The sequence below is a fragment of the Magallana gigas genome, chromosome 6, assembly GCF_963853765.1.
Source record: "Magallana gigas chromosome 6, xbMagGiga1.1, whole genome shotgun sequence".
NCBI classification, from domain to species: Eukaryota; Metazoa; Mollusca; class Bivalvia; order Ostreida; family Ostreidae; genus Magallana; species Magallana gigas.
Genome location: NC_088858.1, coordinates 15,534,495 through 15,595,442, shown reverse-complemented (window position 1 = coordinate 15,595,442; position 60,948 = coordinate 15,534,495). Strand labels below are relative to the sequence as shown.

The window sequence follows — 60,948 nt, the reverse complement described above, 5'->3', positions numbered from 1 at the left end:
TTATTTATTCAACTTTTCTCAAATCCTTACTTCTATATATTCTCTAAATAGGATCAAAGTAAATTTAATTCACTCTTTACGTACTAATCATTCAATGTTATTTCATGGCAAGTATAAATTCTGATCGAGACTATTCCTGACTTGGACCCGCCAAATCGTTTCCACCACCTTACTTTCATTTTTGCTATTTCGGGCTTGTTTATCGAAAATGAAAGTAGGGTTTTGATTAATTTCACAATAATAACTTTTTAGTTAAAATTCAGTGAAACCTTACAGACATCATAACACATGTGTTGAAATACCAAAGGTGTAAACAAGTACTTTGGTGCAGGCATTATGTACATTTAGTTTATTTACAAAATGCCTTGATTTATAAGTATAGATTTAATGAAGAACTTTTTGTTAACTTTTATCATATATCCCTAAAAAGAGATTTCGATCGTGGTAGGCACATTTTTCTATTTTGAAAATTAACATGATTTACGTCATACAGAAAAAGAGTATGAATAGTCTTTATAGAACCTCTCGAAAATAGAAGAGATATATATAAAATCAACTGGTTCGAATGAATGAATTTGATTCAAAAATAAAAATGAAGCGTTTTAAAAATTATACATAAACATATACTCTTTTATATCTTTTGCCCATATTGATATTTTTATATTGATATTAATTTTAACTCACCTGAACCGAAGGTTAATTGAGCTTTTCTTTATAACTTTTAACTCTCAACCTTTTCGTAAACTTTTTCACATTTACATTCATGAGATATCAAGTTTTATTAAATCAGTTTTAACCGAATATGGCATAAAGCATCCCTTGGCCAAGGGAATTTGTTCAATAGAAGATTCAGGCTCTTAAATAGAAGACAGTTAGAAAATAATGAAACACTATCAACATTTTTAATTATCTTCTCTAATTCCAAGAGAAGTGAAATATAGAGTTAATTCATCAATTTTATTTTTATTTATTTAAATCATGATTCCAGGGGGCATGGTTGGGGTTGTATTTGATATACATATAGGAATTTATGAAAGATTTTGAAAATGCTTCTTCTCAAAAATCATATTTTATAATATATATTATATAAAAATCTTTCCAGATTTTGTAGATTCATGTTTGTTTACATCATGATTCAAGGGAGTAGAGTGAGGCCACGATGGAGGTCAGGTTTTCCCATGGAATTTGTTAGAAAAAATCTTTAAATTAAAAAAAAAATTTAAAAACCATAAAATTAAAAAAAATACCATGTTACTAGCGAAATTGAAACTACTGTGAAGGCTTCATAACAGGTAGTGTATATTTCAGTTTTTTAAAAAAAATAATAATCCCCGAGAGTAGGGCTGGGCTAGAAATTTGGAGAAGGACATTTTTACATAGACATATTTCGAGGGAAAAGCATAATCAGGTAGCAATCAAAGCATCCAATTTTATAGATTATTAATCCTGAGGCCACAATGACACAGTTTTTTAATAGAAGTGTATTAAGGAAATTTATTTAAAATCTTGATCTTTTTTGGAAACCCAATATTAAAGTATGTGCCCAAAATGAAAAAAACCCAACATAACTCGGCTAAATGGTACCAATATTTTCGAATTTGATTTAGTTAATCTGTTTGGATCAGAGTTATATCAGTTTACTATTGTTGCTCAGGTAGGAAATATGGCCCCTGGACCTCTTGTATAAAATGTATTGTCGTTTGTTATTCTTCTGCCGATATTAAGCTAATTAACATATATAGTTATGCATTATTTTTTACATTTAACAGAGAAAAAATTGCAACCTTGATTGAATTGTTTTTGCAAAATGCATTGCTATAATTTTCAGAATTAAAATCTCATTAAAATGATTACTATGCTAAAATGCAACTTCAAAGCTTTATTCGAATTTTCCAGACTTAAATACTGCATAAAGTATACTTCAGCAAACGCGCCAATTGATCCACCAACTAAATCATTTCGATTTAAATAGATCCTCCCTCTGATTTAAATGAACACAATTCAAATAAGGAAGGCTTGATTTTTTTTTCGATTTATATTGTCTATAGGCATTTTAAAACCCCCAACTGTTTAAAATATATGCAAATTTTAGTAAAATTAAGCGTACATTTAAATTAGAAATATCCATCGGTGCTTTAATACTATGAAAAACCCCAACATTTTTATATTTTTTACATGAAAACGGCCCTGAAAAAGGGCCCTTTCTCTAGAGCTTAAATGTACTTGTTCTTTGTTTTCATTTCAAGTTAAAATATTTGGAATGTACCCATACCAAATATTAGTTTACGCTTACAAATATCATAATTATTATTCATAAACCAAACAGATTTCTCACATTAAACTTTACTGTAAATAAAATTGAAATATCTTAATGATAGTAGTTCAAACGACTACCACAACTAAAACAAAACCACTGACAACAACTCCAGCTCCACCAAAACCCACTAAGGCACAAACTACTACTACGACTCTTGCTACCACTATGAAACCGACAACTACCAGTACAACACCACCAACTACCACTACGACACTTGCAACTACCACTTCGTCGGCAACAACTACAAGTACGACACCACCAACTACCATAACAACACCACCTACCACAACAAAACCACCAATACTACTACGACTTCAACTACCACAACGACACCACCAACAACCACAACAACACCACCAACAACTACTACGATTTCAACTACCACTACACCGCTACGAGCTACCACCACTCAATCACCAATAACTACAACACAGTCGACACCAGCTTCAACGAAATATAGGTTTTTTACAATACGCGCTGTATTGAATTGATATGATTGAAAAATCCACTTTCACATAGAAAAGGCGATTTTTTTTAATCAAAAGTTTTATTAAAAATAAAAATAAAATATGATTAGCAAGATGTTTATAAGTTTAGTAAAACGAGTCTGGAAATGTTATAATATTATAAGTTAATGTTGGACAAAGAGGGTCAACAAATGAAAAACAAAGTGACTCTAAAAATAACCTGTTCTAAACACTATTTTTCTTTAAAATATACATGTCTTAAATAACTTAGTGTTTTGTAATTATTAAAGGTATTTTGACACTTTTATATAATGTGTATGAAAATGTAGTTTCCCATCAAACGTGATTAAAATCTGTTATACTGAATAATGAATTCAATATCACATTTTGTAAACATTCAATCATGTAGGTTCCGAGTTTTAACATAAATAGACATGGAATTGCAATTGATAAAACAGCATGTTTAAATTTGATAATCCATACTAAAAGCATCATATTAATTGGTTGTTAATTTATTTGCAAAATAATAAATTTTATTATTCAAGTTATTACTTCGCAAGATGTGTTCTAATAAATCTGAAATTTCCTCAGCAAGTACATTCTAATAGAATTAAAATATGCCAAAAAGTTACTGCAGTATACCTTAAAAATAAAAACATCCAGTCGATATCAGTGGCATTTTATATTATTGTAAATATCAGATTCACAAATTTATATTATCTTAAGTTTACGTTTTATTTTATGTAAAGGAGTTTTCTTTGGTTTTGTTTCAATTGCATCGCAGTATTACTTTGTAGAAGCAAGTTGCAAGTTTTGAATATGCTGGTAAATTTTAAAGAATAAGTTTCTTTACAATACTCATTGTGGTTTTTTTTAAACAAATACAGGTCTTATTTGTAAATCATAGCTTTTGTCTTTTTTTTTTTTTAAATTTTTGTCTTTTTTTCTCTTACACTTACAATGTATTGTAGGTCATTTTTTCCGAAATAAATCAGATGCACAAACACCGACTTGTCTTGACTGTTCGGTTGCCTATAAATGTATATAGGATTTTTCACTTGTATTTTAAGGCAGGATCCCCTTGCTTACTGAGAATTCCAGGATAGCTGGCTCTCCCTTTTATCGGAATACTTTAAATATCAAGTAATCAAAATGTCCATATCCAAATATTAAAAATTCAAAGGAATTTTTTTTTCGAATTGAAGAACACCCTTAACTATATATAAAAGGATATGCTACTACGCTAGATTACTTGGACAAAAATAAACATCTTTTGATCATTATTGTATGGTCAAATTCCAAAAAATTTTGTTGGTTAGTATCGGGCGCAGAAGAACTCGAACTTTATAGTGCAAAAGTTTCCATTTCGTCACTGAAAGATGTTGATTTATGTATCGGTTACCATACTTGTTTTTTTTTTTTTTTTTTAGAAATATGCTTGACATGGTCTAGTTAGATTACAATATTACGAAGGGTAGAAATGGAAACAAACCTGAGTTGCAGATACTTCCTCTTTTTATTACAGATGGTGTTTAACGTTGATCAACTATTTTTCATTCAAAAAGGGACATGTTGTGTACAAGACTTTAAAGAATATTTATCAAAGGGAGAGTCATGTCACGCTGATTCTAAATCGAAGATCTTATGAGATAGGGTGGGGTTGGTGTTGATGGAATTGGTTCCATGTCTTTAATCATATGGTGCATTTTTGAAATTCTCTATAACATTTTAGCTATCCCGAGGACTTGTTGGACTTGGATTGCCTTTTACAACGTTGAAGGAGCTGGTACTAGAAACATTCAATATTAACATTATACCAACCTTATGGTGGCATATCTCTGCATCTCTGCCCTTTGTGTTCAAGTAATTTTTCTATCAAATATGTGGACCTGAAAAAATAGTTATATGTCAACATGCAACATAGCTATGTTGACATGCAAAGAAAATTGCAATCAAATAAGAATGATAATAATCTCAAAAATATCTCAAATATCCCCCACATATGACTTCCAAGACGCTACTTATTCATGTCGACATGCAACTTATTTATGTTAACATGCGAGATAAATATATTTCCGTGTAACTTGATTATGTCAATATCCAACTTGTTTATGTTCACATGCAAGATAAATATGTTGACATGCAACATATTTATGTTGACATGCAACTTATTTATATTAACATGCAACATATCTATGTCGACATGCAACTTAATTATGTTTACATGCAACTGAATTACAACGTTATATATGGATATTGTTGTTTTTTTATGAACATTTCAAACATTCTTTACCTCAGAAAGTTCAAAAAACTATTCATTGGATCAACTTCACATCCCCTTGCCTCCACTCGCAGGCAATTTCCTCTGACCATTCTACAATTCGTTTCCTTTGATTTTATCATATAAATCAATTGCAATTGCACGTATACAGATGAATATGTGTATACGTAGTATTTTTGTCTCTTAAGTCAATGGGAGTCCCTTTTGACTTTTTTCAAAATTTGGTGTAACAACAACAACAAGAGATTTTTGTTCGGCATTTAAGTACTTTATGCAGGGTTATATTTTCACCCTATGTATTGGGTTGTTTTTTTTTTTGGTTCTTTTAATTTCCTAACGGTTTTGTCCCATCTTTAATTTGCCAAGAATTCGAATTCGCCTTGAGTCGAAACTTGAGAATTAGAAATGCCTTTTTTTAAATTCGCTTGATGAGAAAAAGGGCGAAGATAAAACACGAAATGGGGTCGAATATTTTACTGTAATTATCTTGTTTGTATTTGTTCCTTATTACATGTAAGTGTAGCAAAATTATTGATAGTTTCAAAATTACTTATTTAAAAGTCATGTAAACTTTTTTCGTTTGAGCAAAATGCTTTAAACTTTAACCTTACATATTCTAAAGAATGAAAACTATAAAAACTGTAGAAAGAAAATTGGGCATATTGACTGAGTGTACACTTGACCTACATTTACCGTATAAACCAAGGTGAAAGATAAGGCACTGCAATTGGTTATTTCATTGTGACAACTAACAACGATATGAGATTTAATTGGCATTTAGTCCATTTTTTCGCAATTATTCCTGTTATTTTCTCTGGTAAGAGCTTAAACGTCGGAAAAATAGTTGTCAAAATTTGTCAAAACCTTATCTTGTTTCTTTTTTTAATTTTTTTTATTTTGCTTATCTCATCAAAACATTGTACAAATTCAGTTTGGAGAAACTCAATCTTATCTAAAAAAAAAATAAATAAATAACAGATCACTTCTATTTTACTCTAAAACATTGACGTATGATTCACGTAGACTATTTGAAATTTCAGTCTCCCTGTCACAAAAAGAGCAGGAGGATATCAGAGTAAAATGCTACAGTAAGTACGTTTTGAATGTATTTCACTAAATTGTAGGCAAGCCAAACATAATAGTAATAAATGCACGTATTTCTATTTTTTAAAAACTTTATGTGCATATCTGATAAGTATATATACATCAAAGTATCAGTTTGTATAAAATTGGTGATTTTAAGGTTATAATGTGAAATTACATGTATAATACTTGTAGTTTCAGGTGCAAAGAAACGGCTACATTTATTGAATAAGTAATAATTCAACTAAAAAAAGTGCAAGTTTGAATACCTTTGATGATCTACCAATGCATGTACTTAATACAAGCTGATGAAAGTATATGTAAAAAATTATGTTGGTGAAATATTTCAGAAAATTGTTAAAGATGTACATTTACTTATAAATTGCATCATAAAAAACAAAGTGGATTTCTTTCAGGTTTATATCACCTTAACATATATATTTTTGTTCGTCAAAAATTTGTTATACGAGAATGGGTTGTGTGAACTATATTTTCGTAAGTGTGGTCATCTTTGCAATTACATAGCCATTTTAAATTGATCTATCTTTAACATAAGCATGGACAAAGCTGTATATAAAAAAAATTCATAAAAATCAATAAATGCTATGCTGCACACAGCATGATATGAATATTATTAAGCTTGTGTCGTCTTAAATGCATTGCCAGTTTGCTATCCTTTAAAATCAAGTTTCAATGATAAATTCATTTTTTGTTGTTAGTGTCATGTTGATGATATGGATGGATTTAAAATATTAGTCAACTAAGTCGAAAATAAAATCTTTTTGTCGTTCTTATTGTATATCAAAAGGGTTATATCTTAAAAAACTGTAATTCAAATTTGATAATTTACTTTATCTGTTGGTCTACAATAGCATAACGTTTACATTGGTGAGGTATTCGACTAAGCACTTTGACGCACTTCATTCAGTTACCATTTCTAGAATTTCCAGTTTTATCGTTAACTTTTAAGAACAAATTGTAAAAAAAATCTTTAAATGGCCCAAAATATTTTACATGCTAATTTTTTTTTAATGAGCAGGATACTAATGATAAACAATATATTTTGTCATGCGTAGAATAGAGTGAATGTGTTATAAAGTCGCTTTAAAATATTTTGAATTATATGTCGATCTGCCAAAGCATAATTTACTGTGTTTCAAGGCTACAAGCATACCTTGTTATTTTTTATGTCTTTTGCCAATAAAAGACCCACACAAAGCAGTTTGAACGTGTGACTTTCAATTTTATTCCTAAGCCTAGTGTTCACATACAGCAATACCTAAAATAAGACATTAGAGGGAAAACAAAGTGGTCTCCACAGTTTCTTGTTAAAGAAGCTACATGTACCCGTGATACACATTACTAAGTATGTTTTGCATATCTTTTCAAGATATTCATTTTACTTTTAAGATTAGTTGTAATATTTTCTTTTAACTCAAGAAAAATACAAGGATTTTGACTATTGTCTTAAATGCAAAACATTATTAAATTTTAATCTGTAAGATACCGAAACAAAGGATGTTATCCAATTAAAAGTAAATTGTGTATAACTTGGTAATGCATCCATGCAGTATAACTGCATTGGTTAGCACATATAATTACATGTAGCACGCCTTCAAACAATACATAAATCTGTGAATACAATCAGAGGAACACGAAATCGGCAACCAGTAACCGGAAAACAAGATAAAAATAGATAATTGTAAAACGGGACAAGGTGTAGTCTGAGCTGGTGCAGGAAGTAGTTCAAATGTTTCCCATTTAACCTCCTACGAAATCTAGCGTGTTCGCAGATAGTGTCTCGATACTCCAATCCACGCTTTGCAAAAGTTGTTTCCCTCTGCGGGGTCAATCCAAAGGTTAAAAGGGGAATAATCAAAATGCAATACGGAAAAGGATTTTTTTATGGTAAATGACAAAGTTACAAACCTCTAAACTACAAGGGGTACTGTGAGAAATCTATAGGTTTTCTTCAAAGCCTAACCCTAACCCTGGCCAAGGGATATAACTTTTGTAGAGTGTGAATTGGTCTATTACAGGTAAAATTTATCAAACCTGATCTCGTATGTGTAATTCTCGGAAAGCCCAGTCATTATTATATGACATATTATAATTCTTTAACGTTTAAACTTTTATTAGGATTAACATGATGAAGAGCTTTCTTAACAAATACGATATCATCATAGTGTATTGTAAAAATTGTATTCATACATTGAAGCACAAGTTACGCTTCATTCGTTAAATGAAGATGAGAAAGGTAAAGAATGTGTGAAAACTTGAAATTCATACAAATCCGTTGGTAAATGTATTGATACAATTTCGTTTTACTACATATATGAAATAAAGTGTATTGTTTACTACATACATTTTGACAATTTTTGTCTTCTTTTCAAAAGGGGAAGATAACTCGTCAAACAGTTTTGGTGCAAAATGGCCAGCTTCATATATTTTGTCAGTCATGTTCATTTGCTTCATTTTACTTTCATTGTTATTTAGCAATACATATTTAACTTATTCGCGACGATTTAAAAATATTTTATTATTTTTACAATGCACTACTGTGGAATTAATAAAAATCCGTGGAGGCCTATTTTCGTGAATCGCTTTAACTTTACAGATTTGTGGGGACATAATTTTCACTTATACCTACAAAAGGAAATATAACTTTAAAACCTTAAATTAATAGCTTGTGGAGGATGTTAATTCGTGGAAGAGAGGTACCCACGAATTCCATGAAAATTAAGCCACCACGAAATCTAATGATTCCACAGTATATAATGGTATTTTGGATATGTGAATCAGTTTAATAGTTTTCTTGTGCACGTATACAACTGAGTAAATATTGTGAATAAATGTATAGATTAGTTTTCCCCCAATTTCATAATACATAGTATACTATGTTTAAGCTATAATGTAAGGAGCAATTATAACAAGGTTGACCATCGATTCCTTAGAGTTTAAAGAAGAAGGGAGATTCAGTAGTATAGAACACGATATAAAGGTGGAAAATTATGGAACAAAATGTGTTAAACGATGTCAAACACTTTAGATTTCTTGTTTTATTTCTAAGTATACTACATGTAGCAATTTGTCAGTTTACCTAGTTTTAATGCATTATATGTTCTGGGTTTTTTTTAAATCTCACTCAAATTAAACTTAATAATAAACTCACGATCCCCATAAAAATTCTTTAAACGTCACACAGAAGACACGAAATAAATCTATTTGTGCCACTAAAAATATCCATAACTTAACATAGGTTTTGCTTACGAACCTTTAAGTTAATATTATCCCCAAGTCGGTCATATAAGTTCAAAAGACAAGGAATGAATTAATTTTGTTTCTTTACAAAAAAAAATTCGTTGCATCTGAAAAACCGAAGTCCCAGGGGTTTGTTTTACATGTTAATTGTTATATTCATTGATAAATTTAAAACAATTCTTTAAACTACGTAACACAATTCATTCTAGAATTTTAATTTGGACATTTTGATGCTTTGGCAAATTTTAAATATTATTAGTCGGGTCAGAAACGAGATAGAAATCAGAAAATTTTGTAATGTAAACAAAGCTCGAGTCTTTGCTTTGTTTTCATGCATATGTTAATATATTAGCAAAGTTTTATTGATATCTTGTTTTAAATCTATTTATAGTTATTTATCTTTGTAATGAAAAAGTTAATCTCAGTTGTCAGGAGTTATTTAGTTTAAGTAAAAAAAGAAACTTTTTTTGACATTTCATTATTTGTAAACCAAATACATGACATTAGCTTTGTTTACAAAAAAAAAATTATCCTATGAATCTTCATTTTCATTCACATTTTGATAAGTTATTTCAAATAATATTTAAATATTATTAGTCGGGTCAGAAACGAGATAGAGATCAGAAATTTTTGTTATGTAAACAAAGCTCGAGTTATTGTTTTGTTTTCATGCATATGGTAATATATTAACAAAGTTGTATTGATATCTTGTTTTTAATCTATTTAAAGTTATTCATCTTTGTAATGAAAAAGTTAATCTCAGTTGTCAGGAGTTATTTAGTTTAAGTAAAAAATAACTTTTTTTGACATTTCATTATTTGTAAACCAAATACATGACATTAGCTTTGTTTACAGAAAAAAATTATCCTATGAATCTTCATTTTCATTCAAATTTTGATAAGCTATTTCAAATGATTGAGTTTACTGTTATTGACATACAAAAATGAAAATAAAAGAAAAGTTCAAAGTTTTAAGCTCAACTTTTGTCAAAAGTACACTGTTATCTGACTGATAAAACTTTGGCCGTGACTTATTAACTGTCTTTCAAATTACAAAGGAGACTTTTCAATTATTACAAATCATAAATTTAATAAAATAAGAATTTGATTCATTTCTAATGTTAGTGACGATTTAAAGCACATAAATAATCTGATAAAATTCATAATTGCTTGAAACTAAAAATTACGTACAAATTGTAATTTGTATAATTGCAATATTTAAAATTTGATTTTCTGTTTTTAACAGGCAGTCACACCATTTACAGTCACTTTCAAGGATGGACGACATGGTCACATTGGAGTCAGTGTTCGTCAAGTTCTGGCTTTGGAATTCAAAAAAGATACCGAAACTGTTACTCTTCTTTTGCCTGTCCTGTTGGGACATCTCAACAAAGAATATGCACAACAGCTATCCATGGTTTGTGTCAGAAGAATTTTTTTCAATATTGTTGTAATCCAAAACAAGTGGAAATCTTTTGTAGATTCGATGAATTTTTAGCCGAAGGGTTACTGTGTGGATGTACTTTGTCAAGAAAAGGGCGCTCTTGTGTTATGAAAATAGTAAATATAATAAAAATTCCAAAGATGGAAATGTTTGTTAAGCAAATGCGTTTAGATGATTTTGTTTAAATAGAAGCAAATCAAACCCCTTTGCTGTACGTCCTTTTACCCCAAATGAACAGCAATAAAACCAAAGAGTACTGAATTTAAACTAGATGATACTCCGATAAAATCAAATGGTACTCCAGTAAAACCCAATGATACCCCATAAAACCCAATGGTACTCCAGTTTATCAAAATAATACACCGATATTAAAAACCCAATAATATCTCGTCTTTTGGAATTCTACCTTTGTAATATTTACATAATTATGTATAAAATGGCTGATGCAACTAAAATGTTTGCATATTACAATACATATATCAAGGCCATATATTCAAACGAATGTTTAAACACACTGTAACACAGCGATTTTCGGAAAAGTCCATAACGACATTACATATAGTTTAACAGCATTGGCGACAACTAAGACCTGGAATAATGCAGTTTTATAATGTTGTTGTAGGGGGATGGAGTTCCTGGACCACCCATTCTTGTAGCAAGTCTTGTGGAGGCGGATACGCTCTGATGCAACGTTCTTGTACGAATCCTGCTCCAATGTTTGGGGGGTCTGCCTGCAGAGGACAGTATTATAAATACGTAGCTTGCAATACACATCCATGCCAAGGTCTGTATTACGTTTATTATTCTCTCACAATTGTCTTTGTGTTTGGTCTTATAAGCTCACCACTGAAAAATAGTAATCTATACATATGTAGTTTCATTTATTTTATAAAATTCTAAAAATTCACCGTTCAATATTCATAGGATAACTTGTTTTGTTTAATACTATATGAAAGTCGGCTAATGTGCCGGAATTTGTCTTTATACCTTAATGGGCTTTGTACATACAGATGAATCATATTATTTCTATAAAATGTGTATATTGTGTCAAGTTTCCTTTTTTGATTTTACCTAAATTTAAAGTGATTAGCTTGATAATAAGAAAAGCGAGCAAGGATAATTAAACTGAAATGGATTAAACGCGACCAACATGTTTTTGTTGTTGCAACCTCATGACCAGTCGCATTTCCACGATTATGGATTTTAATCATTTTTATTTCGTCGTATAGTGCGTTATACAGTGTATCTCCTTTTTAAAAAAAAATTGTTCTTTGTATCAAAGAAGATGGGCGAATAAGGCGTGTAAACTGCCCATATGAGGATAGATAAAATGCTTTAAAATTAAAATATGAACAAATCTCATAATTTCTTTCTCAATTATTGAAAACAATGTATATTTATCATAACATCGATTTATAACCTTTAAAATGTTAAATATTTAGAATAGGTTGATTTAAACTGGCGTATGCGTGTCTAAACCTCCAAATAGTGTCATTTTTAGAACTCCAATGCCTTTTCTTTTACACAGTGGGTCTAGGCTCCATATTTTTGTCACAGTCTATATGAGGTTTAAAGGTAATCAAACCGATTTCAATCAACAAAAACGTGGAGAGATGACCCACTATACTTTAAAAATGTCATTTTGTATCCCAACAATTGAACGTTTTAGAGAAATACTACAAGTCCGTCAATTCGTAGTTAAAGTTGCATTTAGCATTTAACAATTATGTTTGTTGTGACTGAAATGGCTCAATGGTAAGAGCACCAGACATGAGGTAACATTATAGAGCTAGGGTTTTTAGGTTGTGGGTTCGATACCACCAAAACTTTAGAATTTTTTTTTTTTCTTATCGTTTGTTTAAATATTCAAAACTGAATAAAACTAGTTAGAAATCGTTCTTTTTTAAACTTGCAATAAAACATCATCTAGTATATTTGGTTGGAAAAAAATTAATTTGGAATTGTTTTTTACGACAAAACCAAATGGGCATTTGCGCTATCTTGTTCCCCCATCTTCTTTCAATATAAGTTAAACATTGTCACACTGTTTCTATATGTAAATTTCAGATAAAAGCCTTTTTTGTTTAAAATGATTGATGCAAATAGAATGTATGCATATAACATGTATCATGACCATACATTCAAACGAATGTTTAAACACACTGTAAAACAGCAATTTCTGGAAGACGTCATCACGACATTACATATTGTTTAACAACATTGGCGACAGCTAAGACCTGGAATAATGAAGTTTTGAAATGTTGCTGTAGGAGGATGGAGTTCCTGGACCACCCATTCTTGTAGCAAGTCTTGTGGAGGCGGATACGCCCTGATGCAACGTTCTTGTACGAATCCTGCTCCAATGTTTGGGGGATCTGCCTGCAGAGGACAGCATTATAAATACGTAGCTTGCAATACTCATCCATGCCAAGGTCTGTATTTCGTTTATTATTCTCTCAAAGTTGTCTACATGTTTGGTCTTATAAATATGCCACTTTAAAACACGAACTCTATTATTTCATTAATTTTATAAAAGTCTGAAAAATTCACCGTACAATATTCATAGGAAAACTTGATTTATTTTATACTCGATAAAGCCCGCTAATGCGCGGAAATTAACTCTTTACAAATTAATTTGTTTTGTATGATAAACCAGATTTTTTTTTATAAACTGTAAAATGCGTCCGAATTTATTTTATTTGATTTTAATTCTTAACAGAGTTTTTAAATCTGAATTAAAAAAGAAGTAATTGGCTGGATAATTAGATGGCGTGTAAAGAGGTATCAGGAGAAATCGTACCCTTGTGAAAAAGTAACCAGGAGAAAACGTACCAAGTTTTCATGCTCGGTTTTCAAAATTTTCTTTCCAGGGAAAGATTGGTCCGATGAATATTTAGGGTTTGCCAGGGGCTGGGTTGTGAGGAATGGGGTCCGAGTAATATTTTTGATAATTTTAATTTGTTAATTGAGGAAATTAGGGGTGTTCCGGACTTCAGCTAATCTTCATTACATAATAAAGATTTTTAAGCTCTGTATTTTGTTTATATTTTGACTTTTGACTCCTAAAGTTTGCTCAAGCATAAAAAGCATCAATTTACCATTGAAAAAATTCAATTTTACACTTATTTGTCACTCAAAAAAATTAATTCTGAAATTATTTTCCTAACGAAACTATTTTCCTATATGCTGTCAAATACAAAAGTTTTCAAATATGAATGGCAAATTTTTGTGACATAGTACCAAAGAAAATCACATTATTCTCACAATTACATTAATCTTTTATTTTTCCATTAATAATTCATTTTTTAAAATTTACACAGTTTATGTTTTTAGCTCACCTGGGCTGAAAGCTCAAATGAGCTTTTCTGATCACATTTTGTTTGTCGTCCGTCTGTCTGTCCGTCTGTCCGTCTGTCTGTAAACTTTTCACATTTTCAACATCTTCTCAAGAACCACTGGGCCAATTTCAACCAAACTTGGCACAAAGCATCCTTAGCCTAAGGGAATTCAAAGTTGTAAAAATTAAAGACCACGCCGTTTTGCAAAGGGAGATAATTAGAAATTTATGAAAATTTTCGAGAAATTTTCAAAAATCTTCTTCTCATGAACCATAAAACCAGGAAAGCTGAAACTTGTGTGGAAGCATTCTCAGGTAGCGTAGATTCAAAGTTGTGAAATTAATTACCCCCGGGGGTAGGGTGGGGCCACAATGGGGGGTCGAAGTTTTACATAGGAATATATAGAGTAAATCTTTAAAAATATTTTTCTCATAAAAAAATCAGCCAGCAAAGCTGAAACTTGTGTGGAAGCATCCTCAGGTAGTGTAGATTTAAAGTTGTGAAAATCATGACCCCCGGGGGTAGGGTGGGGCCACAATGGGGGGTCGAAGTTTAACATAGGAATATACAGAGTAAATCTTTAAAAATCTTCTTCTCAGAAACTAATCCGCCAGGAAAGCTGAAACTTGTGTGGAAGCATCCTCAGGTACTGTAGATTCAAAGTTGTGAAAACCATGACCCCCGGGAGTAGGGTAGGGCCACAATGGGGGGGGGTCGAAGTTTAACATATGAATATATAGAGTAAATCTTTAAAAATCTTCTCTCAGAAACTAATCAACCAGCAAAGCTGAAACTTGTGTGGAAGCATCTTCAGGTAGTGTAGATTCAATGTTGTGAAAATCATAACCCCCGGGGGTGGATTGGGCCACAATGGGGGGGGGGGGTCGATGTTTTACATAGGAATATATAGAGTAAATCTTTAAAAATCTTTTTCTCAGAAACTGGTCAGCCAGCAAAGCTGTAACTTGTGTGGAAGCATCCTCAGGTAGTGTAGATTTAAAGTTGTGAAAATCATGACCCCGGGGGTAGGGTGGGGCCACAATGGGGGGGGGGGGTCGAAGTTTAACATAGGAATATACAGAGTAAATCTTTAAAAATCTTCTTCTCAGAAACTCATCAACCAGCAAAGCTGAAACTTGTGTGGAAGCATCTTCAGGTAGTGTAGATTCAATGTTGTGAAAATCATAACCCCCGGGGGTGGATTGGGCCACAATGGGGGGGGGGGGGGTCGATGTTTTACATAGGAATATATAGAGTAAATCTTTAAAAATCTTTTTCTCAGAAATAGTCAGCCAGCAAAGCTGAAACTTGTGTGGAAGCATCCTCAGGTAGTGTAGATTTAAAGTTGTGAAAATCATGACCCCGGGGGTAGGGTGGGGCCACAATGGGGGGGGGGGGGGTCGAAGTTTAACATAGGAATATACAGAGTAAATCTTTAAAAATCTTCTTCTCATAAACTAATCAACCAGCAAAGCTGAAACTTGTGTGGAAGCATCTTCAGATAGTGTAGATTCAATGTTGTGAAAATCATAACCCCCGGGGGTAGATTGGGCCACAATGGGGGGGGGGGGGTCGATGTTTTACATATGAATATATAGAGTAAATCTTTAAAAATCTTTTTCTCAGAAACTAATCAGCCAGCAAAGCTGAAACTTGTGTGGAAGCATCCTCAGGTAGTGTAGATTTAAAGTTGTAAAATCATGACCCCCGGGGGTAGGGTGGGGCCACAATGGGGGGGGGGGGTCGAAGTTTAACATAGGAATATACAGAGTAAATCTTTAAAAATCTTCTTTTCAGAAACTAATCAGCCAGGAAAGCTGAAACTTGTGTGGAAGCATCCTCAGGTAGTGTAGATACAAAGTTGTGAAAATCATGACCCCCGGGGGTAGGGCCACAATGGGGGGGGGGGGGCGATGTTTTACATAGGAATATATAGAGTAAATCTTTAAAAATCTTCTTCTCAGAAACTAATCGGCCAGAAAAGCTGAAACTTGTGTGGAAGCATCCCCAGGTAGTGTAGATTCAAAGTTGTGAAAATCATGATCCCCAGGGGTAGTGTGGAGCCACAAGGGGGGGGTGAAAGTTTAACAAAGGAATATATAGAGTAAATCTTTAAAAATCTTCTTCTCAGAAACTAATCAGCCAGATGATTCTTTATGATTGTTAAGACTTAGGCCCCAGGACAATTCTTTGTCCTCACAAGAAGGTTTAGAATTTGATGTAGGTTTATATCCCATATATAAACTATTGTTAAGGATCTTTTTGAGAACTGCAATACTCAACATATGATATGACTATAAAATCATCCTGTTAGAAATGGGACTAATGATTATAAACATAAAAATATCCAGGGGAAAAATGGATCTACATGTATTAGTGTACATTGTCCAGATAGTTTGTATTAAGACTCCATTAAAGCTGCTTGGTCCGATTTTGTATCAAATTTTATGTACGCTTTTAAATGATGGCTATGCTTAGTATATGTATAATAGACATTGCAGGAGTTTTACCCGTCAATTATGCCAAATTTCAATGAAGAATAATACGCACAAAATTTGCTAACAAAACAAACGACATGAAAAGGTACCGCGTTATTTCGCCTCATGTTAAATTTCACCCCTGACGACGAGACGGGTATGTATTACGACTTTGACATCGATTTAAATAAAGGTCGAAATGATCAGACAAATTACAAATAAACATGTGTACGTTTTGTTCGCTAATATTTCCAAAGTCTGCTTTCTTTACAATCGATGCATAGCATGCGGGTTGAATAACCCCAATCATTCGGGGGACGAAACCAAGCGATTTCCTTTTCTAAACATTCCCGTGATGCATTTTGGTTTGTTTTTTCGTTTGCCCAAATGGAAATTATTTTTATTTACTTTGAATATTTCTAACTTTGAAAGGAGACTGATTCTGCTGGTGTAAATAGGAGAAAGTCAATAACTTTCTAAGATAAATGATTTGTATGGAAAAAAAATTATACTGTAATTACAAATAAATCGGACCAAGCAGCTTAAAGCTGATTTTATCATACCTATTGTTGCTCAGGTGAGCGATGTGGCCCATGGGCCTCTTGTTTGCTTTGACATTCAGTTAGGTAGATAGTATCAAAATATTTTTAAAGGTGTAAATGAATGATATTTTACTGAAGCGCAATTTAGACTACAGTTGACCATCTAATATGTACAATGAACTTAAAGATAACTAATATTTGATATTTAAAATCGTTATCAGTTCCCATGACCTCAACCACTACAACGCCGCCACCCACAACTATTTGGTCTACCAAACAACCAGCTAATACCACTAAACCAATACGTACAACAGCCACAACAGTAGTTACCACGCCACCGACGACGACTACCACAACAACTACGATGCCACCGCCAACTACGACTTCAACTACTACTACAACAACAGCAACATCTACCATGACGACACCACAAACGTCTTCTACCACCATTAGGCCGCCACTTACCACAACACAATCCACACCGACTACAACGAAAAAGAAATTTTTTACAATACGCGCTGTAATAGAATAAGTTGACAAGATCAATAAACTATGCATTGGCATTGGAGGAGTTAAATAATTAATACGAAACAGATGTATTCATTGACACTTATTTAAAACGTCTAATCATATACATGTAGGTATGTCCCTTCCCAAATAGCAAACATACATTCGGCCAATGATAGACCAACGTCACTGGTTACATTGGGCCATCTTTGGCAATTGACGTTGGCCAACTGCGGTTTACCCAACATAAGACTCCACATGTTAGCCCAACGTTGGCACCATGCAGCATTCCACCTAATCTATGTCTTAGATTGGATCTTGTTTCTTCTTTGAACAGTCACACTCATTACCATAAGCAGCACACCTTAAAATCAATATCAAATTCAACATCATGGTTGTCGGCTTGAAATTCCATGAATATAGAAATTCATTAATTATATCGAGCTCTAGTTTTATTAATTTAGTAATCAGGTTAACGAAATTTAAAAAAAATAATAATAAGCAATGACTTTAAAAAAAAATACTAACATTTCTGTTGTATTTGCTGAGCTGTTGCTGTAAAATCCTTCCTTAAGGTGGTATGGAACATCTTTTGATATGAATATGGATTAAAGTATATTATAATTGAAATGCTTTCACAGGTTTAGAATTTTCAAATTTTAAAATATTTAACAAAAAATCGGTCGATGCAGATTTGAATATGATTTAGATTTAACGTCGATGTGCTTTGTAGATAAAATGAGTTTTGTTCGTTTTCACATTAATCTATAAGAAATACAGACAGATAAAACACAACACAACATCTCTTACAAAATCTCGCATGCAACAAGTTGGTATCATTTGAAGTATAACATAAATATATAGATAAACACATACAATTACATAAAGTTTCACACACAATACACACAGCAAATATTCTCTTATAATTGAAGGAAATTATATTATGTAAAGAAAACATTTAATCAATATTACTTACAGGAAAGAGACAATCCCAGGATTACCATTTTTAAAATTTTTTAGTAGTGAACATTTTTGTTTGAATTTTGTAATAAGTTTGTAAATAGGACATGTAGCAATATAGAGAGACAAAGAAAAATTGAATAACGTTTATAACAACTTACATATTTCGCTTAAAGGCACGACTTGAAGTCACGGAGGATTAAATATACTCTTAAATAGTAACATTGAAATATTATAAATTTCTATTATTTCATCAACAGAATTCATTCTTTCGAAAGTGAAAGAAATAGTATTGATATAAACTTAACTTTTTGGCATTTCATTGATTTACGATGAACATGACCTATACTTAACACTTGACCAGTATCGTAACTTAGGGATTAGTTAAGATAAGGAATTTATGTCTACATATTAAAGAACGACATGAGTTCAAAGTGGGGTTTAGCTCTTCTTTTTGGATTTTTCCCGATTATATGCACTGGTAAGAGTTTGAAATCGATATTGTGCATTAAAATAAAAAAAAAACGAAATTGTGGATTAAAATTCGACCAATGTCTCTTGCATTTCAACTCAAAGCTTTCCATATAGTTTAGTAAAGTTGTAGGTAACATATTTTTAACTTTCAGTCCCGCTGTCAGACAAAGAACTTGAGGATTTCAGAGCCAAATGTCATAGTTATTCACATCATAGTGCACAGACTATTTTGGAGGGTACGTGAAATGCAATTTATTGAACCACATGTGAAAATCTTGAAACAAAATGACTTTGGTTAAAAAAAAATTGGCAGACAAAATCAATAACTTAAGGTACGGTTTTTGACTTCACAACATCTGAAAATCTGAACAAACTGATTTATAAGTGTTAGTCTTCTTTACCTGTGTGTGTCTGTGTTCGAATCATATATCCATCATCTTTCTGGCTACTTGGATTTTTATATTATTTTTTTTTTGACAGGCGTGATTTCAACAGTAAACAATATACTAAATAGTAAGTAAAATTACTCTTCAATCATAATTCTGTTTGGCGTTATATAAAAATTGCAAAACAGGAGTAGGATTAAAATTAAATATTAAGAAATATACATTGTTAAAAAAATACTGATAGTAAGATTGTGCTTTTTTAGGATGAATTGCCATCGTTTCTTTTAATATTGGAAAAAATGAGTGGATTTTAATATCGCAGCATGTGTCTCAATTATGTTATGACAAGTTTTTAAAAATGGCAAAACTTGATTTGATTTTCAGTAAACAGTATATATAATTAATTTTGTCCATGAAGCAATAAGATTACTACGTGAACACAAATTTGTCAATCAATCCAACATTAATGATGAAAAAGTAATCAAAAGCTATACATAAAACTAATACGCTATCAGTTCAAAGTCTTTGTAAATTCCTAATTTGATTATATTTCGACAAGTCTTTATTATTCGAAAGAAAGCAAAAAAAAAATACTTTTTGTATGGTAAAGCATTTTTTAAATATAATTTTACTTTTGAATGTTGAAATTTCATCGTCTATGTATAAACCTAAAAACCCAGACATAAAATTAGAAGTAGTTTATATATTATAGGTGTTTATGTTTTAAAAATTGATTGAAGTACATAAGAGTTGTGGATCTTTTGTAAAAGAAATGACATGAACTATATAAAGAATTCTTTTGTTTTTCAGATGCACTGAATGGTAGGTTATGACTTCAGATACTAAAAATTTGTTGATTTCTTTTTGTTTGATTATTTGAGATTAGTGGTCAAGTCTATTTTCAGAACGAAGAATCTCTATCGCGATAAAGGTAAATAAGCTAATACGTTTGGATTACGTTTGGATTTTCTTTTCCCTTCATGATACATAGGGTCATAAACATTTTTAAAAATTTAGGGTAGATTATATAGATAACCATCTAACCTTCATAATGAAACACATGTCTCTGATATCAGAGTTTTTCTTCAATATTTATTCCCATATATAAACGATTTCTGTTATATATAATGCATAATCATAAAGTCCATAATCAATATTTTAAAAGAAATATATATATGCAAGAAATTTAACAACTTCAGGCAAATTGACCAAAGACTTATTCTAAAAATGTAATTGTTCATTCCCTCAATCTTTGTCAACACTAAAATTATTTTTAAACATTTATTTAAATTTAATCTTTACAGTAATAAAACTGAGGTAAAATTAGATGTTTGATTTGGTTGGCTGTTTAGAGGATTACTCAATCGGGGTATTGTCTTAGTAAGTCTCAAGCTGTATTTTGCTGCGTAATGTGAGCAATGGCATTAGCAACATTAGACAAGTATTTACCACAAGCTAAATTGTCTTCCCAAGAAAACAAGATTTCTTAGATTTCTTTCTTCATAAATGTATTCCTCTTTGTTGGTCACACTTCCGAGGAAAAAGAAAAGCGCGTTGTGCAGTTTTTACAACAACACATCAATACTAGCAGAGATTTGATTTTAAAAAATGATTCCAAAGAACTTTACAACACATATATGTATACTAGAATATGGAAGGGCCTGTCCATTTGGCTAACTCTTGGACGGTGTTTTGTAATTTTTGCCTTCGAATAATGTTTCAATTAATGTTCTTCCAAATATTTCCAAAACCCACTTGTATTTGAAATTTAAAAGTTAGTTGTGTAGGGGAAAAAAGTGACACATCAGGACCAATTTATCAAATTATGACTATAGCTTTTTCTCTTCAAATTTAGTTATCTTACCATAAAAACAATATTATTCACTTAATATCTGCTTTTATGTACAGTTAGGAATATTCCACACATCGATATCATAATTTTTTTATCAAATACAAGATAAACGATGAAAATAGTTCAATTCAATTTCATATTATCCTTAAAATACTTTATCATTTTTTTTTGTACAATAAAACAATCTGAAAAATTACTGATATATTGTTTATATGTGAGGCAAATGTTTAGCAAAAGACTTGAAACAAAAAATTTGCTTAAATTTTCTTACAAAACTTAAATGACTTGAAATCTCTTTAATCAGACAAAAATATTCTGGGTAGATTTTGCCTTTAAAGAAAAATAACATGTAACGAATGTACGAAAATCGAAAATTTTGAAAGGTGTCTTACTTCACCTTGTCGTTGTCTCATTATCAATGAATTCAGAATTGATGCGATCACTTTAATTCTTAAAACTAAACATGATTTCAACAAACAATGGATATAAATCTATTCGCTTGAATGGTGTTTAATTGTTCCGAAATATCAGACAAAACAAAATATCAAAGATTTCATCTGCACCAAACCTTCATACAATAACTTTTATCAGTTTATCAGAAAAATACCGAAATGTTAACATAATGAAAACAGGAAACGTTAAAAATTGTTCAAATCTTCAACTCCCACGAAAAATATGATTCAACAGCACCCGAGAGTTGTCAATAGAGTTGACAGTCATAAATATATATATATATATATATATATATATATATATATATATATATATATATATATATATATATATATTAGTTTTAATACATGCAACAATCTGTCATTAACTTTTAAAAGGTATGTAATCTAAACTATTTCGATTACTTTTAGATGATTTTTTAAATTTTAAACCAACATTATCCGGCTGTGATCCAAGGTACATGTATCTGCTCGATGCTTAATGATCTAACCCTACACTTTCCATCATATAAGTCCATCGACATTATCTTGACATTATCTTGAAGGCTTTTCCCATTAAACTGAAATCGCGTTTTCAAGAAACCAATTGACGCAATTTCTATTAAACATTCGTTAAATCAAAGTCATTCCTATGTTTACACATGTATAAATTAATTTTCAATAAATACATCCAAGCTTTACGTAATCATGCAATATTATATCATTGCAAATATAGATTTTGAAACAATCCCCCATTGACTTGTAACGGCAAAAGCGTGTTTACCAACTTACTCTAAGTTTTCCTATGCCGGGATAATACCTTGATGTGAAAGTACGTTTTTCAATGATCAGGAAGGATTCAACTTTAACAAGTGTTGAAATACATGTACCAAAGGCGTAAGCCGTTTCTCTGGTGTAGACATTTTGTAGTTTATTGCCAAAACAGTTTTGTTTTGTGTTTATTCAGAAAATTATCTTATAAGTAAGGAGAAAGTTAGATTTTTTCACTCTTTTAGTAAACGGTGGTTGGTCAAAATGGTATACACAATCCAGATGCAGCGGAACATGTGGTAGGGGAGTAATAACATACATCCGGTATTGTAACAATCCAACTCCAGCTTACGGAGGCCGCAATTGTCATGGGCCATCGACTAAGTATAAAGCTTGCAAATTACAGCCATGTCCAGGTAAAAAAGTTTATCCTAGTACACAACCTCTATAATAACTAGCCATAGTTGATATATCTTAATAAGTATTAGTTGTATAAAGAAAATAGAGGTCACTGTATAGTGACCGTTCGTTGACCAACCTGAATCATTAGACTGAAATCCCATTATCGATATTTTCAACCAAATTTAATAATTATGTATGATATTAAATATCAATTGTAGAAGAATGATAATTTTTTTTTTTTAATCTTGATGGCATATTTCGAAATTTCAAAGATTATGAAAAACGTTTTTTGTGAAACTGATTTCTTTCATGAATACGGAACACGATAATAAAGAATGTATTGCTACGTGTGGTTATTCATTTTTGCCTCAAATAAACGAGATATTAAGTTGAAAACGCAACATGTGATTGTAGGACATAATTTCACATATGTAAAAGTGCATGTAACTGAGATGTAAGCCGTTTCTCTGCTACCGACATGTTGTAGTTTATTGCCAAACTTCCTCGATATGTAGAAATCTTATATAAACAGACACCCATGTCCATGTTATATACAAATTGCACGTACAGTGTAATATGCTACCGTTTGGGCGATTCAAACATAATTTTAACACTTTCATTTGTTATCCAAATCGTTATCTCATAATTAAAGAGACAGTTGAATGATTTCACTCTTTTAGTAAACGGTGATTGGTCAGGATGGTATACACAATCCAGATGCAGCGCAACATGTGGTAGGGGAGTAATAACATACATCCGGTCATGTAACAATCCTACTCCAGCTTACGGAGGCCACAATTGTCATGGGCCATCGACTATGTTTAAAACTTGCAAATTACAGCCATGTCCAGGTAATATTTTTCATCCTATACAGCTGTTATAATAACCATCCAAAGTTGATTAAATATCGCATATTAATATATAATATTAGGCGTGTGAAGAAAATCGAGGTTACTGTATATTGTCCTATCTTTAATCAACCTTAATCATTTGACTGAAATCACATTATCAATTTTTTTTAACCAAATAAAATATGTATGATATCTTTTATCTATTGTAGATGAATAAAAGGTTTTTTTTATCTTTATTAAATATTTGAAATGTCATCCGTCATACAAAACGATTTTGGACACTGATTTCTTTTATGAATATCAAACACAATATTAAAGAATATCAGGCTACGTGTTGTAGCTCCCTTCTTTTTGACTTTATAATAACCGAGATATCAACGTGAGAAATCAACATATGAATATATAATTGTAACACGCTTTATTTATCGTTCCTGATTTTTTGGTTGTTTGAAATCCCACAGACCTGGTGTAAGCGATACATAGCACTAGGTTAATTTGTCGGTATTTAGAAGATTTAATTTTACCTATATATTGTCGCTTTGCCTGTTCCTCCGTATATAAATAAGTTGCATGATTCCGTTGATCTATTGATTAATAATATCAGCTTTCCAAATGAATGATCCACTGATGAATATCTTAATATGGCGATTTAGAAACAAACTGTATTATATATTTCAAAGTTGTCCGAAACTGACGCTGTTAAAACAGACTCCTTATGGGTTTTTTCGCCGTACATGTATATGATTTAGTCTCTTCAGCATTCTATTTTTTATGAAAAAAGTATAAAATAGTCCAATGAAAAAATTGATGGCATTTTACAGCTCAAATAATAATCTAAACTAGATCTATATAAAACTATCATCTTCCGCAATAATAAAGTACAGATCCCTGAAATTTTTCTAAATAGTAAAGCATAAGCAATTTTTATCAGACCTGCAGAATTTAGACACAGTACGCAGAAGCTTCAGGTGTTTTAACATTCAATAACAACAGATCATGAAAATGGTAAACGTGTGTTTACCCATAATTTAAAGTCGTTACTTCATAAAAAGAAAATGAGTATGAGTATGTGAATTATAAAAGAAAATTAACAAAAGCATTATTTACGCAATCAAAGAATAATATTTATTTTTAACAGTGTGTTTGGTATCTCTAGCTCGAAAAAATTAATCATTCAATTTAGGTTAATGCTTGGATAAGGTTTTTATTTTAAATTAATGGTTAAAGGGGCATGGTCACGATTTTGGTCAAAAAATATTTTTTTGATTTTGATGTTTACAATGCTTCTGTAAGGCATCTTTAATAGGCAACCAAAATTTGAGTGTCATTTGATGATTCATAAGCGAGTAACAGAGCTTACAATTCTTCGCTATGTAAACAAAGCGTTTGTTTACATTTTGAATGTGGAAATGAAAATTCCAGTTTTAAACCTAAAATGAATGTGTTAATCGTTAGGAACTGTTTATTTATGCTTAAAATGAATAATAAGATAGACAAACCAGCTTTAAAAAGATTTTTTACTAGTAAATTAACCCTATGTAAACAAAAACAGGGCACGAGCCTTGTTTACATGATGAAGAATTGTAAGCTCTGTATCTTGTTTAAAACTCAACGACTGGCACCCAAATTTCATTTGATCATTAGAAATGCATTCCTAAAGCATTGCATACAATAAAAACAGAAAAATAAAATTTCACAAAATCGTTACCATGCCCTTTTAAAATGCTAGAGTTGATTGCAAATTTTACTTGCACGTTATTTTTCAATAAATTAGAATGACGATTTTTCTACCTGCAAAATCTAAGTTTATCGTTTAGTGTAAAAAAAAAATTATTACATTTGTTATCATAATAAGTTTTCGAGATAAATAGAATATAGAAGTTAAAAAAAAGGCTCACCGTATTATACCTCGTATTGCTCATAAAAAAACATATAACGAGAGGTAACGACGGATAAATATGTATTCCGTGAATATAAACATACCATATGATTGTGCTTCGACGACTACGTATCAATTTTGGATTCTTTTGGGTAAAATTGCGTCATTTTTTCAGTTAACGGCGGTTGGTCTAGTTGGCAAAATCCAACGCGGTGTAGTGTCACGTGTGGTGGAGGATTGAGAACACGGACTCGAACGTGTAACCACCCGACTCCAAGAAATGGCGGCCACCAGTGTCAGGGGAGATCACTCCAGAGGGAACATTGCAATACAAACCCATGTCCAGGTTAACCTCTTAAGGACATTTTATTTTTTATCTCGTGCATATGCATATTTTATTAGATATATAGTTAGTTAAAAGCAGCAGAAACGAGTATACCCTTTTTTAAACTTGTTCAAGATAAGATTAATCATATAAACTTAGTCAAATCAAAACGGTCATATATACATGTCAAACTAAATAAAGAGTTATACAAATTGCATTTTTTCAGTAAACGGTGGATGGTCAAGTTGGCAAAATCCATCGCAGTGTACCAAGACGTGTGGCGGGGGATCGAGAGTACGGACACGGACGTGTACCAATCCAACCCCAGCAAATAATGGTCATCATTGTTGGGGAAGCTCACTCAAAATCGAACACTGTAACACTTATACGTGCCAAGGTGAAACTCATATAAACATTTTATTGAACTCTTGTATATGCATTTTAATGAAATATGTAGCTCTTTAAGGTGGACCGTGAGTTCACCGCAAAAAATTTTACAGGAAGACATACTCTGAAAAATTGTCAAATCGTTTCATCAGATTTACTGTTTATCATATAAAATTTTAATCGAAAATGCCTACGCATTTGTGTATATGATACCGCTTCAAATTTAGCATTGCTTGTGATATTGTTTTGACGCATTTCTAATGGAATACATAGGAATATGAACATTAACCTTTTTTTTGGTTAAAAAGATATTTTGATTATACTGATATGTCGCTTGCTCCTGCATTACATCTAATTGATGAAATATTATTTATTTTTTTAAAGCACAGCACGTAAAATATTAAAATAATTGTGTTACATTATTTCATTCAGAGATACATTTTTTGATTTAAGGATTATTTCACAGTTTTTAATCATATTTGATTTGACCAAACTTTTCCACTGCTTATTGTTTTCCACAGTGTAGGTAATATCAAGTTGTATCGACTATTTATTTCTAATGTTCTTATGGCTACCCTTGACAAAATTTGAAACTACAGGTACATCTAGCTAGAGACTTTTACTTTAAATTTAATATTAAGGGTCCTAAAATTATTATCTTATTTTTTCAGACATCATTCTGAAAAAAAAAACCAGCTAGTGCATGTGCATGCTAATTGTTCAAAAATGGCACTAATACATTCAAAAGTACGAAATGTATTGACCAATTTTCAGCTACAAAGCACATTCTTTGTTTTTTGCCATCAGCCCCCACGACATCAACGACACTACCAACTACAATAACATCATCAACACCACGAACTACAACAACGACCCCGCGAACTACCACAACGACACTGTCAACTACCACAACGACACCGTCAACAACCACTACGGCACCGCTAACTACCACTACGACACCAGCAACAACCACTACGACACCACTAACTACCACTACGACACCAACAACAACCACTACGACACCACCAACTATCACTACGACACCAGCAACAACCACTTCGACACCGACTACCACTACGAAACCAACAACTACCACAACGACACCAACAACAACCACTACGACACCAGCAACAACCACTACGACACCGACTACCACTACGAAACCAACAACTACCACAACGACACCGACAACAACCACTACGAAATCACCAAGTACCACTACGACACCAGCAACTTCAATTACGACACTACTAACCATCAAACCAACACCACAAACTACCACTACGACACCACCAACTACTACTACGACACAACCAACAACCACCAAACTTCAATTAACAACAGCAAAGTCGACACCAACTACAACAAAAGCAAGATTTTTTACAATACGAGCCTTACCATTAAAATGAAAATAAACAAACATTGTAACAGTAATGTATAAGCATTACACATCATCTACCGGTTTGTATTTCTTTATGAAAGCTTCGAAGCATACAATTATTTAAGAATGAAATGAGATGTTACATGTATACTTCAATGCAAGATAACAGAACAGAGGAAATTCAAACATTATAGCTGATATCGGAATTAAATATAAAATGAGTAAAATAACTCTTTATTTTTTCTCCTGAAATTTCGCCAACTCAAGTAAGTAATCGCTGGTTAATATTTGTTTAAACAATGCACTGTTATGCACAATATCATTTCTTACCGTCTTCTGTACCAAGAATCAAATTTAACAGTGAATATTGAACAGAATGGAGTGTAAAAAAGTAATTTGCTAAAAAATATGTCGATCAGACGCTAAAAGGTATAATTTTGATCTGTTATTTACATTTTTAATCTGTTCAGCAAGTTTCGCGGGGGTGTTAAGGAAGCATATGGAATCTGAGTTACATGTTATTCCGTGAAATCACAAATCTTATTATGTACATATTCAAATATCTAAGCAACGGCAACAGTTTACGTGCGAAGGGATACTTGAAGCATGCTAAATATATTTGTGCCGATTTCGTAAAGTAAATTGAGGTTAAATCTTTCAATGCGTTGACATTTTCACTCGTGACCGTGGTTTTACGTTGTTTTGAATTTCGTTTATGCTTTTTAACTTGAGGGGAAATATTGCCTGTATTTTGGAATTTTTACGTATCGAATCAATATAGACTTCGGTAAATCAGACAGTTCATTGTTTACCTGCGCAAAATGAGCAAAATCTGATGCACTAACGACATTTTATATTATAAATACTATACATTCTATTGGTAATTCGGTACGATCTCTACGTTATGGTTGATTATAATGCAACGTGTTTTCTTAAGATGCTCTGCATTTTCAGTCTAAACGGAGATTGTATTTCCTGCTAGAAATATATATATATATATATATATATATATATATATATATATATATATATATATATATATATATATATATATGGCCCAGTGGTTAGCGCGGTGGCCGCTCACTGCTAGGAGAATGGGTTCCACAGGTCGTGAGTTCAAGCCCCGGCTGGGGCGGAGGTGGAGCTCCAATAAGGTGAATTTCTCTGTGCTTTATATATATATATATATATATATATATATATATATATATATATATATATTTATATATATATATTTATATATATATATATATATATATATATATACCTGACTTATGCATTTGGTAGACCGATTGTATTATTTTATCTTTATTAGGGAGACCAGTAGATTAGGGAGACATATTTTGGTCTCCGTATTATTTTGACCTTGTCTAAAATGTAATTGGCTTATCTTTAAATGAATGAACGGTGTGTCTTTGCCTAAAATGCATCGATGTGTCTATTATTTGACATCCAATAGTTGCCTTTTGTCTATATTTTTTCGTAAAAAGGAATTCAATCTGCCTCTATCGTATAATTAGCAATGACTATTTTTCTGCATTTAGGAGACCAACGAAAACTTGCAATATTGCAAAAAATCTAACATATATAATGTGTTTAGCCTTTAATTATTCTAAATGAACTTGTTTTCAAAATACTTTTTCACTTTTTATGTATAAAGCCTCACTAGAAAAAAAGTCGTTAATTTCTTGACCATGTTTGAACATTTGGCAAGTGCTCTCCGCCATTTGTTCCGAGTACTCTCGGAACGTCTCGGGTTAAAACAATGGACCTTTTAACGCCAGCGTGTTGCCTTTTAGGAATCAAAGCCATTTTATGGTAAGTACTTTTGATAATCCTACTACAATTGAACAAAGTAATGTTTTTTTTTAAATATTCAAATAAAATAGGGCGATAATGTGTGCAACTTGACTATTTTACACCAAATGTTGATTAATCTTCGAGGACATTCGAAATGAAGTTAACAATAAAAGCATGATATTCATTTCCACGGTACGTTTGATGTAATATGTAATTCAAGGATTTATCAGTACCTTCTCCGGAGCAAAAGTCGTCCCCATTCCCAATTGGAAATAAGTTCACTTCAGCAGCTGTCCAAATTATGATCCCATTTAGTATAGCAGTATTTTTCCCCCTACTGGTAAATAGTTCTTATGTTTATTTCTTATCAAAAAATACTTCGTAAAATAACCAGAATGTCCATAAATGTTCAGTATTAACAAATGATTAAACCCATTTAGCAAAACTGCAGTCATAAAAGTTTCAAAACACGCTGTAAACATCGCCAACTTTTAATCCGATTTTCCTCTGTTTTTCTAAAACATCGTTATTTTGTGGTATACAGTACAGTACTGTAAATGGGACATGTTTTTGTTTTCTTACACACACTAGACTGATATAAAAGTAAAAGGTAAATGTTATGAAATATTTCAAACAGAAAAATACATTCTCAATTTAAAAGGGGATCTTGATAAATTCTTAATAATGTAATACTTTTATGACCAGTGTTGAAGGTGTTTATTTCAGGGGAAAAGACTTGTTTTAATAACTAAATATAGGAATATTATACATATATCTATATTGTGAAGTTAATTAGATTCTATTCAATTAAAGTCTAGCTCTTTGATTTTCCATTATGATAATAAATTCAGAAATCATGATGTATGCAACATATGATTTCTCCCAACTGCATGAAATTGTCGATTCAATTTTCCCAATTCCAAAAAAAATGGCATTTTCAAAAAAAAAAAGGCTGAAAAATCCCTGTAATTTTATAACGTTAGCTAGTTTATTGAAAATGGACAGAAAAGTTAACCGAAGAATGTCGCTTTATGTAAATAGATCGACATGAAGAATTTTCTATATTACAGTTATATGTACAAGTAATATTGTTTTAAATTAATTATGTACGTAATGTAGATATATGTACATGTACCCCTTGTTACCTAAATGAATTAAAAGCAAATTAAGATCAGTTGCTCTTTTTCACTTGTATAGTGGAAAGATAGCCGACTATTCTATGTACGAATTAACTTATTATAGGTAAGATAGTCAGGCCTCCATGTTTACAACCGGGATGCTCACCCCACATTGTGACATTTACAATTGTGACATCATAGTATCACTCTCGTTTGGCTTTTCGGATATTATCAGGTTTGTAAAATTTTTGGCTTTTGATGATTAATAATAATGTAAACAATGTGTATGCAGATTCCCGTTGGGCTGAGTGTGATCTGTTGACCAGGCAAAACATGTATGTCTTGATTACACAGCGTTGTGCACAATGTGCTCTCAAGAACATTCAATCCAGAAGCATGACCAATGTAGCAACACTTTTAAAACTACTTTTTGATACTTGTATTAATTTTAATGTTTATGCGCACCCGGGGTGTCCTTCCCCCTGTAATTGTTGATTTATTAGAATAACATGACATGTTTCATACATGATAGCATTAGAAATGGTCGATGGTTGTAAATATTTTGTTGTTTACCAATTTAATGTATGTTCTCACTAGAACATGCACATATGATATATGGTAGACTATTATCACATTCAACTCTCTCTCTCTCTCTCTCTCTCTCTCTCTCTCTCTCTCTCTCTCTCTCTCTCTCTCTCTCTCTCTCTCTCTACAGCAGCGATTCATCTTATGACCTTTAAAAATCATGCACCTGCACTCTTGCGAGTATACAAAATGTTGTAAAATGTTCGTACTATATATTGTTCGTGCATTGCACTGCGATGATTTGGATCGCATTCAGTTGCGTCTGAATAGTGTGCATGTCCACAATTTTTAAGGAGACTTGATGCAAGCACTAAAACGCATGCAACAAATGCGAGACCTCATGCAATATATGAGAGAGCTCGTGCGAATCTAAAACATTCTGATTGCAAAGAGTTGTAAAGTGCTCGTACGCCAATTGTGAATGGGGCTTAATGTAGATGTTTATGAATCCAAAAAATTTCTTTGCATATAAACAATGCTTTCACACAGGTGCTTGTGGTTTTAATGTAGGTTTTGGACTTATTAGCACAACCAGTCATGTCAGTGGAGATTTTCTCCTGCAAGAGAAACATTAAAAGGACAGGATGGGGAGGAGAGATTGAAGACAAGCACAGAAAGCAAAATATTTATCTATAAATATAATGGAAAAGAAGTTTGGTAATACGATTTATACATATTTACATGAAGCTGGAAGTATGTAGCTCCTGATGTGAAAAAAAAAATTGAAGCAACATTTATCCAAATTTTTTTTTCAAACCAGGAAATACAGACCTGCAGCTAAATGTAATATTTTAACATTTATGTATGGCAGTAATGTTTCTAGAAATAACTATAAACAATTCTAATGAAGTCAAGCAAAAATACCAGTAATTATATGCTTCTTATTTAAGGTTTGATTTCTTTTTATGTACACTGTAGTATTGATGCTGTCAGGAGTGAACAACCATACATGTATCTGCCAGTTTGTAAATGATGGCAAGGACGATGCAAACTCCACCATAAACTCAGAGTGTTTAATGTAAGGGAATACCTATGATTGTTTGCTAAGAGAGACATTGTGGTTGGGGAAGAGATACTTCATGTATATGACTATGGTTGTGATGGGAAAAGCTTGCGGTGGCGCAGCAAGGTAGGAAAATGGTTGGATTAATTATACACAAAAAATAATTATTAAGAGAGAGTTTAGTGATTTACAATCAGGCTTTGGATATCTTGTTATCTGGCTTTGGTTTTGTTTTTGCATTTTTTCGTACATTGATTTGTTTTAAACTAATCTAAAAAATAGGTTTTTCTCAAGAATTTAAAAAGTATCAGAATAGATAATTTATATGTTTTTATTGAAAAACAAGCCTAAAACTTCTGTTAGTGTTGTTAAATAGGTTAAGAATCGTGATCAATTAATCAGCAGAATTGGTTGTCTCTTGCCAACTGATGATCGGTCAATAATCGAATCGGTAACAAATTATATTAAATTCAATAATATGGGGCACTAAATTTTATGCTATGTATAATCTAAAATATATAAGTGCTATTTTCACTTCCTTTTAAAAGCTTATAAGACTTTTGCTGTATTTTTATTGGGTAGAATGTTACACATCTTTTGAGATTGAAGAAAACCCCCAGCTCACAACAGTTTTCATTTCATTCAATACAGATTAGAAAACAAAATGATAGGTATAATATTAATGTAATAAACCCAGACTGAGTATAATTGATTATAAAATCTAAAATCGATTATGATAAATCGACAACCTTTTCAACTGATCATTGATTGAAATTCAATCATCGTGACAACACTAGCCCCTGTTCATGTACATGTTTTTACCGGTACTAGTTTTGATTGATTTCAGAAAAGGCTGTGATCCTTTTGATTTTGGTAATGGTTTTGTGAGGTTTTATTTCACTTTAATTTGTTTATAGTTGTTTGATTTTCTTTCAATTTTAACATTATATACGGTTCCTGTGCTGACCTGAATAGATTTATTTTGTTTTCATTATCAAGCACTATTAAATTAAAAGCTTGAAAGAGGTGTCCAGTTGTGCAGTGGACAATGCACCTGCTTATCACCACTGCGACCCAAGTTTAATCCCCATGATCGACAGTTGTTGTATATGATAGGGTACATTGGTCGCCTGCTTGGACACGTGGGTTTTCTCCAGTCATCCCAACTTCTTCCCACATCATGACCGACTCGCGCTAACATCCATGCCAACAAAAAGCTATTAATATAAGTCAGTGTGCATTGTGAATCGTCACTAATGTGGAGATCGAGTCTCCTTTGCAGAACAAAATTGTTTTTTGTTTGATAAATTACAAAATCTGTTTCTGTAGTAAATATGTATATTTTGCAAATTGTTTACAGAATGTATTTCTTGAAAAATATACATTTACATAGAATTATCAGATTTGGTAGGTTAGTTAATTTAAGCATCAATCTGAATTGGAATTCATTTTTCACTGAATATTGGTACAGTCTTGTTTTTGTACAATGGCTGAAAAGTTTGATTTAGTCAGTGGTCTGTTGTCAGATTTATAAAAAAGAAACATCAATTACCAAATGTGGTAAACTAATAATTGATGAATGTTTATGAAAGAAAATTTTCTATATTGTTTTAATTTCTTTCAGTTCCCTCTGATGTGGATTCTGACCCATTTAGTGTATCAAACTACTCGCCAAGTTCTGATTCTGAATCAGATGAAAATAAGAAGGTTTTGGGTAATGTTATTTTTTAAAGAATAATTTTGCATCTGCAGTCCATTTTCACTTTGCAAAAAATACCTCAAAGAACAAGAGGCTGAGAGCCCAGTCATTTTAATTCAGACTAAAGTAAATCCATTTATATTAACTAGATATACTTTGAAATGTAGTTGTGTATAACAATCTACATGTTGATCTGGTCTCCCTAATGCTGTGATAATGCATTAGATTTACATGATATGAGTGGAATGTACTGGATGTAATATATTTGTAACAGTTATATTTATTTTGTTTAATCATTAGGAATAAAATTTGCAATGATTTAAAAAAGTAAACGTAGAAGCTTGTATTTACAATACAATATATTGGTATTTTTACAGAGTCCACCCCAAATTCATTGAGAGCTAGCTGCAACACAATGGAAAAACAGGGCATCTTGACCCTCAGAGAAAACAGTGAGCATTTTGAAGCAGGTAAATGAATTAAATTCAATGTTGCAATGTTATTATGTTTTTAAGCAAGAAACATTAATACAGTCAGTGGGGTAGCTAGACCTGAAACGAAGTGCATGCTTAAAATAGCAGGGGGTGTGGGGGCCAACATGAGGCCCCCAGTGGGTCCAGGACAAAGCCCAGGGGGCGAAAGCCCCCGGAAGCTCATGGATTCTGACGATTTTTAACACCAAAAATTAAAGCAATAATTGAAAGGAATGCTTACTATTTAAGCCTATTTTTAGGCAGTTAAAATTGTTTTGGTTATAGTTTAGGCATAAAATAAAATCACAAAACTTATTAAAAGTTAAAAGAAGAAATTTTTTTTGACATTTGCCTTTGACCCACTCAAAGCTTTTATTCTTAAGTTCATTTTCACATAGTTTATGGTAATGAATATCTCAATAAAGCTGTGATATTCTATCGGGGAAATTTAAAATGTGTAAAACTAAGTTCAACTGCAAAATAAATATTTGCCTTTTTAGGTACATGCATTGTGTACTGTTTCTTTAATATGGTACTTTAAGACCATATTGCGTGGCTATATTTGGTGCTTAATACGTCTTTGTTTAGCATTGATTTAGGATAAAGTAGGACCGAGTGACGGAAACGGGTTGATGGAATAACTGAGTATGGACCTTAATACTTGAATTCTTTTTTTATATTTTTTTTTCTTTATTTATTTTTTTACTGATTTTTCCCCCAAATGATGTGCATGCTCAGGCATATAAGCATACATGGTAGCTACGCCATTGACAGTGTACAATTTACTACTCAAGTCTAAGATTGCTCGTGATCTTGGGGCTTGGTCTCCCTAATGCTGTGATAATGCATTTGATTTCCATGATATGAGTGGAATGTAATGGATGTAATATATTTGTTATACTTACAAGTACCGGTACATGTATAAGTCATTAGGAATAAGTTTTGCAAAGAGATAAAGAAGTAAACTTAGAAGCATGTATTTATGATACAATATATTGGTACTTTTTTACAGAGCCCACACCAGTTTCATTGAGATCTAGCTGCAACACAATGGAAAAACAGGACAGCTTGACCCTAAGGTAAAGCAGTGAGCGGAGGTTGACAATGGTTTTCGAGGGGTGTCAATTTCAATAGATACCCTCCCAAACAGGCACTATTCATTTTATTTTACTGAATGTCTTAATTCTAAAGAAAATTTTACTGCTTTTATTTAGAAATGAAGTAAATTCTACGACAAACCGCTCATAATTTAAGCGCATGTAACAGCTCGTTGTGTTACCAATTGCCAAGTGTGTTGCTAACGCTGAGGGTAATAGAACGGATTACCAACTGCGTCTAAACCAATCAGATTTCAGTATTTAACATTTAACATGAAAGTATAATAAAATTGTTTGTCTGGTCTCCCTAATGCTGTGATAATGCATTAGATTTCCATGATATTAGTGGAATGTAATGGATGTAATATATTTGTTATATTTATTTTTATTAATAATTAGGAATAAACTTAGCAATGATATAAAGAAGTAAACTTAGAGACTTGAAATTGCAATACAATATATTGGTACTTTTTACAGAGTCCACCCCAAATTCATTGAGATCTAGCCGCAACACAATGGGAAAACGGGACATCTTGACCCACAGAGAAAACACTGAGTATTTTGAACAAGGTAAATGAATTAAACTAAATGTTGCAATGTTATTATGTGATCCTGGGACTTGGTCTCCTTAATGCTGGGATAATGTATTTGATTTCCATGATATGAGTGGAATGTAATGGATGTACCGGTAATATATTTGTAATATTTATTTTAATTAGTCATAAGGAATAAAATTTGCAATGATTTAAAAAGTAAATGTTGAAGCTTGTATTTACAATACAATATATATGTACTTTTATACAGAGTCCACCACAGATTTATTGAGAGCTAGCCGCAACGCAATGGAAAAACAGGACATCTTGAACTTCAGAGAAAACAGTGAGCATTTTGAACAAAGTAAATGAATTAGAATCAAAGTTGCAATGTTATTATATATGTATAACAATTAACATGTTTGTCTGATCTCCCTAATGCTGTGATAATGCATTTGATTTCCATGATATGAGTGGAATGTAATGGATGTAATAAATTCTCCTATATGTAATAATATTCCTAAATATAAATACACTGTGTTAGAGTAAAATCCCAAGAGATCCGAATATCAACATGGTGTGTAACTTTGAAGCGAGCAAAAAAGTGTTGAATCCTTCAATAATATGAATTAAATATTTAGATGAAAAGTATTTACAGCCTCAGAATGGTTTGTTATGAATAATTTGACTGTTATTTTCAATACAACTTCATTATTTTTCTCAAAAATCGATTCGGAGCGATTTTGCAATTTTCTGCTACATTACGGGTATATGGGAGGCATTCCTGTCAGATTATTATAACTAAGCGGAGTGTAGTGAAATTAATAGCATTATTGTAGGCTTAAAGCTTGGTTATGTAATTGTAAACAATACGGTGCGTCGATGTAGTAAATGTCCGATATCATATGCAATGTCAACCCGTGCACGCACGGGTCAAAGTCTAGTAAGAATAATTAATTTTGACTTGTGAAAGAAAGTAATCATTTTAAGATTGATAAAGCCACAAAAGGGGCAACTGTTTCTTTAAAAGATTTCTTGTTTTAAACTTTATTTATGCAATAACGATTCTTTGATCTTTCGCAGTTCCATACCATTGTTTTCCCTCTCTCAGTTCCTGTGATGAAAGAAGTCAACTTGATAGGTTTGTTTCAATCTATTTTGTGAATGTTTTTCTTGTTTGATAATAAGTTAGTCATACATATGTAGCTGCAACAATGTAGCCCTTTTTTATAACTGATGTTTACTCCCCCCCCCCTCCCCCCCCCCCCAAAAAAAAACAAAAAAAACCAGGAGAGGGCTACATTATTGCAGCTAGGTGTTAGGCTTCTGGCTTTTGAATGACAATGTATAGATGGAGTTATTTCCTTGTGACTTGTGACAGAGGCTGTAGTGCACAATTCCATTTGACTTTCAAGAAATGTTCAGATAGTGATGAAAATGTAAAGTGTTTAATTACATTTGCCGAGTACCACTTTCAATACTGTGAAAGGGATTATTTACATGTAAGGGAAAATTTACACTTAAGCTTAAAACTGGGTAAAATACCCCCACATTTGCATATGGGCAGTGCTTTAGTGTGGTTAATCACTGTGTATGTATTTCTTTTTTTTTTTTCTTCATTAAATAATTTTTGTATTTGTATACATTTTTGAAATTTTATCTAAAAGGGTGAGTGTCGGAGTTACATGTGCACAATCCTAAAGGTCCAAGTACAGCACCTGAATCACATGTGACTGAAGAAGATTTGATGTCCAAACCCTGCGAGAGTGGAAATGCAAATGCATCAGATGTTACACCACAAGGTGATCAGTTTTTTTTTTATTTGTGTGAATCTATGTGAGGTAGTGGTGGGGGGGGGGGGGGGTAATAGAAGTCATATTATTGAAATGATAAAAACTTTTCTCAATAATTTTCTTTCTTTATTTAAGATGACAATGGTACATTGATTTGCATCATTTAATAATTAAAACCCATCCATAATGTTTTCTCTTTTCATTACATTTTATGCATGCCTGTCCTTAGTATTTGCAAAGTAAGATATTCATGATATTGTTATTACAGAGTGCTTCTTTGAGATCGAAGATGATAATGGAACTAAAGTTCTTGCAAGCCCAGTTGCAGCCAAGAAGACTAAAAGCAGCTCAGGTGATATATCTTTGTTGCTTGGTCTATCTATCCACAATTTGATGAATTAGCAATTTTTAGGTCACCTGAGTTTATTGCTATCCGTTTTTGTCCGTTATCGTGCATCGTGCCTTAACAATTTTACATTTTTAACTTCTTCTTAAAAACTACAGGGCTGATTATTACCATTTTTGATGTGAGGCATCTCTATGGTGAGAGGAATCTAAATTGTAAAATTCATGGCTCTACTACCCACGGGGCACCACATGTGGGGCCAAATTTGCCAAAAAAGAGCCAAATTTTAAAAAATATTCTTCTCTATTCCCACACATGTTAGGAAAAAACTGGTTGCATAGTTATAATGTCCATGAAGCCTTCTACATAAATTGTGAAATTCATGGCCCCTGGGTCAGGGGTTCAGGCTCTAGAATGGGGCCAGTATGGCCATATAGTATATATGTATTTAATCTTAGAAAATCTTCTTCTCTACCCCATATATATTTGTTAAAACTAAATGCATGATTATGATGTCCATATTGTGAAATTCATGACCCCTGGGTCAGGGGTTCAGGCTCTAGGGTGGGGCCAATATTGCCATATAGTAAAAATGTATTAAATCTTAGAAAGTCTTCTTTTCTACTCCCATATAAATATATATATATATCTGGTTATAAAGTCCATGAAGCCCTCTACCAAAATTGTGAAATTTATGACCCCCAAGTCAGGGGTTCAGGCTCTAGGGTGGGGCCAATATGGCCATATAGTAAAATGTTTTAAATCTTAAAAAATCTTCTTCTCTACTCCCACGCATGTGGGCAAAAAACTGAATACATGGTTACGATGTCCACTAACTCCTCTACCTAAATTGTAAAATTCATGGCCCCTGGGTCAGGGGTTCAGGACATGAGGGGGGGGAGGCAATATAGTGTTAATGCATATCATGTTATAACATTTTCTTCTCTATTCTCACACATCTGTATAAAAAACTGACCTATAATTATGTTTACCAGGAAGTCCTCTATTGAAATTTTAATTTTCATGTCCCCTGGAGTATGGGTTTTAACTCTAGGGGAGGGCCAAAATGGATGTATAGGTGTTATTGCATATAATGTTAAAAAATTATCCTTTTTACTCCCACACACCTGAAAGGAAACTGAATTCATGATTTTGTAGACCCGATCTTTTAAGTTTTTTGCCAAAATTGTAGGTTTCACAGTTCTTTTTGAAAGATTTCAGGCAGGGAGGTGGCCGTCATTACTAATTTATAATTTTTCTACTCCAGAATAAAACCTAATTAATTAAATGCATATATGAGACTCCTCGACAAGTTTGTGTATGGGTTACATGTATATGCTACTCAGGTGACCGTTACAGGAATAGAAACAAATTTCTCATGGAGATTTATAATGTGAAATGTTTACATCTTTTCACCATTCGGAACCCACTTGAAATACCTCATACAATTTTTCAATTATGTCATCCAGGCTATTTCATGGCTGATGCAATGCAAAATCCCTATAGGCTTTCTATTTTGGGTTGTGTATTGAAGCCTAAAGCGGTAGAGGGGGCATTTCAAAACAGATAATCTTGACATATAAGTGGATGAATGTAGTTCGAGCATGAATGTATTTATGAAAAAGCAAAATATTCAGCAAGAAGTAGTGGAAGCAAAAACCATACAGAGTATGGTATGCCTTGAATCTATACATAGGTATTATCCTTTTTACATGAATATGTAACAATATAATAATTCTGATTGTTCATATTATTTTTAAAATCTTTTCAAGGTAAAAGAGAAATCCAGGAGTTTTTGGAAAAACATGAAATGTATTCATTGGAACGGCTTGATGAGAGGACCAAATTTTTGAAGATTAGATCTAAAATCTTCAACGAGAGAAAAACAACAAGACTTAGGACATTTAAAGAATTAAATGAAATGAAATCAATGAAAAAGCAAACATGAATCTCATCATTTTACATGTAATGTAACTGTAATGTAACAACAAGACGTAGGGCATGTATGATAATTTATTTTTAGCTCACCGAGACGAAGTTCGGGGGAACTTATGCTATACTGTTGGCGTCGGCGTCCTGACCTGGTAAAAGTTTTTGTTGCAGGTCCTGTATCATAGTTATTTCTTGTCCTATCTTCACCAAACTTGCATGGATGATGCATCTGGACCTTTTTATGAACTTGAAAAACTTGGATGCTGAATCTGGGCAATGACTTTTAGATGCTGGAGGTTAAGGTTTTTGGAACAGGTTAAAGTTTTTGGTGCAGGTGGCCTTTGATAGCAATTTCTAAATTACTACTGATCCAAACTTGCATGGATGATGCATCGTAAGATACTGATGCACCTGAAAGGCTTGTATGCTGAATCTTAGCCATAGGTTTCGGATGCTGGATGAGGTTATGTTTTTTGGAACAGGTCATATATTAAATTCATTTAGTACTATTTCAAACTTTCATAGTTGACTTAACTATAATATAAATGAATTGCAAAGGTAGCTTCAGATGCAGAGCCTGATCTTCATAATCAAGGATGCTAAAAAATATATCTTAGTAATTACTGGTCCTAACTTAACCAAACTTGAATTGATGATGCGTCTTATGATACTGATGCATCTGGCAGGCTTGAATGCCGAATCTGAGTCATAGGTTTTGGATGCTGGATGATGTTTAGTTATTTTGGAACAGGTCACATGATTTATAGACAATAGCTTGCATAGTTAATTTAACTATAATATAAATGAATCATAGAGGTAGCTTCAGTTTCAGATCCTGATCTTTATTATCAAGGATGTTTAAAAAGAATATCCTACCTCACTCTAACCTGATTGATAGATGTGTTTGTTGTTAAATGATTCATATGATATAGTATTGTCAGATTTGATACACTATTGTTTTTTATGATACAATGTTATATCATATATTATATTATAAAAAGTTAGTAGGATATTGTATCAATATTTTTGTGCATTATGATATGATATTGTATCATTATATTGTGCATTATGATATGATATTGTATCATTATATTGTAATGTAAAGTATTTTTTATTATGATGCAATGTTGTATAAAATGATAATGTATTATATACTATTTTATCACATGCTATTGTTTCATATTATATTGCCATATTTAATATGGTATAATATGATACAATATTGTATTGTAATATATGATATCTTATCACATGATATGATATTGTATAAAATGATATTGGTTTATATAATATATTAGTTTATCACATGAAATAGTATTATTTGATATTGGAATATATAATATTGTAACATATGATATGATATTGTATAAAGTGATATTGTATTATATAATATATTACTGTATCACATGATATTGTATCATATGATTTGATACAATGTTGAATCAAGTTATATTGTATCTTATGATACAATATCATATTATGTATCAAATATGATATAATATCATACAATATCATACTTAAGTATACAATATAATATAATGTGTTACAAAATTGTGATGTATTATGTGATATGACATTGTATCATATATTATGATATTGTATTATGTGATCAAATGCAATAATGTATTTAACATGACACTATGTCATATCATATGTTACAATATCATATTGCATCATTATTTATTACAGTATTTTATTTTTATTATTATATGTGTGTATCTTATATTAATATATGAAATGAACATATGATTATTATCCAATTTTTTAACATATGATATAGTAATATGATATTGTTTCGAAACAGTATCCATAGATATCCAAGATCATTAACTATGATTGTCAGGTAATATGATAAAGGTGGTCTCATAAAGGTGATGCTTTATAAAGGTGATGCCTTGTCTCGGTGCTTTGTAATCTGTGATTACCTTTGTTTCTTATAAGGCAAGAAAGTGGCCCCTAAACGTGATATGTATTGCAGACGACATCCTAATGTCTTTATGTTTGAAAATTTTGAAATTTTTTTAGCTGCATAATCCTGTTCGTCCTTTAATATTTTTTATGCCATGCATTTGATCAGTCATTTTTGCTCCCAGAGTAACTTTTAAACTTTGTCAATTTCTTACATGTGTACTTATTATCAATGTTATTCATTAACATTTATTAATGAATGGTTCATTCAATACGTGATCTTTGATCACCTTTTTTTATTGTTATATATGAATTATGAAGAATATTAAGTAAATCAATTTTTAAAACTTTATTTTCTTGAAATGTATGAAATTTGAAATATGAAGGTTGAAAATAGATTATGAATATTTTGATTTCATAAATTTACAGATCCTTACATACATGATTTTGTTGCACAGAAAAAAATGAAACTGTTGTAATTGAACTGCAAGTTCACCAAAATAATGGACATGTTATGTACACTGAATTTTGAATGCAAATAATTGCTCTATTAATGAATTTGAATTGATTAATTTTTTAAACTTTCAAAATTGAACTAATGTTTACACCCTGGTCCATAAATTATAAATGAAATCTATTTGAAATTAGTTTTGATGATTAGTAAAGTTTGTTCATGAACTTGAAATGTTTTTTTTTTCATTTATTAATGTGAAATTCTAAAACACATTAGGATACATGTAGAATGGATTGAATTGAGAAGATAATCTTCAGTAGGGACGCAAATTTAAAATGTTACATATTTTCCCCATTTTCGCAAATCACGAATGTTATGGTAAAAAAAAGAATGGTCTACCTAAACCCTTATTAAGTAATATTAATAAAAATGTATTATCGGTATCCCATAGCCGCATAAGACAGTAGCAAAATATTAGAGGGACAATATAGTATATTTTTAAGGGCTAGTAGTAATGAAAAATTAAAACAGATGTGAGATTATTGCCATTCCACAGACCTCTAAATGACCATCTATGAATATTGAAAGTCCACACCATCAACTATGTGAGATATTAACAAAGCTTACATATACATGCACATGTACACAGTACCTTGCATTATATCTTAATTCTATGTTGCGTGGCGATAAAAAATGATAGAGCACTTGCAAATCATGAAAATTATGGGAAAAAAGAATGGTCTACTTAAGCCATAAAAAATATATATGAAAATATATGCACGGTCTCCTTAAGCCTTATGAGAGAGTAACAAAATATTAAGGAGACCATTTTTGCTGTATTTTTTTAAGGACAAGATATATTGAAAAATTAAAACACATGTAAAGTTATTTGAATCTTGAAGACCTCTAAATGACTATTTGCAATAAAAAATATGCACATATAAAAATTTTGTATATTGTCTCCCTAAACTACATTTTAGGGTATGGTCTCCTCAATGCCTAAATCAGATTTATATATATATATATATATATATATATATATATATATAATGAAAAAAATTGTGTTCTTTCTTTGTTTTAGTGCATGTTTTCTCTTTACTAACCATATTCAGCTGTGTCAAGTTTCGAATTATAAGCAAGATACAGAGCTTTGCTCACAGAACTGAGGCAATGCTTTTGATCATTTTGAATAGGAAATTCCAAGTTTAAAAATCTTAAGTTTAATGTAATTAACTCTTTTGAACAAAAAGTTGACTAAAACCAAGTTGAATTGTGAGTTCTGAATATATATTGCTTATAATTCTACAATTGACGCTAAAATTTTGATTAATCACTAGAAATGTCTCACTAAACATTAAATACTTGAACAGAAAAATTAAAAGGATGATATGCTGTAACAACTTTTTGGGGCCCCCTCCTTATACGACTTCTTTAAAATAGTTTAAAACCTTACTATTACGAATATAAATATATTATCGCTATTCTTAAGAAAATAGCGGAAAATCATCTTGATTATTAGCCATTTGTTAACGTTGATTTTGAATAAAGATGAAAACAAGTATTCCTTTTAAAGGAATGATCGGCATGAAATACACTTGGTCAACTCTGTAAATATAATATACGCTACATGTAGTAATATATATATTTTAATGATTTCCGAAATGGCAAGGCATTAAAGAACTTTACACTTAGTAGGCGAATCATACTTCCGACTAATATTCTTACGTATATGGGAAAAAAATCGTGAATTGAATCATTATGTATGTAACCATATAAATTTTGTAAAATGATAAGAGTAACGTTTGTAGTCATCTACGTGTAATTATAGATTTAAATAAGGTTGTCATTGCATAGTAAATAAAATAGTGCAAGGCGCAATGCGTGCGAAAATAGTTAAATTTGCCGGATGCCTCATATGGACACAACTGTGATCGACCGAAGCCGATCACAAAAAAGGGTGGGCCTAAGTAAAATAGAGCGATATGCCTGTCAATACATTGCAGTCTGAGGCTCATTGAGATGGAGGGGGGGGGGGGGGGGGGCTAGACCTTATCAGAAATCTTGACAAGCAAAAAAAACCCATTTTGGGTACGGCTATGTCTAACTTTCCAAAAAAAGTGGGGACCCCCCCCCCCTTTTTACCCAGTTCCGACGCCCATTCATTGATTATTCATGTAAAAGCTCTTTAACATACATGTATCACATGACAACATTTTTCATTCGAGTGAATTCATCGATCAAGTGAGTAAGGTTATAGAACGTCGCACGAGTTCACGCCTGGTAAACAACAATCGTTTATTTATAATGCGGAAGACCAATTAAATTTTTTAATGTTTTTAATTTTAGCGCCTTGAGGTACAATTTTCTTCTTTCACATATAGGAATTTTTTTACTAAAATACAATAACTTATGGCTAGTACAATGTAGTTGAAGATGAATATGTACCTATATGCATATTCTCATATATAATTTAATTGTTTTATAAAGTGAGGGGGCAGAACTGAAATAAAGGGAATTGGAAGTTAACAGTGTACCCCTACCAGAAACTTAATTTTATATCTTGCAAAGGATCTTATTTTTGGTAAAAATGGTATTTCATCAGGGTACAATGTCAAAGATTAAGGGTAGGAAAATAAGTGTAAAATTTGGATACAGTTTATTGTATTGTATTTTTTTTTTGTTTTTCTACCGAGGGGCCATATGGCACAATATCCTTTGAACACCCAATGCATATAAAGCCATTGTTGCTCAGGTGAGCGATGTGGCCCCATCGGCCTCTTGTTTAATCATGCATGAATGATTATGAAATCGCTATTTTGTACTATAAATATTCTATCTATTGCCGTTTTGATGGGAAAGTAGTTGCCTTTATGTGGATGTTTCATTCTCGAAATCTTACAAGTCTTTATTGTATAGACCACACAATACCTTTACGTGTGAAAGGAGTATTGAATATGTACTGGCAGTTTTACAATTACATTCCCGTTTCTGCTGGATAATTTTCCATTTATTTGATTAAACGCGCGGGTCTCTAGATCATCAACGAAGAATAACCCCTCTCTTAAAAATGTAAAGCTAATCAATCTGTGGACTTCTAACAGCGTTTCAGGACAAGCTGAACGAACCGAAAAGTGAAGTGTCGAAATATTTAAATAAAATGAAATGCAAAACATTGATCATCTTAAATGTTGGTCGTGAAATTAAGTGCTGTTTCCAAATTTCGCGGGTCTAGCTTGAGATTATTTATTAATCCAAGGGATACATGTACACAATTGCCATCTGAAAGGATATTTTCTACGACAGGCATCATTGTTAACAAACTTCGAAGCCGATTATCATCAGTCGTTATAGATCATTAAGATATTCTTGAACAAAAACTGAAACGGAAGGACTAATTAATATGATGATAGTGACAATGCAATATCACTATATAAATAAAAAGCATTTGTCCGTGATATTTAATGCATGTTCATTCATTACATGTGAATTACTACAATGTTTTTTCACATTTTGATCTCATTAAACATGATCATATTAACAAATTAACGTACTTTGGGTCTGGTTTGAACATATTTAATTATATAAACACATGCAAATGGTTCGAATACAAGTTCTTAAACTTACGAGGTTCTTACCAGTTATAACAATTTACAACTGTATATTAGTTTAGAATGGAAAGTATATAAAAATGGATATTACTAAAATAGTTAAGTTATTGAACAAGCGTACATGTATTTAAAAACAGTTCTGTTTGAATTTGGTCTAGGCAGTAAGATTAAAATTACAAGAATCTGCCACAATCTCTGATAAATCTTTGAACAGCTAAAAAATATGTTGGTTAAAATTGACACTCAGAGATTCATCTCCCCACAAAAGTAAATGACAATTAAATGGGCTGGGGGGTGGCTGCCATTTTAGACAATATTGATCTCCTTTAAAAGAGGAGCTCCATATAAAGATAATGAAAAATGATAAAATTTTATATCAAAATATATGAAATTTATCTTTATCAAATAGTAGCTGATAGCTTCAGAAATTGCATATAAAATTTTAAAATAAATCTGATGGTTTTATATTATATTATATTTTGACCCCAAGCCTCCTTAATAATGTTAATTTGATTTAAGCTCAAAAGGTTTGAAAACAATTTATTTCGTGCATTGGCATAATTTTTACAACCAAAAAACAAATGATAAGAATCTTCTGGTAATCCACATTGGCAAATAGGGCTTTCAATAATATTTTTCTGAAGAGGTCGAAGTTTAAGATACAATTATGTCTAAGTTTTGTGTGTATGATGTTAAGCCGTCTCTTTTAATTTGGTTTAATTGAATATTGCTTTTGAAGCCTTTGGGTCTTCTTCCACGTAAAAAATAAAGTTCTATGAGAATAAAATTTTGAAAATATGTTCAAGTAAATAATTTCTGATACGAATAACCGGTTAATCGGTCGGAACGTCATGGGACTAACTGATACGCAATTTTGTAACTGATTGCCTTCCCTAATAGATAGATAGATAGATAGATAGATAGATAGATAGATAGATAGATAGATAGATAGATGATAGATAGATAGATAGATAGATAGATAGATAGATAGATAGATAGATAGATAGATAGATAGATAGATAGATAGATAGATAGATAGATAGATAGATAGATAGATAGATAGATAGATAGATTAATTGCAAAATGGCAGAATAAAATTGAAATTTTAAAATAAATTGACGAGAAAAATTATTTTAAAAAAAGGGTGTCATTTATAAACATGTAAAAACATATGTTTGTTTTACAAATTCCATTTTTTTTCTTTTCCATATCAATATATTCTAGATAAAGTTAAACAATTACTTTAAGTATGAATTTTAAATCAATCTTAATTTGCCAAAAATGACCTTCAAAAGAGTTGATATTGATTATAGCAAATTCCAAATACCTGGAATAAAAACTTCAGTACTTCAAAGTGAATATTTAAGACTGATTACGCTCTATCCTCTTCGCTGAAATAAATTCAAGAAAATTGATAATTATCCTTATTGACCTTTAGTGACACAGAGAACTTTTATAACTACACGTGAGAACTGTTATTCAACATCCCGACCTAAGCTGAACCTTATAGATAAGAATCTTATTTAAACTGGAGTAAGTTGAGATTCAATTTAGTTTAATATAATTCATGAACAAAATATGCAGTTTACTGGGGTCTAGCTCTTCTTTTTGGATTTTTTCCTGTAATCTGCTCTGGTAAGACTTTCTTAGTGTGTGTATTAAAACTATTCCTGAATGTGAAAAATAATGATTTAATGATATCCTTTTCATCTATTCGTGGCAATTTTACAATTAGCTTTCCAAAGAGATTATTTAAAATAGATTTTTACTATTCTATTCACTCTCAAAAAAGAACGGGATAATTTCACAGCTCTTTGTCTTTATAGCAAGTGCGTGTAAACAGCATTGCATGGAACATTGTATTGCCCGGTGTGCATTTACGTATTACTATAATAAAAAAATTATTTATAGTGACTCGAACTATTTTAACGGGTAGATAATACACTGTATACAGGGTTATATTCACCCCTTGTAATTTCAGACACTTGCAAATAGTTTCGCCCCTTTTAGAATTCGCCCAGACAGAGTTGTGTTTGAGAATAATTTGAGACATCAAAATTCGTCCAAATTACGACGAGGGCGAAAGGGGCAAAAATAAAACGGGACAAATATTTCCCTTTATACAGTAGTTAACTGCCTATGGTCTTGGTATAAAATATTCATAGAAATCAATTTGAAAAGTTACATGAAGCTGACGCAATCTCAACCCGCACAACTCCTTAGACATTTAAAAACCTGCTATTTTGGAAGACATTGTTTGTTTTACAATTATTATCAATAAATGAAAATACATTCAAGCATGATGAAGATTGTTGTTCAAAAATGTTTTGTCTTATCTTTTAAATTATCTAACTGCATTTTCTTCAATGATATAATGCCCTTATATGAAATTCATCGTTAATTCGATTTTCGCAATCTTTATTAAATCCAGTAAACCTAAACCCAGTTGTATGTTGATTAAGTCAACTTATAACCTTAAGACCCTGCATAAACTTATCATGATCATTTTTTTTATGCAACGTCTTTTTTTAATTCTTTATTTTGTCTGAAACTGTAATTTTTCACGAAAATAACAAAAAAGTTTATTTTTTGGAAATTTTTGTTAGATATATATCTGTTTGTTGGAAGAGCTATCGAGAGGTCCCGATTTATTCAAAAATACATAGCTGTAGCCTCGTATAAAAATGTGTTTGCCACCACATTTATCTTGTTTTAAGTAAGTAGAAAGACTTAGAAATTTTTTTTTATTTGAAAATATATATATATATATATATATATATATATATATATATATATATATATATATATATATATATATATATATATATATATATATATATATATATATATATAAAGTCTTTCTAAGTCTTTCTACTTACTTAAAACAAGATAATTTGTATCAACATTATTAATCATAAAGGGTTGTGTTACATGCAGAAATATCACAAAACATTCAAATCCGCAAAATGACACACTTTGGAATCGTATTATAACAGATATTTAAACGAAGTGTAACTTGTTTACTTGCGACTTATGAACGGAAAATCTGCTTGTTAATTCGAACAGCCAGTTACGCAAGATTCAGTACCTTTTACGGTTGGGCCCCATGGGGATCTTGGAGTCAATGCTCTACAACCTCTGGTTATGGCGTTCAGACAAGACACAGGAATTGTCACTCTTTTTCTGCCTGTCCTGTTGGCGGAGATGAATTAAAAATATGTGTGACGGCAGTACACGGTTTGTCTTGAATAATTAATTCTAAAGTTAAAACAACAAGAGTTTTTTTCGTTACATGTACACTTCACAGTATTCAATGGTTAACTTAACACATACTTAATGTAATTGTCGACGACTTAAATGTTGTGTAACAATTTATAACTCTAGGAGGATGGAGTTCCTGGACCACCTATTCTTGTAGCACGTCTTGTGGTGGCGGACAAGCTCTGAGATTACGATCTTGTACGAACCCTGTGTTTGGGGGATCCCAATGCAGAGGACATCCTATAGAATTCGTATCATGCAATACTCATCCTTGCCATAGTAAATATTATTTGTAATATATACAATGTCTTGTTTTGTTCTGCGTAGTTATCCATGGTGTGTGTGTGCGTGTATATATATATATATATATATATATATATATATATATATATATATATATATATATATATATATATATATATATATATATATATATATATATAATAAAAGAAAAAAAGCAACACTAACTGCAAAACATAAGCGCTTTGTGATTTGGATATATGTGATTTGGATATATATATATATATATATATATATATATATATATATATATATATATATATATATATATATATATATATATATATATATATATATATATGAATTCTTACAGGCAGCTACGCAACAACAAGTAACTTCAAAGGTTGGGCATCATGGACATCTTGGAGTCATTGCTCGTCTACTTCTGGCATTGGTTCTCAAACAAGACTCAGAAATTGCATTTCTTCCCATGCCTGTCCTGTTAGAGGAGATGAAGCAAAACCATGTATAATAGCAGTGCATGGTTTGTATTTAAGAGGCCGTCCTATAGAGTTGTAGTTAAAAAATCTGCAATTAATTATGTTGTTACACCAATGATAACTCACAATGTTACTCCTAGCACATACATAAATAATTGTTGACATCTTAAGCAATTTTTTCAATGTAATACTTTCCTAATCGCATTGTAGGAGGATGGAGTTCGTGGACAACATATTCTTGTACTAAGTCTTGTGGAGGCGGACACGCTTTTAGGCTACGATCTTGAACGAACCCTGTTCCATTGTTTGGAGGATCTGATTGCCAAGGACAGATTTATGAATACTTACCATGTAATACTCACCCTTGTCATGGTAAATATTTGCAATTGTAAGCCCTAAAAATGTAATCAATGTCAAATAATGGACTGTGCGATATGGAAATATATCATTTCAAAGCTTTTATAAAAATTTTATGAGGGATGATAGCAATTCGTTGGACGTTCCGGGCTGAAATATGTCTTTCACAAATCAAAAATGTTTTTCTTACCAGAGATAAATTTTTTCTTGAAGTGTAACTACGATAACAAAGCATAAATTCAATGAAATTATTAAGTTTATTTTGAATTAACGATTTCTAAAAAATATTATCACTCCCTATGATTGTTGTGTAACATATATCATTCCTAAAAACATGTAACTTTTGCCATAAAAAGAAGCTTTTGAATAATCTATGTCAGCTCTCTCTGTATTTTGTTCAACGGAATTTTATTCATTCATTTTTCTATGATAAGTAAGACTACGTGCGGGAATAAATGATCATGGATTAAGATTCACGAGAGATATTGTTTATAAATTGACATCGTAACAAAGCGTTCTTTAAAATTACCATCGCAATTTGTCAAAGTATTTACAATCAGATATAGTTAATTTCTGACTATATTTTTAGTCGATCAAAGCCGCAAATGAAATATCGCATGCCTTGCGTCTTTTGTCCAGTCACGTTCAAATTTACATTTTACAGAACGTTTCTCATTAGATTGATATTAAGCAAAAAAAATACCCTGATATTTATGAAATATAAGAAATACGTCTATAATCGTGCTTTTATCTCAAGAACAACTTGTGATGTTCATGTTGACGTTAAACTTTGTCAGAAGAAATATAAAAAGTACAAATGCAATACATTAGACACTTTGCCGTTGCAAGGCACTAAAACCTTTTATTTTGTTAAAAAAAATATTTTCGTTAGGTCCTACGGCGTCGACGACTCTACCAACTACAACCACAGTAACACCAAGTACAACTACAATACCACCAACTACAACCACAGTAACACCAAGTACAACTACAACACCACCAACTACTACCAATCCAACCACCAAACAATCACCAACAACAAGTACTGCACCACCAACTACCACTACTGCACCACCAACTACCACTACTGCACCACCAACTACCACTACTACACCACCTACTACCACTACGTCACCAACAACTACCACTACCACACCAACAACTACTATCACGACACAACCAACAACCACTAAACCACAATTAACAACAACAAAGTCGACACCAACTACAACGAAAACAAGATTTTTTACAATACGTGCTTTGATGACGTAATGACAATGGATTAACTTTGTTATGATACTGTCTTACCATCAATGTAATCGATATCTTCATTTTGCTTACGTACAGCTGTAATATTACGCTTAGTAATACGTTAGAAAAGGGTTAGGCTTAGCACAAGGTATTAATATGTCTAAGCTACAAATTTTCTCAGAGTCTGTAGTTATAAGTAAGCCTAGGAATACTAATTAATGTTTCATCACTACATTTTTGAATTTTTTTTTACATTTGCTTTGATATTTTTAATCATAATTCCATAAAAATTGTTTTGTTAGGAAAACAGGTTTATTATTTAAAAAAGAGAGAATTCTACTGTACCGTAAATTGCAAGATTCTTTGTTAAAGAAACGGAAGCTTAAATACTTATCCACCATATTCTCAAGTCCTATAAAGTTTAGTTTCATGTTAGAATGTATAAGGTAAAATCAAAATAGAGGTTATATGCAATTTTGACGTTTTTAAAGGGTTAAGATAGAACAAAAAACGTCGTAATGCTTCAAATGCTTCGACGGCTTTTCGCTGAACAAGAATTGATATTTCGTAATGCATACTTCTATAGTCGTTACTGCTTATAAAAAGTTTAAATATTGAATTGAAGTTTTGAAAAGTAAATGTGTTTATATACTTGCGTTTTGAGTTGTTTATATTATTAAATTATTCTATTCTTGTTTTTTTATGTCTAGCGATCTAAATGTTTCATTGAGTTGCAAACTTGAGTTTTTAGACATTTTAGTTTAATCAGATAGTTCAGCAATTCAGTTCAGGCTGAAAGTATAATTCTCTGTTTCCTTTCATTTGGTAATTGCAATAATTGTGTGCAGACTATGTACATTATATAAAAATATATCATTAGACATGCTGTCTTTAGGTTTTGGTTTTAAAAAAGCGTAATCTCGTTTTGCTTGAATAGATTTTCTGGTGTCACTACGACGATCCATATGAGAATTGTCAATTTTTTGAATGAAATTACTCTGAAAAATACGAGAAATTCACAAAATTGACTGTGAATGGCTGGAAATAGTGAAGATCCCATCAAAATTAGTTTTCATTCAGGCGTCTACCTTCAGATTAAATTAGATTAGTACTCCTTGTTTCATGACTGGCAAATGCGCATTTTATATCCAACGTTTACTGCGTTCCAACAACCATACCCTTTTCATACACTGTGAGGAGTCAATATTTCAGAAAATAGGTTATTGCGCAAGTTAGATGATATGAATGTTCGAGGACAATGGTCCTATTCATAAAAATTGTTACATCTTTGAACATAAGATTTCGCGTTAACTGGATTAATAAGGAATTGATGCTAAAAGAAAAACGTTTACCACAATAAACCTTTAGTTTTGTATTAAATGGTGATGATACAAAGCACAACAATTCAAGTATTATTTATTTAATAATTTGATTGCTTTAAAACAGATACACAACAACAACAATATGAGAGGGTATCAAAGTATTCCTGGATTGAGTATTTCTGGACAAATTTTCTCAATATACCTTCTGAAATAGAAAAAAAAATTTCGTTGACATTTGAATGCTTAATAGAATTGATAAATAAAGATTCTGCTTAGAGTAAGACATGCAGATGCTGTATAAATAAGATACATACCCTTCCAATCGGTCTGAATGGTCTATGCGAGGGAAATGGATAAGATGTTACGGGCGCCCCTGGGACTGGGTAAGTGGATACGCCTGGAAGTGGGTAAGTGGGGACTCCTGGATAAATTTGCGGTACAACGGGATAGGTAGGAAGTACACTTCCGGGGAATGGATAAGGTCGTCCAATACCTGGGAAATTTGAACCAGAAACGGAGGCTTGGGCACCAGTAGAGGCAGCAGAGGATGCGGAGGCTGATCCGTCGTCACTAGAAGCCGCGGCTCCGGCTGCAGCACTCCCTGGAAATCCAAAGGATGGGACGCCTGGGAATCCCTGGAACCCTTGTACTCCCTGGAAACCACCTTGGAATCCTTGGAGACCGCCTTGAAATCCTTGAAGGCCACCTTGGAATCCTTGGAGACCACCTTGGAATCCTTGGAAACCACCTTGGAATCCTTGGAGACCTGGGAAACCGACGTTGTTACCGAAACCAGGAGCACCTGATGCAGCGGCTGAGGAGGAAGCAGCTCCACCAAAAGGTCCACCGGCAGCAGCGGCACTTGATGAGGCAGCAGCCCCGGGCCCGGCGGAATTCAATCCAAAATTATTCAAGCCAAAGTTGCCATCGTCAAAGCTATTGAAACCATTGAAACCATTGTTTCCAAAACCAACGGGTCCTGCAAAGTTTAAACCTGGTGCTCCACTAGCTGCTGCTGATGATGCAGCAGAGCCTCCAAAGCGCCCACTGGAAGCAGCGGCACTTGAAGCAGCAGCGCCACCTGGACCGGCAGCAATGGGTCCTAGACCTCCTAAAGATCCACCGAGCAATTGATGTTCAAGTCCACCCAATACTTGCTGTCCGCCAATTCCTCCAGAGGAAAAGAAGGTACTGGATGCACCCCCTGGGCCGTACTGGTTTACACCAACGGCACATCCATAGCCATTGCAGCCACCATATTTTTCAGTATCGGCAAATACACTGGCCACGGAACACAGAAGGATGATTTGTTTGATCATGACTACAAGTAGAGAAAAAAGATGGGTTTTTTAAACATGTTTGTCTAATGTTGCATTATTATTTTCTTGTTTAGACGATATTAAAAAAAATTTTTGTGATTATATTTCCCAGGTTAGATTTTTTGAAAATGCTAACAATTCTTTTAAAGCATAATTAGGACACTGTTTTAGCGATACATTCAAAGGAGAGGGTTGTTTAAAACAGAGGTATTTTTTATCATACTTTTTAACATAAAATTAGCCAGTGTTGTAGGATAAACCTAGTGACAAAATCAGATGATCCCTTATGTACAATCGAAAGTACCTGTATTCATTTCAAATGATTTGAAATGGTTTTAATTTAAAAAGGTATATATTCATGCAAATATCTGAAGTAGAAACATTTTGTATAGGTAAACAAACTCAATTATTTTTTTAAAAAGGAGAGGGGCAAGTTGGTTTTTATTTACGGAGAAAAGTATAATTGCTCGGTGGTCGGCTTCATCAATGTACAAACGATTAGATGTAGATCTTTCTTACCTGTTGTGTGTGGATCTGGAGGCGCTTAAACTACAAGTCCTACTATTTTGTTTCACCTTTTCCCTTTTATATATTTTCAAAAACAACGTCATCATTATCTAGCATAAAAATAAACTTATCTTTATCATTAAAACAGAGGTATGTGATTGCATACAAATTAAAGACAAACTGGTCATGCATTTTTTAATCATGATCATTTTACAAATAAAAGTGATTACGTTTCTGTTTTAATCGCGTATAATCTATTTTTAATATGGTTATTTATGTGAAATTCAAGTCTTAATGGACTCTGTTCCTCCTCAACCACATAATTATAATTACACTTCCTTCTACTAATCATATACAGACCGAATATTCTTGGTAATTTTATAAGTGAGTTGATATTTATTGGTTGTGAAGAGTATATTTTTAGTTCTATAGGAAGAAACGGTGGATTTTCGGCTTACAGAATGTTTTATAGTCACCTTTAACCGGAATGTCCTAACAGAAAACTGTCGACGCACATTGTATTTTCGGCTGAATCAGGTCTAGAAATTACTGACATTTTTTCTAAAAATAAAATAAGAATACAGTAGACTGATTGTCTTTAACATGTTTTTATTGTTTATTTGAATAAAACAAATATTAAGTGCAGGGCGGAAGCTCCTCGAAAAAATTCGGGTTGACAAGTCTGGGAGTTACAGTTCTGATGTTGACACTTTGCTTGCCTCAGAGAGTTTTTTAAGCATGTTAACCGTCCTCGGAATATAAAAAATATTTAAATCACATACAAATAGAGATTCCCAATTTATAAAGGTAAAATAAACCATACAGTTTTATACGGGTGTTTCAAAACATTTTAGAGGTATGCAAAGTAAGGATATTTGTTGATAAATGTCCTTTGATTCTTTTGTTCTGACTTTTTTCATAGAATGTGTTTAGAAATTCCGCTATACAGTCCAAAATTTAACAAAATATAACGCTGTAATTTGTAGAGTTTCTTGTGTATATGACGAAATGTAGCCTTACGGCCTGTTAGACCATTTTTTTCGTACAGCAATAATGACCAGCAGCCAAAGTCTGTACCAGGTTATTGTTTCCGTTAGTTTTGAAAAATGGAATACACATACCTGTCAAAAAGATATAATTGAAATCGATACACAAGGGAAGTTCCAAGAATTTTTTTATACAATGACACTTCATCATTTATAACAAATGTTCCTGGTCAGTAGCAAGTCTATATATTTAAACAAATGTAAAATTGTAGAATACAAATGTAAAATTAAAGAATACAAATGGAAAATTATAGAATACAAATGGTATATTATAGAATACAAATAGAAAAATCATACAATTGAACTGAATATTTATACAATACAAATGGAAAATTATAGAATACAGATAGAAATTTATACAATACAGATAGATATTTATACAATGCAAATGGAAACGATCGAATAATTCAACGTTTGACATGCCATTCAACCGACCTGCCACCAAATTGGTGAGCAGGTATATGGCTTTACAATTAATCAATCAATCAATCATCACATCAACAATCAATTGTTCAATCAATGATTATGAATCATCACATTGACAATATAATTGTTCAATCAATCAATTTATAAATAATCAATCAATCAAACTGTTTAGACAATCAATATAAATCAATGACATTAGCAATATAATTATTGAATCAAACAATTCATAATCAATCAATCTATCAATCATAATTGACAATCGATGGATTGAGTAAATAAATAATCGATGGACCAAATAGTAGATAAATAGCGCTTTGCTCAAAGCGGGTTAATGGCTAAGTTAGGTAGACCCTTGAAGCAGTTGGTTGACCACATATTTCCAAGCTTTGAGCACGAACCCGATATTAATTGTAAACACCAAACCCGATGGTTAAGCTAACACTAACTTGATCCTTATTAGGATCACGACTTAAGATAAGGTTGCTGTTCCTTGTATCAATGAATTTATCCTTAGAGATAAATTCCATTAATAAATGTGGGTGAAAACAGCTACGTGTTATTACTTTTGGAACATTCCTCGTATATACTCTACCCCATGGTTCTTTTCAATCAGATTTTGATAAATTCATGTATTCTTTTACTCATGGATGATTTATGAAATTTTCTTAAAGATTAATTTGAAAGAGAGCCTACGTCTGTTTCGAAACTGTTTTCATTGAAAAAAGCTAGGATAAAGTAATTGTTCTCATTAAGAACATTACTTCTTTTTTATTACATCAACCCGTGTATTAATTTTATTTTTCTACTTATTTATTCGTTAGTGCAAGCTGTAATGCCTTTGTCATGTCATGTACGTCGTATCTGATTAAAACCATGACCGTGTCCTTTATTAAACTGGATTGATCTCCTTTTAAAGAAGAGATGTATATAAATTTATAGGCAGATACTAAAATTTGAAATGTAAAATACATGTATATAGATTTTTTTCTTTACTAAACATTGGTTATTATTATTCTTTCATGTTGAAAGCTGAAATCTGAACGCAGTTAAGGAGGCTGGGGGTCCAAAAATGTCTCCAAGATTCACCAAATGTGCAAACATGTTTCATATAATCTTAGTTTACATTTTAATATAAAAGACCACATCACAATCATCGTTATTTTATCATTTATTGCAACTGAAGAAAAACTGCACATTATGTAAAAAAAAATTATGAAAAATATAAGAAATATAAATAAAGGCAAAAAACATAGCAATAACATCACAAAAAATTAACACAGAAAAACTAACCATTATTTGTTAAAAAGAAAAATATCACAATTTTACCAAAAATATATATGTCATACAAATCCAAATATGTAAAACAATAAAAAGTAGCCACAAGATTATTTCCAAATTTTAACATAATAATAATCAATGCATGTGCAATAAAGATTGAGCATTTAAAAAAATCGATAGTGAAATAAAAAAAAAAAAAGAAATAAAAGGAAAATATTACAAAATATATAGAGTTTTAAAAGTTACCTCCCTTTAAAAGGTTAGAAAATGCTGAAAAACAGCTGAAATTATTTTTTGCATTTTATAACCCTTTGTTTACCATCAATTGACTCTTTAAATAATGCTTTAATACCATCATATCCATTTCTTTCAAAAGAAATTTTCAGTACGATGTAAGAGTTATAGAACATTGAAGTTAAAATCTTTTTTGTATACAGATAAAAGCACTTTAAAATGGCAGCCACCCCCAGTCTCGTTAATAATCTGTTCTGTCACCCTCAGCCTTTGCAACATACTTGGCAACGGGTACCATTATATAAATAGTGCCTGTTTGGGAGGGTAACTGTTGAAATTGACACCCCAAGACAACCATTATCAACCGACGCGATGCTGAGGTTGACAGTGGTTTTCGAGGGGTGTCAATTTCAACAGTTACCCTCCCAAACAGGCACTATTCATTTTATTATACTGAATGTCTTAATTTTAAAGAAAATTTTACTGTTTTTATATAGAAATGAAGTGAATTCTACTGTTAACCGTACGCGCATAATTTACGCGCATGTAACAATTTGGGTTGTGTTACCCGTTGTCAAGTGTGTTGCTAACGCTAAGGGTAATAGAACGGATTACCAACTGCGTCTACAACAATCAGATTTCAGTATTTAACATGAAAGTATAATAAAACGAATTGTTACATGCGCGTACATTATGCGCGTACAGTTCTCCGTAGAATTCAAGTCATTTCAGAAACATTTGAAATTGACACCTCTCGAAAACCATTGTCAACCTCTGCATTGCGTCGGTTGACATGGTTTTCGAGGGGTTTCAATTTCAGCTATTTTTATTAAGCTACACAAATCATATCTTAAAATGTTTCAAGACAGTATATCAATAATTTTTATGATTATGATAATTTTTTGGGGGTAATTTACTTCTTAACCAAAGACTTTATCTGGGTACTTTACGACTATTTCACCTCAATCCAAAAATCAATTATACTGGACATGTCATATTCAATGAGACAACACTGTGTGGCCGTTTTCTTGACGATTCCGCAATATTATAATTCTTGTATGATCATTTTATAGGAAAAACATAAGAGTAGAAATACATTATATAAATAGTGGTTAAAGTATCGGGCTTGTAAACCGCAGGTCATGAGTTTCAACCCGCCTTGGGATTTTGTTCACATTGACTGAACTAAATGCTTGAAAAAATTATTTTTTAATCCAAAATTTCCATCGATTTCTATACTTTTATAAACCATTTCCATCAGAATCATGTAAATTTCTGTGAGAAACTATTTCAAAGAGGTGTACTGTAGTGAGCCAACCTAATTAAATAGAAACTGTCGATTTAATTTTAATTCAAAGGTCATTCCAAAATGCCAGTCAAGCATTCTGTGTGTTTAATGAAGATTTATGTTTTTAATTTTTTCAGTTTGCTTCCATTGGTTATTTTCACCAAATAATTCATTGCGTGCAAAGTAAAAACAAAAATTATTAAGTTTTATATTTGATGTCTTCAGATTTAGTGTATCTCTGTTATAGAGTGAGATTATTTTAACATGCTAGAAGTGTGAAGAAACTTCTACAAAAATACTCCAAATTGATCGGCCTATAGTTGACCGAAAATGCAAAGGATTATAAACTTGCCGTATTAAACGAGCGTCCTCTTTTACAGTAAAGAGTATTTGCGCTCCATGCCACAGTACACATTTAATATACATTGTAAAATTCGCTGTTTTCCAGTAATAAATTCCTTTTCATACACCATAAGCATTTAATCGTCTTGTATAATGTACAATGCTCAGTTTTAATTATACGAAGCTTTGTTTAAAATTGTCTTACAAAATTCATTAAAATTGATGTGAATTCGATTTATTACTGAAAATTTAATTTCGTTGATCGCCTCAACTACGGCTGAACAAATAAAATCATCACACTTTACCGCAAAACAGAAAAAAACTGATAAAACCACAGTAAGCCGTATTGTCAGTAAATTAAAAGCATTTAAACAATGTATCAACAAGCAACAAAAAGTCTAGTAGAAATTGTTATTTTTTTTTATTGCTTAATAACAGACACACAACAACAATATTGCAAATGGTGATCAGTGTATTTCTGGATTGGTTTATTCTCAACTTCTCAATATACCCTCTGAAAGAGAAAAAGGAAAATGTTAAACCTTTAATTGCATGGCTGCAAAATAAAGATGTAGCTAAGAGTTACATTTGCAATTGTTGTTCGAAAATTGAGTGATACATACCTTTCCAAATGGTCTACGTGGTTGACCTGAAAAAGGGGGTAAAGGTACGCCTGGAAGTGGGTAACTAGGTACGCCACGACGTGGGTAAGTGGGCACGCCTGGAACTGGGTAAGTGGGTACGCCTGGAACTGGGTAGGTGGGTACGCCTGGAAGTGGATAAGTGGGCACGCCTGGAATTGGGTAAGTGGGGACTCCTGGAAATTTTGAACTTGAAACGGAGGCTTGGGCGCCAGTAGAAGCAGCAGAGGAGGCGGAGGCTGATCCGTCGTCACTAGAAGCCGCGGCTCCGGCTGCAGCACCTCCAGGAAATCCAAAGGATGGGACGCCTGGGAATCCCTGGAACCCTTGTACTCCTTGGAAACCACCTTGTACTCCTTGGAAACCACCTAGGAATCCTTGGAGACCACTTTGGAATCCTTGGAGACCACCTTGGAATCCTTGGAGACCACCTTGGAATCCTTGGAGACCACCTTGGAATCCTAGGAGACCTGGGAAACCAACATTCAAACCAAAACCAGGAGCACCTGATGCAGCGGCTGAGGAGGAAGCAGCTCCACCAAAAGGTCCACCGGCGGCGGCAGCGCTAGAGGCTGCAGAAGCAGCTCCACCGGAATTGAATCCAAAATTATTCAAGCCAAAGCTGCCATCGTCAAAGCTATTGAAACCATTGTTTCCAAAACCAACGGGTCCTCATGCTGTCTTAAGGTTTTGGTTTTAAAAAAAGCGTAATCTCGTTTTGCTTGAATAGATTTTCTGGTGTCACTACGACGAGCCATATGAGAATTGTCAA

General features: G+C 32.1%; 4 protein-coding genes and 1 long non-coding RNA gene across 5 annotated transcripts in view; 3 read left to right on the top strand and 2 right to left on the bottom strand.

Moving 5' to 3' along the window:
- The first annotated feature begins 5,783 nt into the window (after positions 1-5,783).
- Positions 5,784-17,772, top strand: LOC105335283 (thrombospondin-1). Its single transcript, XM_011439105.4, has 6 exons — positions 5,784-5,882; positions 6,106-6,153; positions 10,655-10,825; positions 11,475-11,636; positions 13,123-13,284; positions 17,431-17,772. Exons 1-6 carry the CDS (start codon positions 5,825-5,827, stop codon positions 17,739-17,741), a joined length of 912 nt encoding a protein of 303 aa, XP_011437407.3. The 5' UTR covers positions 5,784-5,824; the 3' UTR covers positions 17,742-17,772.
- A 1,194-nt stretch (positions 17,773-18,966) lies between these two features.
- Positions 18,967-19,663, top strand: LOC105335311 (uncharacterized). The gene is made up of 3 exons (XR_010715207.1): positions 18,967-19,157; positions 19,303-19,386; positions 19,631-19,663. It is a non-coding gene; the product is annotated as an uncharacterized lncRNA (long non-coding RNA).
- Positions 19,664-25,416: 5,753 nt separating this feature from the next.
- LOC136276151 (salivary glue protein Sgs-3-like) lies at positions 25,417-27,889 on the top strand. Its single transcript, XM_066087254.1, has 4 exons — positions 25,417-25,426; positions 25,898-26,068; positions 26,274-26,444; positions 27,242-27,889. Exons 1-4 carry the CDS (start codon positions 25,417-25,419, stop codon positions 27,841-27,843), a joined length of 954 nt encoding a protein of 317 aa, XP_065943326.1. The 3' UTR covers positions 27,844-27,889.
- Positions 27,890-53,175: 25,286 nt separating this feature from the next.
- On the bottom strand, positions 53,176-55,019 carry LOC105324963 (uncharacterized). Its single transcript, XM_011424246.4, has 3 exons — positions 54,934-55,019; positions 53,410-54,416; positions 53,176-53,300 (listed from the first exon to the last, which is right to left on the bottom strand). The coding sequence occupies exons 2-3, from the start codon at positions 54,412-54,414 to the stop codon at positions 53,289-53,291; spliced, it is 1,017 nt and encodes a 338-aa protein (XP_011422548.3). The 5' UTR covers positions 54,415-54,416; positions 54,934-55,019; the 3' UTR covers positions 53,176-53,288.
- A 4,885-nt stretch (positions 55,020-59,904) lies between these two features.
- LOC136276150 (elastin-like) overlaps positions 59,905-60,948 on the bottom strand; it is a 1,125-nt gene continuing 81 nt past the window's right edge. The window contains exons 2-3 of the mRNA XM_066087251.1: positions 60,159-60,847; positions 59,905-60,049 (exon numbers count right to left, since the gene is read on the bottom strand). Of these exons, the coding sequence (XP_065943323.1) occupies positions 60,038-60,049; positions 60,159-60,847 (701 nt within the window). The 3' untranslated portion in view covers positions 59,905-60,037. The remainder of the gene's footprint in view (positions 60,050-60,158; positions 60,848-60,948) is intronic.

Bases quoted from the DNA above. Each gene is read 5' to 3' on its own strand.
- LOC105335283 (XM_011439105.4), top strand. From the start codon at position 5,825: ATGAGATTTAATTGGCATTTAGTCCATTTTTTCGCAATTATTCCTGTT. The intron at 5,883-6,105 runs GTAAGAGCTTAA...TTGAAATTTCAG, and splicing joins TATTCCTGTTATTTTCTCTG to TCTCCCTGTCACAAAAAGAG. The intron at 11,637-13,122 runs GTCTGTATTACG...ATGTTGCTGTAG, and splicing joins CAATACACATCCATGCCAAG to GAGGATGGAGTTCCTGGACC.
- LOC105324963 (XM_011424246.4), bottom strand. From the start codon at position 54,414: ATGATCAAACAAATCATCCTTCTGTGTTCCGTGGCCAGTGTATTTGCC.
- LOC136276151 (XM_066087254.1), top strand. The intron at 26,069-26,273 runs GTTAACCTCTTA...GCATTTTTTCAG, and splicing joins CAATACAAACCCATGTCCAG to TAAACGGTGGATGGTCAAGT. The intron at 26,445-27,241 runs GTGAAACTCATA...TTTTGCCATCAG, and splicing joins TAACACTTATACGTGCCAAG to CCCCCACGACATCAACGACA.